We start from the raw sequence: 60,948 nt of genomic DNA on the forward strand, positions 1-60,948 counted from the left end.
CTTTTATTAAATCATAAACCTTTCCTCCTATTCCACTCTGAATCAGTTTTAGGAATAGCCCAAACTGAATTAAATCCCTTTTTAAAATCAATGAAACAACCAAATATCTTCCCCTACTTTGTTTGGTGGACACGTTTGTATACACGTGTGTTCAGTGTGTAGATATGATCAGTTGTTCTCTGTTTTGGCATGAATCCAATTTGACAATTATGTAAAATCTTGTGTTCTTGGCAAGGGTGTAGCAGATGTGGGGGACACGTCCCCCAAACTCTTAAAAAAGGTGATTTTTGTCCCCCGCACTTTTCCAGGCTAAACCCATACTAAGTCCAAATGGTGGATATGTATACAGTATTTTTAGAATTTTGTTACTTTGGGCTGATTGAGCGACCATCCAGTCAATCACAGGTGAGTTTCATGAGCCGAAACAACCCTTACGTAATAGGCCGTCAGTCAGACAGTCTAATCAATGCGGCTCCGTTCATTTCTACAATGTTGCTTTCAACAATGCTCATTAATCCATGTTTTTTATCGGCATTGATGTTGGTCGAAATGAATAATCTAGAGATGGGGAACACACAAATGAGTTATTTATCAGTATATTGTTCTTGGTTGACAGCATTATGTGAGAAAAAAAAAGCAAAGGACAATCCTTCTTTTAAGCACACATTGTAATGTAGAGAAGATCTCCTCATTATAATACGGTGACTCATGTGAGGGGATGTAGATGGCCCACAGGTAAGTATCCTCATTTGTACAAATTAGTTCCTTTTTCATTTTAATCCAAATATGTGTTCTCCCTTTTTTAACAGGCTGAATGTTATGGAAAAGATGTTCTTTAAACCAAACAATAAAGCTTTGGCGATGTCCACTCTCCTGGTGCTGAGGTCATTTGTCCCAGTGTGCAGTATGATGTGTGATCCCAAAACATCCTCTCTCAGCAGCTTTAAAGCAGAGTGAGAGGTGGGACACCAGAGTTTCCTCACAGTTCTCCTGGGGAACAGTCGTCTGTGGTCCAGGTGGTTGCCTGCTTTTGCAGGAGCTAAAGACTCCCCATAAAAAACGTTGTTTTTCTTAATTGGGGCAAATAGATTTGTTATAAAGAATGTTCAAAGTGGGCTTACATTGACTGATTCAATCACAATGGAGATTCATTTGTTTATAGAATACTTCAGATGTTATGAAATGCCAAATGTGATAGAAATGATCAGGAAATGGTTAATCCTTTACAGGAGATTTTGAACAAGCATGATCTTAATTTGTTTCTCAAAAAAGCATGTTGCTGTTTCAAAAGTATTTGCATTAGTTGACAAATTTTGAAGTATAACTATTGCCCCAATATCTACACTATATCACTGTAAACCCACACTTGGGGTAATAGCTCCCCTCGCCACCTTTTAAAAAAATATATAATTTTAATCAAAACAACCTTCTGTTATTATTTATTTTCACACAAATAATGTTGCTCCATCAAAATTCAATAAAAAGAAATGTATTAATTAATTCTTGATACATTTTGTCCCTGAAAAAAAAGCTAATTTTCCTTAAGGTGTGCCTTTGGCCCCGTTGTATCCTACTATGCAAAAAGACTACATAAATGTCATATTAATTCTGTAATATTTGCATGAGGTTTGGGATCTCTTTGGTTAGGCCCTGAATAATTTAAGGTCAATAGGTCTTATATACACAAGGACATGAAGAGAATTGTAGGCATGCTTTGATTTTTTTTGTCTCTAAAAAGGAGAGCAACTTGTCATATTTGATTTATCATTGCAATCCGGTGAGCCTGAAGCCAGACTGAGCTCCTGTAACATTTCTGTCACTTCTCATTTCATATGTGTGCATATCTAAAGGGAACAAAGACCCATGTTCTTGAGTGCTCAAGTCTTTTATACTTATGGATCAACATTTAAACCAAAGGTTAAGCCAAATCTAATTTTTCATAAGCTATGATTTATAGTAACCAATCTCTTATATATAGCCCTTGATTTTATTATTATATATTTAGCTAATAGTGTGTATTATCATTGAAATCCACTAAATAAATGCACAGATAATGCAATTAATGGAAAAAAATTGTTTTCCCTTTGTCAACACGTCCCTGTTTAAATTACAGTGGATTATTCCAAATTCCATGCATTATATATAGAGAGCAAACGATATTCAACAATCATTATGAATAAACATGTACATGTTAGGGTATGAAATCCATCCACCAGAATTTGTTTGGCCCATTCTGAATTTATAAACAATGGAGACTCTGAATCTGGGATGTTGTTCATTGTAACAAAACAATCTAGATAGACGCATTCTACATTCTGACAGTTGTTTATGTGGGAAAGCAGAAACCAGGTTTGTTTAGACTACCAGTATATGAGTCATTTACCAAGTCCGCTGCACTCAGACTTTGTTTTTATAATCATAGTGCTTACAATTAAGGGCAAATTGTGAATCACTACATACGTGAACTTGCATTCTTTGTAGGATGATCAAATGTAAATGATCAAAGCTAAACTGTTATTAAAAAGATCTGGAACTACAGTATATGTATATTAGAGTATACATGTATATTAGCAGCACATTATTAAAACAGTTATTCAGAGCGATGCATTGATGCTGATGATATAATCTAAACATGGAAAGATAATTTTGCCTGTACTAATGTCTTAGCAGCTCTAGTTTTAAGAAAACACATAACCAGCCATATCCCTTCACTGCTTACTAGTCTTAATACAATCTCAGCAACACGTTATTTTTGCTTTTTAAAAGGTGCAGAGCTTTGGCCTCTGAAGACGTTTAAGATTACAAATGTGAAACTGATTCTGTAGCATGGTGGTCACACTATGCATGTCTACATTTAGTCATGCAAATAAGAAACGCTGAATGCATTTTAAACATCTAGAGTATTCATAGCAACATGTACTGTACTGTAACCTGCATTTAGTACAGAATGAACCAATAAAATGAAAAACCGTGTGGTGCTACAGGGGGCTGTGGAGGTAAACATAGCTTGAATACGTAAACGTGCACTCACATGAGAACTTTCGTTGTGTAGTGTTAAAAAACAACGTACGTTTTTGTGTGAAAGTGTGCCACTGTGAAAAGCTTCTCTCATAGTGCTCATGAATGTGCAATGGACATCAAGATTTTCACTGACAAATTACATTTCAGGATATTTTTCATGAACAATGTATTGTATGCCTTCAGAAGATACTTTTGGGTCTTTTTTTAATCAACTGCCATTGTATTGGAAAGATCAATTAATTACAACACAAGACTGATTCTGAGTCTGCAAGATGAAAATTTTCCAGTCTGATAAACAGTTAGCGAGGAACAAACCTAGAAACAGTTGAAAAAAAATATATATAGTTCTAACAGCATGATAGGTAGCAAAAAGAGGAAAAACATACATAAATAGTGTAGCGGGATAAAGAGACCAGACTTACAAGGCATAACAATTTTTATTATACAGATAAATAACTTTTCAAATTACAGAAACACGTGGGGCTATATGGGCTCATAATATCTAATGTAACAGAATGGTTCAAAGAAGAATTCCTGCATCTTGTTGATTCTCAACATTAAAAAATGATGTTGAATCAAATATAGGTTTAATGTCATGTACGATACATGGCTTGAAAGAGTTATACTACTTTTGACAAAATACAGTTGTGCACTTCTATAGAAAAATATCATAGAATTCATTATTGTAATGGCTGTGCTCTGTAAAAATGCTTATAAATAGAATAAACCTTTAATAGTATATAAATCTTTTTTTTTGTTTTGTTTGTGCAACATTTGTTTTTAGAAAAATAATTCCTTACTCTGCCCTGTTATCATAAGAGCTTAAAACTCTCATTTAGAAAATATATAAAAGGGCCCATACACATTGCACTGCAAAATGTTTTGATCAATGCCCAATATTCATAAAATATAGGGAAATGCATTAACAAACCCTTGAATCAGAGTTTTTGAGTCTCTTTCTACGAAAACACAATGCCTGAACAATATGCCTGACGCTGCCAAATGTCCACTGTTGCAAAGAATTTAAATAAAACATTAGTAAGAGTAAGTTTTATGCCCCTGAATATTTTCCCTCAGAACAGTTGTTTTGAATTTAATATTAACAGGCATTAGTGCATTTTAAAGACCCCATGCAACAAAAATTAAAAGTAGTTTTCCAAGCCCCTTTACACTCACCAAACACTATAAACAATATCTATATTTCTATATATAATAAATAAATCTTTAATAAACCTTCTGAAGAGGGAAAATGCACATATGATCAGAATAACAAATAAAGTAAAATGATCAGGATATAACAAAACAAATCAAAACAAAACAAAACACACTTACAATATAGTGGCACATTTAAAGTCAATTCCCAATGATTCCATCAGTCAGAATTTGCATCCTACAGTTTTAAGACAAAGACTTCATCTCTTCATCGTCGTTTTCCTTTTACTTATTTCTTTTGAGGTAAACAGTAGTACTGTTAAAGACTTTTAAAGGCAACATCCTACTTCCTCTAGCACCACCCCAACTGTGGCACTACCTGAATGCCTTCGGACTTTTGATATCCCAAGAATTCAAGGTTACAAACATGCAAGCAAGCTCTCAAATTTTTTGATTAAGTTCCACATCAAAACATCTGCTGTCACATGTCATACCTGACATTTAAAGCACAAGAACTCTTCCACAACATAGCATGCATAATGGCATATGCGTAATTTACATTAACATGACAAACAATTCCCAGAATTCAATAAATAACACACTTTATAAGACTTTTTGATTTTGGTTCTGCCATAATCTGGTTGGGCTTGCTCATTGAAATGTGGGGAATCACATACCCCATACCTGTCAACACCTCTCCCCCTACATTATTCATGTCTGTCTTGCTAAAATGTTTAATTCAATTTCCATTTGAATTCTGCTTATGTTTTTCCTTGTCTTGAATACTGAGAGGTTCAACTGCATTCTTTGGGCAAGTTGTCATATGTAGTGAATATATTGTCATTTTTGCAATTTATTAACACAACTTCTGTTAGAATATTAAATTAAATAATTTTATAAAATAATTAATATTATTCTATTTTTGATAACTATTTATGTTTCAATAATTATTTTTACCTTGAAAATTTGTCTGTTGTGACAACTTACCCCATATAATGTGACAACTGGGGACTGAATATCAGAAAAAATGTGAAAGAACTGCGAAGCTCCTGATTGGTGAAAAATTTTACTCTCTACTCACAAATTGTTTTATCATATTGCACATTATCAATAAATAATATATTTTTTTCATTTTTGAAAACTATACCTTGATAGCAAAACTCACAAAAAAGTGGGACTCGCGACAGGTATATCTAGGTTTAATTCAAACACAATTGTGATTGAGTTTAACAAACATAAATGAAAGAAAGAACAGTACACGAAAAAAACAAAACAAAACAAAAAAACGTGATGAGTACAGTACAGGGAGCATCAACTCAAGAGCTTCTGAGAAGAATGCAGGAGATGCTAGAAGAAACTGTGGTGGGTTAGTACAGGGTGTAAGACGGATTAGTGACACTGGTGGGCGCGTTTGGTTTCCTCTGGCCAAGAGCGCCTGCCCACTGCGACAAAGTCCCATGAACGCATTCCTCTGGCACTGTATGTGCATCTCCCAGTTACACGTCAGATGGTAAATGAGTAAGGCAGCTGTTCTTGCCCATCAAGTAAAACTGCATCATCAAACATTTCCAGTAAAGTCTCTGCCAGAAGCCAGAGGCCTATGGAGTGGCTGCACATATCAGATATTAAGGCTTTCCATTAGCAGATATGAGTGACTTTACAGAGCATTCTCTTCTCCTGTTTTCCATTTTTAACTGTAATTTCCCCCCCAAAATATTTTCCTCTTTTCAACTTTTGCCAGAGCAGAGTGACATTTGACAAAGTCATTTGCAAGGATTACGCTCTGTGTTTCAAACTCACATATGTTGATTCTTTAGCTCCCTCTGCCATGCTGGACACTGCCTGGTGCCGTCTGGGTTTCATAAAGGTCATTGACACATCTGTGTGGGTTGCCAACCAACATCACTAAAGGATGAAATGTAATACAGGGTTACATCTTGAGGTATAGAATACATACATGAAACAAATTTGGACACATTAAGTTCAATTATGAAGATCACCATGCTAAAAAATAGCTTCAACCAGCTTAAGGTGATTTGGTCTAGGTGGTTTATCAGGTCTCTCATACTGACCAAGCTGGTGTTTACATGTTTGGCCAGCTGGTCTCCAAAGCTGATCTCCATTCAAATTTAATTTAATTTCAGGAACTGAACTGGAATTAAAGGAATATTCCAGGTTCAATACAAGTTAAGCTCAATCGACAGCATTTGTGGCATAATTTTGATTACCACAAAAACTAATTTTGACTAACTTTTCTTTAAAAAAAAGCAAAAATCTGTGTTACAGTGAGGCACTTACAGTGGAAGTGAAAGGAGGTCTATTTTTGAAAGTTAAAATACTCACTGTTTCAAAAGTATAGCCACAAGACATAAAGGATATGCATGTAAACATGATTTTAGTGTCATAAAATTGCTTACTAACCTTTTCTGTGTAAAGTTATGGACAATTTTACAACTCCGTTGCCATAACAATGTCATATCAGCAAACCCGAAAACCCGAAAATGACTGTAATAATGACAATTTAAACAACTTTACAGCTCAAATAATACATGAGTTGTAACAGAAGAATTTTTATTCAATTATAAGCTTTACATTTCTGCCTTTAATCCCTCCAAAAACTGGCCACATTCACTTCCATTGTAAGTGCCTCACTATAACCTCGATTTTTACCTTTTTTAAAGAAAAGGAGTGACGAGTCGAAATACATTTTTGTGGTAATCAACATTACGCCACAAATGAGCTAAACTTGTATTGAACCCAGAATATTCCTTTAAGTTTGCATTCCTAATTCAATTCTGAATGGTACACAACCCTGGCCTGATCAGCTGACAAGTGCCCAAACCTCCTCTAAAACCAGCAAAACAGACCATCCAGCTAAACAACATAGGCTGGTCTACACTGTTTATCAACAGGGCAATTCCAGAACACTAACGGGGGAATTCACTAAGAATAAATTGTGCACGGTAAAAGAGCTGGTTATTTGCACGTGCTGTCTGTGGTGGTTTAGCATCCAATTCACTAAAGAAATTCTGCATATTAGGCAAGGGCGCAAACAGCATCACTGACTACTCTTTAAAATGCAGAAAGTGCACGTGACCACACTACGCATCTGGATGCATGCTAAGTTATAATGCTCTTCTCCATCATTTGATCATTATTTGATGAATTACTGCTGATATGATCGATAAAAAATCTATACACTGTCTTTTTTAAATAAAATTAATTTCATCACCTACTTTCATCTGGCTGTAATAGCGCGATGTAAATTGCGCCAAGTCACTTTTTTTTAATGAAGTACAATCTATAATAAGCCTAACTGACATAGAAAGGAGGTATGTTTTTGTGGAAAGGAATGACAATGACTTAATTTAAATCCTCAAGACGCAGCGCAATTTCAGTGTGGATTACGCCTGCTTAAACTACACTGCGGGTGGTTAGTGAATTTTTGCGCTGAAATACCAGACGCAAAAGTGGCTCAAACGTTTAGTGAATTGACCCCTAAGAGATGTTTAGGATAATAAAAAAAAGTCCAAATTGTATTATATTATATTTATAGAGTATGTATTTATATAGTTTTGCTACGTTTATGACTCTCATCCCCCCTAGAACGGCGACTTTCGAAAACGCTCTGTAGAAAACTGACATTGCAAAACTGAAAACTGTATTAGTGTGTTCATGGCCTAAGTTTGTGTGAAGTAATCCCAAACTATCCTTTAACAAAGGACAGAAAGAAAACTTCTCGGTTACTGTCATAACCTCCGTTTCCTGATGGAGGGAACAAGACGTTGTGTTGATGTAGTGACACTAGGGGTCGATCTTGAGAGCCCGAGACACCTTCAGATCTTTGAGAAAAGGCCAATGAGAATTGGCAAGTAGAATTTGCATGCCACTCCCCCCGACACACGGGTATAAAAGGGAGGCTGGAATGCGGATTCATTCAGGTTTTTGCACTGAGGAGCCGAGACAAGGTCCCGGCCATTACAGTGGTGTAGTTCAGCCTGTGGCAAGAGGGACACAACATCTCATTCCCTCCATCAGGGAACGGAGGTTATAACAGTAACCAAGACGTTCCCCTTCTGGGGTCCCTATACGAAATGCCACAATGGCTGAACTGTGTTACGTGAACTGCCGATGCAGGTGTAGGCAAGCTACTGTGAGCGTAGGAACAGATGCACTCGGACTGCACGTAGCCTCCCCAGACTCCCCAAAATGTAATGTAATTCCCAGCAACCCTGAGGGGGGGAAGGAGACGTATCTAGTATGGGAGCAGGCCACGGCAGCCTTTTCTCTCTAAGTTTTTCTCTCCACAGAAAATTAGATTCGGCCGGGGCCTTTAAATGCTTATAAAATGCGCCGGGGAAGGCGTTCTTTTCCGTTCCTATTCTTTCAGGGGGAAAGATCCCGCGGAGGCCACACCCTGCCCTGAAGGGGAGGGTAAAAAAGTGGCGAATACATCGTATGGGCCTAAGGCCGCACATGGAAGAGGTGTGGCGGTTGGTCCTGCCCTTCGTAGGGGAGGAGCTCTACAAATGCAGCAACCGGGGCAGAGAGGGCTCTGCCAAGGGAGACGCGGGTCTACCGAAAAAGGGAGACCGTACCACGGAAGATACATCACAGGAGGTTACCGGGGTAACTGAGACCTGTGGAGCACTTACCCCAGTACAGGGCACGTTAGCACGTGTACTGGGTCCGACTATGAATTCCTCCGCTGAATTCGTAAGCCAGAGTGCTAGGAGGAAGGACATCCAGGTTTCACAGGTCATGAACACGCATGGGAAAGAAGAGCGCACGGCTTCATCTCGTGGAGGGGAAAGGTGCTATACACAAGCGGTACACCCGGCCAGCTGCCCCACGTAACGAAACTTACCTGTTCGTACCTGAAAGAACACGGGACGAAACCGGCTCAACCTGGAGATTGTAAAATCTCGCGAAGGTATTGGGTGTTGCCCAGCCCGCTGCTCTACAGATGTCTGCTAGAGAGGTGCCATTGGCCAGTGCTCACGAGGGTGCCATTGGCTCATGGAGTGTGCTCGAACCCGCAAGGGGGTGGGCACGGACTGGGTCTGGTAGGCCAAAGCGATGGCATCCACGATCCAGTGGGCAAGCCTCTGTTTGGAGACAGTGTTCCCTTTCCGCTGTCCGCCGAAGCAGACAAAGAGCTCCTCAGAGTGTCTAAAGCTCTGCGTGTGATCCAAGTAGATGTGCAAAGCACGCACCGGACACAGCAACGATAAGGCTGGGGGCAGCGCTTGCAGGCTCACCACCTGATCTCTAAAAGGGGTCATGGGAACCTTGGGCACATAGCCCGGTCGGGGTCTCAGGATCACGTGAGAGACTTCCGGACCAAACTCTAGGCACTCATCGCTGAACGCTTGCAGGTCCCCAAAAACTCTTGATGGAAGTGAGCGCGGTCAGGAGGGCGGTCTTCAATGAGACTGCCTTTAACTCGACTGACTTTAGGGGCTCGAACGGGGCTCTCCGTAGGCCTAAAAGGACCACGGAGAGGTCCCATGAGGGAAAGAGGCGCAGCCTAGGAGGGTTCAACCTCCTGGCGCCTCTCAGGAACCTGATGATCAGGTCGTGCTTACCGAGAAACTTACCTTCATCAGCATTGACCTGACTGCGCACCTCTGGGGGTCTTCGCTACGGGAAGAACACCACTTAGCGAAGATACGCCACTTCAGGGAATACAGCTGCATTGTAGAAGGAGCTCTGGCCTGAGTGATCGTGTTAACCACTGCGGGTGGTGGACCAGTTAGGTCTTCCGCGTCCTGTCCGGGGACCAGACATGGAGATTCCAGAGGTCTGGGCATGGGTGCCAGAGGGTTCCCCATCCCTGAGAAAGAAGGTCCTTCCTCAGGGGAATTTGCCAGGGAGGTGCTGTCGCGAGGGGTGTGAGGTCCGAGAACCAGGTCTGGGTGGGCCAATACGGAGCCACGAGAATGACCTGCTCCTCGTCCTCCCTGACCTTGCACAGAACCTGTGCAAGTAGGCTCACTGGGGGGAACGTGTATTTGTGCAGCCCCCGGGGCCAGCTGTGTGCCAGCACGTCTGTACCGAGGGGAGCTCCCGTCATGGCATACCAGAACGGGCAGTGGGAGGATTCCCGGGAGGCGAACAGGTCTACCTGTGCCTTGCTGAATCGACTCCAAATCAGCTGGACCACCTGGGGGTGGAGTCTCCACTCTCCCCTGAGCGTCACATGCCACGACAGAGCATCAGCTGTGGTGTTGAGGTTGCCAGGGATATGAGTGGCCCGCAGCGATCTGAGTCGCCGCTGACTCCAGAGGAGGAGGTGACGGGCGAGTTGCGACATGTGACGAGAGCGTTAATTATATAAGCCACTGTCGTTGTGTTGTCTGTCTGGACCAACACATGCTTGCCCTGGATCAACGGCAATAGCCTCCGCAGGGCGAGCTGTACTGCCAGCAACTCGAGGCAGTTGATGTGCCAACGCAGGCGAGGTCCTGTCCAGGAGCCAGTGGCTGCATGCCCGTTGCACACGGCGCCCTAGTCTGTCTTGGAGGCGTCCGTCGTAACCATGACGCGCCTGGACACCTGCAGGAACGCAAGGTCTGTCCAAGGGCTGAAAAGGTGGCGGCAGGCGGGCGTGAGAGCCACGCGATGTGTGCCGTGGCGCCATGCTTACCTCGGGACTCGGGTCTGGAGCTAGTGCTGTAGTGGTCTCATATGCATCAACCCCGCTGAGGATGCCATATGCCCCAGGAGCCTCTGAAAGTACTTCAGTGGGACCGATATTTCCCACATGGATAAGTTCAGGCAGTTCAGCACCGACTGCGCGTGCTCACATGTGAGGCACGCTATCATTGACAACAAGTCTAACAGAACAGATGCTCTGAACCAGGGAGAGCTTGCTCTTATCCCAGTTGACCCGAAGCCCTAAATGGCTGAGGTGTGTGAGCACCAGGTCCCTGTGTGCACACAGTAACTCTCGAGAGTGTGCTATAATCAGCCAGTCGTCGAGGTAATTGAGTATGTGAACGCCCACTTCCCTTAATGGGGCAAGGGCTGCCTCTGCGACCTTCGTGAAGACGCAAGGGGACAGGGACAAGCCGAAGGGGAGGACCTTGTACTGATATGCCCGACCGTCGAATGCGAACCGTAGGAAGGGTCTGTGTCGAGGTAAAATCGAGACGTGAAAGTACGCGTCCTTCAGGTCTACCGCCGTGAACCAATCTTGATGCCGGATGCACGTCAAAATGTACTTTTGCGTCAGCATCTTGAACGGGAGTCTGTGCAAGGCCCGGTTCAGAACTCGCAGGTCCAAGATTGGCCGCAACCCGCCGCCCTTCTTGGGAACAATGAAGTAAGGGCTGTAAAACCCCTGTCTCACCTCGGCTGGAGGGACAGGCTCTATCGCGCCCTTCTGTAGGAGGACCGCGATCTCCACCCGCAGGACGGTGGTGCTCTCGTCCTTCACTGATGTGAAGAGAACGCCGTGGAACTGGGGCGGGCACCTGGCGAATTGAATCACATAGCCGAGTCGGATGGTTCTGGCCAGCCAGCGCGACAGATTGGAAAGTGATAGCCGGGCAAGGGGCACTAACGGAAGGATCGCATCCGACGTTCCTGGGGGTGGGGCCTCGAGGCGGGGGGGAGCAGGGAGTGCTGAGTCGGGGAGCGGTGCTCTGACCCGAGGCAGCCGCGCTGAGGGAACCCTTGAAGCACTTACCTTGCTCCGCGCGCCCAGCGTAAGGCGGACCGGCGACTGAGGAGGAGGGCCTCTCGGGCCATCCTCGAGATTCGTCACCACCGGCCGGCCGGAGGTGTGGTTTGTGTGATGCAGCAGGGCACGTGAAGGCGGGGGGCCACATTCGTGAGGCCCAGGCTGCAGGCGCTCGGTGTCCAGTAGCCGTGGGTCGGCGACCGTGAGCACTGGCGGTGTGACCCGAGGAGAGAGGAAACTGCTCTTTTTTTGACAATGTGGGCACCGCAGCCCATACGGGGTGCGGCGAACAGAAAAGAAAAAGGGAACAAAAGATTTTCCTCCTGGCTCTCCATCGGGGGATGGAGTGGCCTGGGCGCGTTAAGGATGGGTGCGTTAAGGAACCGCACCTTGTCCGCTTCCCTCATCCCAACCAGATTCAGCCACAGGTGGCGCTCCTGGACCACAAGCGTGGACATTGTCTCCCCGAGTGCGCACGGAGGGCGAGATTGGTTGCCGAGCGCAGCTCTTGTAGCACACCGGGATCAGAACTACCCTCGTGTAGCTCTTTCAAAGCCTTGGCCTGATGGACCTGTAAGAGGGCCATGGCGTGCAGGGCAGAGGCGGCCTGACCGGCAGTGCTGTAGGCTTTAGTCGCCAGAGACAACGTCGTCCTACAGGCTCAGGAAGGGAGTGCCGGTCGATTCCGCCAGATGGTGGCACTCAGCGGGCACAGATGTGCCGCGATCACCTTATCCACCTGGGGTATCGCGGCATAACCCTCGGCCGCCCCACCGTTGAGGGTAGTGAGAGCGGAAGAACTGAAAGACCGGGTTCGGGCAGCGAAAGGTGCCCTCCACGATCGCGTCAGCTCGTCGTGCACTTCTGGGAAGAAGGGGACTGGAGGGGGGCATGGCCGCGAGCGGCGCGCTGAACCCAGAAACCAGTCGTCAAGCTGCGAGTGCTCAGGGGCGGGTGGAGGGTTTCACTCAAGCCCAACACTCGCGGCGGCCTGGGCAAGCATGGCGGTCAGCTCCGCGTTGGCCTCAGACTGGGTGTCCGACATCACCAAGGTGCTCTCTGATGCAGCGATTGACATCTTATTCGGCTCATGATCTCCGAAAGAGACATTAGGCTGGCACTGAAGTGAGCTGCCTGTCTCATCCCAGAACTGGACGGGCACAAACGAGCGTACCGGGGAATGGGCGGTCTGTGGGGGTTTACCCGGCGGAACCGTACCCACTGATGCCCCCGAATCACCTTCAGAGTCAACCAGGGCGGCCTCGTACCCATAGGTAGAAGGACCAGCGGTGGGGACAGCTGAAGTGGCTTTCCCTCGAAAGAAGGAAAGCCGCGACCACAACGTTGCCATGGTCATGTTCTTGCAATGAGAACATGAACCATCCACGAACGCTTCCTTAATGTGATTTTGGCCCAGGCACATGAGGCAGTGATCGTGACTATCAGAGGCGGAGAGGTAACGACCGCATCCAGGAACTGCACAGAGAAGGAAGGGCATCTTTAAAAAGACGCGTCTTTAAAAAGACGTTCAATGTCACTGTGCCTGCTCTAATAGAGGAAATATACTCTTTAGAGGAAATAAACTCTTTTAAAGTGCTGTCGAAGCGCCAAGGGGCGTAATATGCAGTGGAGTGCAGAGTGGAGAGAAAGCCGCTGGAATGCGCTGTATATCCAACAGCGCACGCTTCTGAAGAGGTGAATGGATCAGTAATAGTATTCAGCTCGCTGAAATACAACCGCTCGGCTCTGAAGAAAATATCTGAATGAATCCGCATTCCAGCCTCCCTTTTATACCCGTATGTCGGGGGGAGTGGCACGCAAATTCTACTCGCCAATTCTCATTGGCTTTTTCTCAAAGATCTGAAGGTGTCTCGGGCTCACAAGATCGACCCCTAGTGTCACTACATCGACATAACATCGAGTGAGTGACAGAAGGGGAAATAAACACACACACATACACACACACAGACACACACACAGACACACACACACAAACACACACACACACACACACACAAACCTACCTGAGTTGGTACTCTTTCATGTCAGGAAATGGACAAAAATTATCGCCAATCCAATATTCAAAAGCATCACCATGGCAACCAAAATTGAGTTAGGACACTGATTAAAAAAGACACAAGGTGCAACAATTAAAACAACAATCCATAACACTTTCATCTGTAAAAGTCTGTTTAAAACAAATAATAAAACTTATGCAACCACTTACATTTTCTTCCTCCACTTTTTCAATGGCAATCTCTAAGCTGGCTTTCTTGGTTTCTGCTAAACTCTTTGGTTTAATAGACTCTTGTTTCCTGATCTTGGGCTCTGGTTTGGGAGTGGGTGTCCTGACCATTTTAGGTGGTGGAGGCATTCTAGCCAGGCTAGATTGTGTCATCTCAGGCTCTTCGTCCTCTGGTTCCTCTGGTGGTTGGATCTTTGCCACCGGTTTCACATAATAACTGTGATAAGCAGTATGTAGCTGTCCGTTACCTGTGCTCGCAGGTTTAAGCAGGGGCTCAGGTGCTTTGGGGGGCTTTGGAGGGGGCACTTCCTGCAGTTTAATGGCTGGTACAGGAGGAGAGGTGGTTACTTTGGTGATCTCAGCCACAATTGAAGCTCTCTCTTCTTTGCTTATCTTGCGTGTTACACTAGTACCGTCCTTGTTTATCTTTCGAGCTATACTGCTGTTGTCTTTGCTTATCTTCCGGGTGACACTGGGGTTGGTGGGCTGGCTCTTCTGAGGGGATTGAGGGGGTGATGGGGTTGGGATCTGGTCAGGGGAGTGAGTGGGAGTGGTGCCACGGCGATAAAAAGGACTGCCAGAAGGCTTCTTCTCCTCCTCCTTCGGTGCTTCCTCTTTGATCTCCTCCACCGGCTCACTGAACTTTTGTTTGATATAGTCGAGTCCTGTAAGGAAAGGTATTGGGGAAAGTTAGGGAAAATTTCATCTTGCTGTCAATCAAAAGCACCACTACAAAAACAACATGTCGTTGCTTTATTCTGCACATATTCTAAACCTTGTCCAATTAGAGCTCATTTATATATATATATATATATATATATATATATATATATATATATATATAAATTAACGTCTTTTCAATAAATATGTTCTTAATATTAAATACATCCCCAAAATATTTCAAAAATTTCAAAAATACATCTGGCCATCCAAAATCAAATAACAGCCTAAATTTCTCTCTCTCCTGCATGCACACACACACTCCATGGGCACGTTTGGACTAAACATCACCTTTTGCTGCCCGAATGATTTTTATTTTTTTAACATTGGTTTTTAAACTAGCGCTTTCTTTCAGGATCAAAGCACATGCTTATGTTCTACTAAAAGGAGAGGAGCATAATTTTTTCAGGCAGCAGGAGGTGGTGTAATTGAAAAAAATTTACTATGACAAATCCTTTTGTCTTTAGTTTCATGAAAGAAATTACTGTACAAAATTAACCGATTATTAACCGTTTACCAGTAATAACGTTTTCACTCCGGCACAGTTTCGTTCCTGTTTTCGGTTCCGTTCTGTAAAAATTTTTTTGGGGTTTTCTTTTCGTTTCTTGAACCATTTTTAGTCCTTGCTTTGCATTATACTGTAAACCTTATTCACAGTAGCACCATGTTTGATTTTTGATGGGAATGAAAATGAGGTTGTGATGGATGGACTTACAGTCTCTTCAGTGACATGCACTGCTGTTGTAAGCTCCTAGATCACATCTCATTTTCCACAAATTATGTTTTCCTGAGTTGTTTTGTCTAATCAAATTTCTTGGAAAGATGTTTTTTTTCAATGTTTTGTCAGCGGAATGATCCAAAACACTTTTAACAACAGTACAACCCGTTGAAGAGACTGTATGTCTATCCCTCACAGCCTCACAGTCATTCCCATCAAAAATTAAAGATGGCGCTGCTGTGAATAAGGTCCTTCCTAGAAATCAAACGGCTACAACTAGCTTAAGCCCAAACTATTTAACTGCAGTATGGAATTCTTAATTCACATGACATCTGTGGCATTCATGATGGCCAGCTTCAAAGAGCAAGAGGGCATTCTTAATGTTTAAAGGGCTTAAAGTACAGTATCTTCAGAACATAATTTATCACAATAACTTGAAAAGAGAACACGCTTCATACAGGGATCCATTCTTTTTCATTCTGTCTCCTGTCGCAATTATTATTTGATCATCTGTTTATCAGCATACCAACATGAGGAAATCTATGTGTAATCATATGATGTCTCATGTTACAAGTCTTTGTGTATAGTGTGTTTTCTCTAACCATTGGCAATAACTGTTAATCTTCTAGGTGCGGAGCAACTTAAAATGAATTTAATGATATTCTAAGATTGCTTTTATGTCTTTTTAATCCTCAAGCAAGACTCTGAAAGTGGAAGACAGCTACCCTAGTGAGGGATGCCACCATACTGAAACATTAGGGTAAACATAATAATAAATAACATGCAAATAAACTAAATTTTCCACTGCTGTTAAACAACAAAATCTTCTTCCTATTAAATCATGCATTCCAATTAAATCAATAACACTGCAAAGAAATATTTTTCTTAGTCATTATTTTTATCTTGCTTTCCAGTAAACACATCCATACAGCCCAAAAACAAGATAAATTTATATGAGAAAAATTGTGTAAGATAATAAAACGTGTTTGTTCAAGAATATATCTTAAATCACTGCAAGCATGTAATGTATCTCAAGCACTGGCTTTTCTTTAAAAAAGCAAAATTCTGGGTTACAGTGAGGCACTTATTATGGAAGTGAATGGGGCCAAACTGTAAATGTTAAAATACTAATTGTTCCACAAATATAGCCACAAGACGTAAACAATATGCATTTTAACATTATTTTAGTTAAAATAAAATCGCTTACCTTTTCTGTGTAAAGTTGTCCAATTTTACAACTACATTGCCTTGACTACATAATTTGTACAACCTAAAACCCTATTATTTAGATAATTCAAATAAAACCCTAAAATGACCGTAAAAACAAAGATTTAGACAACTCAAATAATACATGAGTTTTAACAGAAGAATTAATGTAATTAATGTGTGTTTTTTTATTTTTATTTTTTATAAAAGTATAAGTCTCATTTTTCTGCCTTTAAACCCTCCAAAAAATTGGTCCCACTCACTTCCATTGTGCCTCACTGTAACCTTGTAACCTTTTTGCTTTTTTTAAAGAAAAGGAGGGATGAGTCAAAATAATTTTGTTGTGGTAATCAACACAAATATTGCTTTAAGGGTTCGATATACTGTAATCATGAACCCCTGCCCTTCCCTTCAATGTTTTTTTTTAAGAATAATATGTTTCATTGTTTTGGGGGTTTCTTGATAATCCTGGGCATATTCTGGCACCATAAGGCATATAAAGGCAGATGGGGGGCATGGCAGACTGTCTGTTCAAATCCTTTGGAGCATTACACCCTCATAACCTTCAATATTAAATGGAGTTTTATAAACTAGGTTTGGGAGGAGCAAGGTCATTTAATCCGACCAATCACATCACCAGAGTAAGCTTATATAAACAGCTGCTTACCTCTACATGGCGTCAAGTCTTCCGGCATTCGGCCCCGCCCATTGCCCACGAACAGACCCATGCAAGCAACTTGGACCATCGGATGCAACTTCGCTGTAAAGCATTCACCTTCAGCAAAAAAGCTCTTCCATTCACACAATCTCATCATTCAACAGAAGCTACCACAGCAGCTCATTTGTTTTAGCAGTACTGACTGCCACCAAGGTAAGTGTTACATTTTTGCTCTTTCTTTCTATGCTCCATTCACCAAAGCAGTTTATAGTGTGAAGTTGCTTCTGCAAACTGGCTGCTTCGGCACCGTATACATGTGAAACAGCCCAGCACTCACTCTGACCATCACACAGCACACCGCAGTTTTACACAGACTCTGTCAGAGCAGACATGAGCCAATTCGGCTCCGCAAGAGACGGATCACGGGCCGCGTCCCAACCCATTCATAATCATTCCACAAACTCGCCTCCTCTCCGCATTCGAGCTCGCTTCGCCGTGCAGCCTCGACAACACGAATCAAGCGCTGCTACAAACCTCCACTCAGCTCTACACTATAACATGTTTTTCCCTCCTCCCGTCAGGACAAACGCTTCATGCAGGTAAATCAATCTATCACTTTATTTTACAGACAGTCTTCTCTACATTTGCCCGAATCTTTGGATCACAAATTTATTTACAAGCTTGACCATACAACTTAATTGCTGCATGATTTTAAAAGCGTGCCACATCTGCCATAATTTTACGCTCCACCCAAGCTTAAAGTAACAGGTTTTAATCAATGCCTAATGACTCTGCTTGGCCCCTTGCTTTATACTCCAATTTTTCAGTATCTGTAGAATTATTACAAGTCATCAATATAAACAAGTTGTTTTATTCACCACACTATGCAAACAGTGCTCTTATAGTATTTATTAAATCCAACTCTCAGGCACAAACTCCCACGATTTCATACATCCTTGTCAAATGAGACGAGTCACCCCATGTCATTTATACAGAGTCATGAAATGACTCGCATTACATTGGGAAACAAATCTACAAAGCTCCAAACTATACGCTTAAGTTAATAAACATCAGACCATGCTATTCATCTGGACACTCCAGATCCAGGTGCCTTCTAATTTCATGACAAACCAACTTTAAATGATGTCGTTCATATGCTCATGCAAACATGTTTCCTGACATCGTTTTTCATGTTCCTGACATTTAATCTTGCAAACAATTAGGTTCAGGCATCCGCAGATGCTATGTTTTCCACATTACCATGTTTTCTATTAGCTCAACATAGCCCTAAGCAGCACAAATGTGCTGCCCAGGTGCCGCAACTGTGGCATCTTTCGGGCCGTACAACTAAACCTCCCACTACACCGTGAACAGTGCAACCCGCTGTCCAAGCGCCACAACTGTAGCGTCTTTCCGGCCATGCAACAAACCCCAACTACACTGCAAACAGCGCACGTGCTTTCCAAGTACCGCAACTGGTCATGTGCCACAACCGCAGCACGTCTTTTAGACCATGTGTCTCAGCCTCCATTGCTCTGTAACCCATATTATGCCACTCATACCAATCACCCACCTAGCAACTGACAACAATCTGGCTGTTGCAGGTCTTACCTAAACAGCTCACCATAAGCCTGCATCTTTGCACCAATCAATTTAATTCGAACATAGCCTAACATATGCCCTCACGTTGAGTGAATTTTTTGCTTATTTGCAGTGTAAACATATAACACGAAAGCAAGGGCTCTTCCTGTTAAACACTGTGCTCGAGGATTCATCCCATTCATCCTACCATCGTATGCCATGCAGGTCACGCTTGCGGATCCAACCGCTCGTAGCTTCAATTGAGCTCAGTAAATTCAGTATAAACATTCTCACACAAATCATATGTTCTCCCATTGAACGCCATGTGATCCCGCACCTGAGGACTCAGCCTGTTCATATCACAAATGCCATTTCCTGACATACGTTCCAGATGCCTTAGTTTTTCCACGCAACCTATTCTCTCTGCTAACATCCATCCCTCTACCCCTTCCTATCCATGGGCCACTACAGTGGATTCCCACGTGAGGTTGCCTCTGCTGGTGAACCCCACTCCAGTCCCATTTCCCTCTTCACTTTATCCCCCTCCCTTCTACCATTTTAATCTCTCCTACTTCGTCCCAAATCCCTCCTCAGCTAACCATAATTAAAGCAGAAAACATTCCAGGCTCAAAAATCCAAATTGCTGACTCTTTCTCGTTTTCCTCCAGAGATCCAGAGTCTTGGCCCTAAAAGAAAACCTGACACCAACCCCAGTTCCTCCCCGTCCAGAACTGAAATTCCTAGAAATCACCATCCCAGACTCCTCCACGCCCCCCAGGACTCCATTCTTCAAGCCATTTCCCCCCGAACCCTACAAACATATCGGACAGCTTGGAAATGCTTCAAAGATTTCCACCTAAAGTACAGCCTGCCATTTCTGGATTTTTCTCTCCTCTCTGTATCCTCCTTTACCTCACAACTCAACAAAACCAAAAACCTTCACCCCGGTACTATTAAAGAGTACCTAAGCATCCATTTCTTCCACAAATTAATTTTTGGAAAAAATAAGCCATCCCCAGATCTCACTCCTTGTCAAGGGCATTCACAGTCCCAAACCACCGGAACTGATACTAGGCTACTCATCATCGACCTGCTCATCTAATGTCCAAATACCCTCCACCAAGGCTACATATCTCCAAACACCTCAAAAACACTAGACGCAATGTCCATCCCTGCCTTCTTCGGCTTCCTTCGATGTTCAGAATGCACTACCATGGAAAAATTTGACCCAAGAATCCATCCCACCATTTCGGACCACCACATCATAGACCATGAGACAATCAGATACCTTATCAAACAGAGTAAAACAGATCAGACCAAAAGAAGGCATCAAGTTTTCATTTTCAACCTGCCCACTCCCATCCAGCCCTTTCAATTACTAGCACTTTACCTCCACTACAGAGGTTCACAATCCAAAAACCCTCTTTACGCACTCTTTGTAGACAACAAAAACCAAGCAGTTTCCCGATTCTCAATCCAAAAACATCTAAAATCTGTTCTGTTTAAATCCGGCATCTCATAAAAACGATATTCAAGCCATTCCTTCCCCATCAGTGCCACAACCACTGCAGCCCAAAAAGGCCTGCCCGAGCATCAAATTTTGTTTACTAGGCCGTTGGTCATCCGACGCTTACCTTAGCTACATTCGTACCAACCATCTTCACAACAAAAACGCTCAACAAGCCCTCATTAGCTAACCACAATTTATTCACGATCATGGGGTTCACCCGTTTGAATATGTGCAAGCTAACTCATGCTAATTTGTATCATGGGCTCCCCCTTCGAAGCACAGCGAGGACTCCCTAATTTCGGATGCAGTGAGGGCACCCACATTGCGTCTGGAGGGGTGCAAGTCGCCTCTTTTCAGGATCCTGCCAGACCGTGGGTGTGACCCCCATGGTAGGGCGTTGCAGACACCTCCAAAACAATCATGCCAAGAGCTCTCCCCGTTCGATCTGCTGTAAGTGATTCCCTGTCCGAACGCAGCGTGAGCCATTCTCATGCATTTGTATCATGGGCTCCCTCGTTCGTGGCTTGGGATGACACCCCCCCCCCCCCCATCGAGGGCCTTTCCCATTCTGCCAAGTCAAAGCAGAATGGGAAGTCTTCTTTGGCACATCTGCCCACCTCACACAAGATAAGCAAGCGACCCCCCCCCCCCCCCCCCCCGCAACTAATTTTTATATTCTTTTGGGGGGCACCAGAGACTTCTCAATATATTTCATCTCATCTCAAACACAAGGATCCGTAGACAACAGCTTGCTGTCTCATGGTATTCGAGCTCAGGTCAAGCCTCGAGCATCGAGCCCTTCGCCCAGGACAGCAAGCGACACATGTTTATACTATCATCTAAACAGGATTACATTAACTTGCGAACTACTTAAATGGAGTTTTATAAACTAGGTTCGGGAGGAGCAAAGTCATTTAATCCGACCAATCACATCACCAGAGTAAGCGTATATAAACAGTTGCTTAAATCTACATGGCATCCCTCCATCTCCCCTTTCTCCTCCTATCTATACTAATAACTAATCTAAATCTGGGGGGGGGGGTATTCATGCTCAGGTCAAGCCTCGAGCCATGAGCAGTTTGCCCAGGACAGCAAGCCACACACGTTTAAACTATCCTCTAAGCAGGATTACATTAACTTGCGAACTACTGAAGAGGTATTTATTTGATTGTCAAGAGGATGGAAAAACCTCATCTTCTGAAGTTGTGACAGAGTTATGTAATTATATCCGGTCCTCTTGTGGATTAGATTATGGAACCTGTGCAATGCATTTATGAAAAAAACATACTGGGCCCTACTTGTTACCTTAAAAGAAGACTTTATAACAACATGATGAGGCATCAAAATGTATAATAAGAACTGTCATGTTGTCATGTGAAATTCAACTCCAAAAAAAAGTGTCGCAATAGAATCACATGGGTTCAAAATCGGCACAAGCCATTTAAACAAGATCTAGAGGCCTCTCTTATGACATGAGAAGGATTATGAAATCTTTTCATCCGCATTTAAGAGACACAACTCAATTACTCCTGACATGAGGGTGGCTGACACTAAAGCTCTACCATTGTTTGTACATGTAACAGATTGCATTCAGATAAACTACGGTTATTAATGTAATACTTTATTCATTAAAACCACACAATGAGGACTTTAAGACAAAACAGCATAATTTTTGTTTATGCATAATTTTCTGTAAAGCTGCTTTAAAACCATGTGTGTCATAGGGCTGGGACGATTCATCGACGTAATCGACGTAATCGATTACAGAAATACGTCGATTTGCATAACATGCGTCGGCGCGTCGCAATGGAGTAATTAAAATGGTAGCGCCCGGTTTAAGCATGGATTCCCCCAAAGAACAAGCTGCAGCTAAAAAAAACTCACCCACAGTCATCTAAAGCTTGGGATTATTTTAGCCAGAGACCCAACAATGTTATGCTGTGTAAGCTATGCAAATTGGAAATGGCTTATCACAGCAGTACAACCGCCATGAACGAACACTTGAAGCAAAAGCATCCCAGAGCACTTTGTCAAGACGGCAGCAAGGCAGCACCGTAAGTCCTGTTTACTTTTTGTCCCCACCCAAGCATGACATATTAGTATTACAACATGTGTTTCTGTTAGTAGTAGTCACTTAAAATGGATTTTCTAAATGTTTCCTCATCGCCCCCATGTTAAAAGTAATTTCTGCACTGCTGCTAACGTTGGGTGACCATACGTCCTCTTTTTCCCGGACATGTCCTCTTTTTCGGACCTTAAAAAAGCATCCGGCCGGGATTTCTAAATTTGCGAAAATGTCAGGGATTTGGCTTTAGTTGCATTATGATGTGCATCTGGTCTAATGCTTCATTGTGTGTGCATGCATATTTGCATTGCTTTAACCCGTCTTTGTAAGTCTCGCCTTCACGCACACCAACTGGTCAATTATAAGAGGCTTGCAGCAACTATTGGCCAAATTCTCCACGAACGTGCGAAGCGCTGTTGTGTTCGGCATCAAACAGTTGCTTGACAGTAGCAGCAAATGCCAGCTGAGTGGAAACAATGCCCTAACGAAAGTGCAAATTTACAAAAGATTTGCGCAAAATTCCCATGCTTTCGTCCAGGTCGAGATCCGTGGGAAGCAGAATGTATGACATGTAAAGCTGGCACTTATGTGTCAGTTGCTAATAAAGGTGCAAGTGATTTAGAAGCACACATTAGCTCTGCGAAGCATAAAGGGTCAGCAAAAGGTGAAAGTTCATCAGGTAAATTAACGGACTACTTTTTGCGACCAGGTAAAATTGTTATCACATTGCTTCATTTTCCATGGCCATTCAAAATAATACTAATAGTTAATGAAGGTACACTTATGACATTAAATATTTTATTTTAGTACATGAACATTCAAAAGAATGTTGGAAATGTTTATTTATTTATATATATTTATGTGTCTTTTTCACTGTATTAAAGTTTGCATTCATAGTAACACTGTTTTGAACCCTGTTCGTCGGACGTACCGGCAGGTGGGGCCTTGCGGCGGGGCGGAGCTCGAGGTGCCACACCATGTTGTGGCCGTGCTGAGTCTAGGGACATCGAAGCACTTACCTGGCTCCTTGTGACCACCCCCGGAACAGCCTGGGACGGGGAAGGAAGAGGCCTGTCCTCGTAACCCGTGGAGACTGCCACATCGGGGGCGGCTGTGTGCCACAGCTGGGAGCTCAGGGGCGGAAAGGCCACCACTGGAGCGCTGATCCTGCAAGAAAAAACACGTGGACGGTAGTCGTGGTGACGACCGTACACACCGGGTATGTGACCCAGGCAGGAAAGAAGCCGCTCTTTTGCTGAACTGTTGGGTACCACAACCACTTGGGCATGCGGCGAAATCAAACAAAAAGGTAACAAAAGATTTTCATCCGGCCCTCCACCGGGGGATGGAGTGGTCTTTTTACCAGCTCCAAGTGAGTGGGTTCTCTCGTCCCTGGGTTGCCCGTCTCAGGGCGCTTTGAGGACCTCCGTGGGTTCTTAGGCGCCGGCTGTGAGACGGGTGGCGTCTGCTTCCTGCGGTGGGCTCCACGCCGGGGCCGGGCCGAAGGGGCGGGCTGCGGTGGAGCCGGTGCAGTCACCGCAGTGGGACGCCCTTGGTGACGAGCAGATGGGGTGCGGGATCTTGAGCCGCGCCGGGGCAGGATGTGCTGGATTGCCACCGTCTGCTGCTTCACCGCCGAGAAATGCTGGGCAAAGTCCTCGACGGTGTCGCCGAATAGGCCAGCCTGGGAAATGGGGGCAGCAAGGAACCGTATCTTGTCGGCCTCGCCCATCTCGACCAGGTTGAGCCAAAGATGGCGCTCCTGGACCACTAGTGTGGCCATCGTCCGCCGGAGAGACCGCGCCGTGACCTCTGTCGCTCAGAGAGCGAGGTTGGTCGCCGATCGCAGTTCCTGCATCAAATCTGGGGCAGAACTACCCTTGTGCAGTTCTTTCAATGCCTTGGCTTGGTGGGCCTGCAGGAGAGCCATGGCGTGCAGGGCAGAGGTGGCTTGTCAAGCAGTGCTGTAGGCTTTAGCCGTCAGGGACGACGTGAGCCTACAGGGCTTGGACGGGAGCTTAGGGCGTCTGCGCCAGGTGGCGGCGCTCTGCGGGCATAGGTGCACCGTGAGCGCCTTATCCACCGGGGGAATCGCCGTATAGCCCCTGGCCGCCCCGCCATCGAGGATAGTGAGAGCGGAGGAACTGCGGAATAAGGGCCGGGCAGTAAAAGGTGCCTCCCACATTTCGTCAGCTCCTCGTGCACTTCCGGGAAGAATGGCACTGGAGCGGGGCGTGGCTGCTTTGAGCGGCGCTGCGAGCCCAGGAACCAATCATCAAGCCGCAAGGGTTCAGGGGAGAGCGGAGGGTTCCACTCTAACCCGACAATCGCGGCCGCCCGGGAAAGCATGTCCGTCATCTCGGCATCGGCCTGTGACTGGGCAAGCTGCTGAGGCTTCTGCGTCCAACTGGACAAGCCCGCTCTCCAATGCTGCGCTCGAGAGCACATCATTTTCACGGGCTCCGAACAAGAAGCCAGACTCACCGTGAGACGAGCCGGCGGACTCATCCGGAAGCCCGATTGGGGCAGACGAGCGTGCTGGGGAATGGGAGGTCCGCGGGGGGATACCTGGTGGAGACGATCCCATTGGAGTCCCCAAATCGCCCCCAGTGCTGGCCGCGCTGGCCTCATACCCGTAGGTAGAAGGACCGAGGCGGGGAGCCGCTGGGGTGGCTTGCTTTTGTGACCGCAATGTTGCCATGGTCATGTTCTCGCAATGAGAACATGAACCATCCACAAACGCTGCCTCCATGTGGGTCGTGCCCAGACACGAAAGACAGCGATCATGACCATCCGAAGTTGAGAGATAATGACCGCAACCAGGAATAACACACAATCTGAAAGGCATCTTTAAAAAGACGCATCTTTAAAAAGACGTTCCGTGTGTGCCGCTCTTTTAGAGAAATATATAATCTTTTAGAGGAGAAAAAAGCTCTTTCAGAAAATATACTCTCTTGTTTTCTGCCAAAGCGCCCAGGGGCGTTCTCTACAGTGCACCAGTGCAGAGGAGGGAGAAGCCGCTGAAATGTGCCGTCAGATCCAGCAGAGATGAATGAACAGTAGAATTCAGCTCGATGAGCATGACCGTTCGGCTCCAAAGAGAAAATCTGAATGAGTGGTTGCACACCAGCTCCTTTTATACCTGTATGTCCGGGGGAGTGGCATGCAAATACCACTCGCCAATTTTCATTGGCCTTTTATCAAAGACCAGAGGTGTCTCGGGCTCCCAAGAGTGACCCCTAGTGTCACTACATCGACACAACGTCGAGTGAGTGACAGATAGGGAACTAAGACTTCTATTAAGTATGAATAAAAACTTTAGTACATGCTTTTTTTTTTTTTTTTAATGTATTTATTTTTTCAATTTTCGTAGCCCCAATGCATTTCCAAAGCATACATACTTATTCAAGCACAAAGGCTTATGGGAATTTTACCATCATAACCTACAATGCAGTGCTATACTGTTATTTTACTGTGTACAGGATTTTATTTTATTTTTTTCATAAAAAATATACTGTTCAATCCTGGCAACATTTTACATTTAATATGTACATTGCAGGTGTACACATACAGGTTGATTTATACTTTTTTAATTTGACTTCTCATTAGACAGACAAGTGAAGGCTGATGTGAGATGATAAAGAACAGAGTAGTTGGTCAGAAACATCATAAACTGGATGCTGCACACTGGTTGTGGTTGAGGAGAGTCCCATGTTCACTGTGTAAAGCACTTTGAGTGTAGTGTCAGAAAAGCGCTATATAAATGTAACGTCCATTCATTCATTCATACCCTGTAATGGCTAGTAGGCATTGTACATGTGTGCTACTGTATGTCTTATTGTATAAGGCTTCCAAAGCATCAGCTTCTAACGCAGCTTCGAAGTTACCTTCTTGAAAAGGAAGGTCTCGGTTACTTGTAACCTTGGTTCCCTGAAAGGAGAGAACGAGACACTGTGTAGGGGCAAGTTGTCACATGTGTTTTAAATGTTATAAACTTCTATAATTTATTAATTACAATATTTTCTATCCAAAACAATAATTTTATATTTCTGTACTTTACCTTTTAATTATTATTATTATTATTATTATTATTATTATTACTATTTGCTGTTTTGTGTTTTAGAATTTTTTTACTCTTGTTTTACTCACCCATATAGTGTGATGGGGCATGCTGTTACAAGATGTGAACTTGTGTTCAATAAAGAGTATATATTTTTTTTGTGGGCAATGATTTTGAATGTTCAAAAGCTTTTTGGTGATGAAGACTTTAAGGTACATGGCTATATAGAAACTGACTTTCAATAATAAACCTATCCTGAGAAACATTCACTGGAGTAAAAAGTGTGACGACTAGTCCCATTCTCCCCTATAAGAGAGGCAGAGAGAGATTGTTGGGGGGATGGGGGTCATGGGGTCAGGGTAGGACCTGATCTCTGTGCACCTTGCATTGAGGAGATGAGCAGTGACAGAGTGATTTAAAGGGAGGTGGGCAGAGGAGGTGCAGTCAAGGGTTCAAAAGTCTGACTGAAGGAATGGACAGCTGCGGTGAGAGCCCTGTCATTCCAGCTCCTGACCATTTCAACTATCCCTATGTTAGCTCCCAGTAAAGGACACACTCGCTCCAAATATAGCGCAATTAATGTCACTCTTTAAACCTTGTTGCGTGGGTGATTTCAGATGGGGCCTTATGCCATTGACAGTGCAGCATTCTTTCATGATGTGTTACAAAGGCATACTGTACTTTACCTCTGCTCTAATCTGCCATAAGCCAGAAATGTCAATTACGAGTGTGAGTGTTTACTATACTATGCTAATGAGAGAACAAGGCAAAGCTAGGGATAAGGCAGATAAGGCCAGATCATATCAGAAAGCCACTTTGTTTTCATATTAAATTTGAGTTCTAATGAGTCGAGTTCCAAGCCGTCCAGCTGTTATAGGGTACACACACCTGTGAACGCACATCAATTTAGTTCTATATCAAAGGGATAGTTCACCCAAAAATGAAAATTCTCTCATCATTTACTCACCCTCATGCCATCGCAGATGTGTATGACTTTGGGGTTTCTGAAGGTTGAAGCATCCAGGATACACACACCAAACTACCATTTTGAACAATACACTTATACAAATACAAATTTAAAGCAAAGACAATTAAACTTTTGTACAGCGCTCCTCCTGTAAACAATGACGCGCTTCCTGCCTCCTCCTCCACGCGTGACCTTACCAACGAGCTTACTTCATCCCTCTCATGAGCACACATCACAGAGATGTATGGAAGCAAACATTTGTAGTTAAAAAGTATATAAGTATTGTTTTGTTTCTAAAAATAATCAATCGTTTGGGTTCAGAAGAACTTTATCTGTCAACTGGAGTTGTGTGGATTATTTTGATGCATCCTAAATATGCATTTTGGACCGTCAAATGGAGTATATTCACTTGCATTGTTTAGAGGAGGAGGCCTGAAATGAAATCCTAAAAGTCATAAATTCTGTTTTGATGAAGAAAGAAACTAAGATACATCTTGGATGGCCTGAGGGTGAGTAAATTAACAGCAAATTTTCATTTTTGGGTCAACTATTCCTTTAAATATTGATCTGTTTCTCACCTACACCGATCAGATCACTTCAGAAGACGTGGATTTAACCAATGGACTCTTATGGATTACTTCAATGTTGCCTTTATGTGCTTTTTGGACCTTCTGAGTTCTGGCCACCAATCCCTTGCATTGTGAGGACCAACAGAGCTGAGATATTCTTCTAAAAATCTTCATTTGTGTTTTGAAGAAGAAAGAAAGTCATACACATCTGGGATGGCATGAAGGTGAGTAAATGATGACAGAATTTTCACTTTTGGGTGAACTATCCCTAGCATGTTTCATCGCTGCTTAGCAACTGTAAACAGCCTACTGTTTGGCTAATGAACAATATTTATTTGGCAAAATAACTGTTTATTCTGATTATTAATCTGATCAATAAATCCTATTTATTGTATTTTTACACTTACACATTGCTGTTGCCATAGTTTTATCAAAGCAATACACCACTCAAGGCTGTGTGTTACAGTAATTTTACCACGGTTAAAGGGTTTTTTCATGTTGCTCATCCTTATAAATACCCCTTATCCATTGTAAAATCACTGCAATGCACAGCATTTTCAACATGATCACACTGGAAATCAGCATGCTGCTTCCAAGTGTTCAAGTACCCTGAAAGTGACCCCATTTTTGCATCAGTTCAATCTTGTTCATGTTTCTCTGTGGCGCTACTGATTATGTGTTGTGCAAACAATCTCTGAGGCATGGGTTCTGGTCCTTTGGAAACCAGGAAACAATCATGTTCACTCTGAGACACAAATCTACAGTATATGACATCACAGCACTATTTGACCTCATCCAGAGCATTTGTTAAAGGTAAAATCCATCACGATTAGAACAAGTGCAAGTGCCACTCCAGAAACGATCTCTGATGTTAAAAAATGTTAAAAAGTTTATTGTTCCAGTTATAGATCTGCAGAAGGCTATGCACCAGGCCCCTTGTGAGTTTGACCTTTCTCCCTTGACCTCCCTCTGTTCACAAGCTGAAATTTAAGGGAGTGCCTCTTTTGACAGTGTTTGATGTTGCACTAAAATTTTTCTTTAACTGGTTGCAGTGTTGGTTCAAGATACTGTATATAGTAGGCTTTGTGTGAGTGTCTATTTGGAAAGATTAAGAAAATGGGCTAAATGATAAAGGGGTTATTGTTTACATTAAACAACGTTTGTCAAATATAAAAGCTACAAATTAGCATGGCTATACATATCACTAAGGAAATATGGTACAGTTTCAAATATTTTCAAATGACTCATCAAAATCTATCACCAAATGATCAATCCGTTAAAAATGACGAGACATTTTTCATCAATGTCAAAACTTAAGGAAACATACTGCATATTACAGTTGTAAAAGGAACCTAGCCTATAAATCAACACATTTACACAGGAATGCCAACAGACTTTGTAGATATGTGAGTGTCTGGCTAGTTTGCATTTGTAGTAGGTGGGGCATTTATTGGAATCATCTTAAATAACCACATGGTTCTGACCTCAACAAGTGTGTTAGTCATTAAATACAGTGGCAACTATTATAGGTTCATTAACAAATTACAGTATATTCTTGGATTAATCTTAACCTGGATAAAATTTTAAGATGTGCTACTATCAAACTAAAAAGGCAAATTAACCTGTCTATTTAAATTAATCTAGTTTGATACATCATGTCATGGGTATCTGCAGTTCAGTGAATCAACAAAAAATGGTTCCTTGCCATTTACATATTAATGTGTTTTTTTATTCTACACAGGATACTCGATAGATTTTAGTGCTCCTGTTGCACTTACAGAGTGCTTTCTATGGGCTATACAATAAGAATGGTATTCAATAGATGCAATCTTACATTACAAATTCTTACAAAACCAGTTTTACTTCTGAACAGGCCGGAATACGGCAGTGTGTTTAAACAGTCGGGCATTCGATTTCACAAACAATGGATTATAGTTTATTATAATCATAGAGGGGGTAGATTAAGTCACTAAGACAGCAAAAATAGCAAAAAATAGAGTAAGCCTTAGCTCTGTGATATCTCCCTAATGGTGCTTGAATAGCTCTCACAGGTAACTATATTAAAGTCACATGGGGGATCACCGAATACCCCCTGGCCGCTCCACCATCAAGGGTAGTGAGAGTGGGGGAGCTGAAAGACTGGGACCAGGCAGTAAAAGGTGCCTCCCACGATCTTGTCAGCTCCTCATGCACTTCCGCAAAGAAAGGAACTGGGGCCCAGGAGCCCAGGAACCAATTGTCGAGCCGCGAGGGTTCAGGGGAGAGTGGAGGGTTCCACTCTAGCCCGACGCTCGTGGCTGCCCGGGAAAGTATGTCCATCATTTCCGCGTCGGCCTGGGACTGGGCGACCATTCCCGAAGGAGGAAGCCCATTCGAAGCCTCTAGAATGAAAATATACTCTTTTTTTAGAATATACTCTCTTGTTGTTCTGCCGAAGCACCCAGGGGCGTTCTCTGCACTCCACAGGTGCAGAGGGTGCAGAAGCCGCTGAAATGCGCCGTAAATTCCAGCAGATGAGGTGAATGAACTCGCTGATGAATTCAGCTTCAATGAATAGAACCACTTGGTTCTGTAGAGAAAATCTGAGTGAGTGGTTGCATACCAGCTCCTTTTATACCCGTATGTCCAGGGGAGTGGCATGCAAATTCCACTCGCCAATTCCCATTGGCCTTTTTTCAAAAAAGAAGAGGTGTTTGGGGTTCCCAAGAGTGACCCCTAGTGTCACAACATCAACACAACGTCGAGTGAGTGACAGATAGGGAACATGCGTTTGATACTTCGTTCAACTCTACGCAAGGTTGTGGTATTTAAGTCCTGCATAAGTCACCAGAGAGAAAGAAGTCTGTCATTTCACTGGAAGATCGAGTTATTATATTTTGATTAAAGATTACAATGTAAAAATAAATATAAAGCATATGCATGGATGAATCATTCACAATAAGATTAATAACATGCATTTAGAAAATGAATTTTCATTTCATGCTGACTTTAATTTGCACAGTCACATCCAGTCCAACATAAGCCTCTCTCTTCTCTAGAAGGTGATTTCCAGTTATAGATCTGCAGAAGGCTATGTACTAGGCCCCTTGTGAGTTTGACCTTTCTTCCATGACCTCCCTCTGTTCACTTGGCAGAAGTTTGTTGGTGGTTTGGGTGGAGCTTGATTCTGAAAACTGAGAGGTGTTTCTGGGACCCTTTCCATAAGAGGTGAGATGCACAATAGAGCTGTAACTTCAAATGCCCACTTCTTATCTGAATCCACTTACTGATTACAATGTGCTGTACGCACGCCACACTTCACAAGTCTTACATTCTTTATCCAGAGAACATTCTCTGTTTGATACGGACACCAGCACTTGAACATTCCTTGGCTGCTGTCTGAATTATTCCCAAAGGAGACTGTAGTAGTCTCTCAGGAGTTGTTAATGAGTATGCGGCTGTGAAAGGCTACAGTTGCTATCAATAAGGGATTAGAAGATACAAAAAATTCTGGCCTATACTGTTAATCCGATTATAATTTTTATGGCAAATAACCAAAAATCTACAGTATTTTGTATAAAATACAAAATAAACCACGATAAAATGTGAAATTAAAATGAAATCAAAATAAATTAAAAAAATTAAACAAACATTTTAATGTACATTATGAAATATGAATAGCTTAATTTAGAGAATAAAAGTCCTTATTATGATAAAGGTCATTTGGTGCACCAGCATAGCCATGCTGTTCAGTGCATTTTGCTTTTGAATGCTGGTCCCCAGCATGGGATGGAGGTGTACTGGTGTCTCACGCAGGCCTCTTAACTACCTTAACCAGCAACTCATCATTGGTCAGCTGAGTTTTGCTGGTGACCAGCCTTGCTGCTAGTTTCAGCAGGAAAATCTTAGTTTGAGTGAGTGTGTTTTTGCTTTTCAGAAATTATCTTTGTTGATTTATGTAACTGTACCTGGTTGATGGAAGCTGGGAGATAATTCACGGGCCACAGCTCTGGCAATGTCCGATTCCTGACAGGCTGCAAGTGCGGCCTGGTCTGCAGCTTCACTCTTAGTTCTAGCATGGGCTGTCCTGCACACACATACAATTACAAGTAATAACATGAGTCACCGTTTTCTCAGTATTCAACCGTAGCATCCAATTACACAAATCACATAAACAGGAAGTGGTTTGTAAAAGTCAAGTGTAATTCTTAAAAAAATGAAGTAAATAAAGTAATAAAATACAGTAATTGTGTAATGCAGCATATAAGCCTATATTTTTCAAGTAAATACACACTAGGGGCAGAAATTTACCAAAGTTCACAGCAAAAATTCTACCAAAATTAAAAAATGTGGGGGCCAAAATAAAGCATATGTCAAATGTTTTTTTTCAGAGATGATAAAAATGAAAAATAATAAATAAAAAATTAGTCTAAAACACACGAGTCAAGTTCCTTTGGTTTACTTTATTTTTTTAAACATAAAAAATGTCAAGAGTCAAAGTTATTAAAATTCTTTGCAGCTTAAATACACATGAGTGTACTTAATCACTTATTAAAAAAAAAAAAGTTTTCAACTTTAAACTTCAACCATTTTAACCGATTAATCTGAACTGAAAGAAATGTTTGTATTTTACATACATTTAAAAAAATAATAATTATATGGTTTGAAAAAAGCCCTCATTAGAAGCTCTTTTCGTTTTCTTGCATGTATACACTACCGTTCAAAAGTTTAGGGTCACTTAATCGTTCTTTCTTTATTTAAATTTTCTTCACATTTTAGAATAATAGTAAAGTCATCACAACTATGGAATAATAGAAATGGAAATATGGGAATTATGTTGCGACTAAAAAAATCCAAAATAAATCAAAACTGTGTTATATTTTAGCAATGGCGGACTGGCCCTTGGGAGAACCGGGACTTTTCCCGGTGGGCCGGCCGCGAAATGGGGCCGCCGCATTATGCAGAGCGTGCCACAAAACGGCTGGTCAACAACTTCTGGGCCAGTTTCTATAAAATCCCGGGCCGAATTTTCTTCCCAGTCCACCCCTGTATTTTAGCATCTTCAAAGTGGCCACAATTTGCCTAGATTTTGCAGAAATGTACTCTTGGCATTTTCTCAACCAACTTCTTGAGGTATCACCCTGGGATGCTTTTTAAACAGTATTGAAGGAGTTCCCATCTATGTTGGGCACTTAGTGGCTGCTTTTCTTAATTATTCGGTCCAAGTCATCCATTTCAAAAACTTCTTTTTTTTTAAATAAAAAGTTAGTTTTGTAATTAAATAAATTAATATGTTGGTACAATTATATTTTTGTCTACAAAACTAATTTCAAACTTTTAAGCATACGCCTTCAGATCAAAAGGTTTTTAAGATCATGAGAAACATTTCAGGCAAGTGACCCCAAACTTTTGAACGGTAGTGTATGTGTATATTTGAGTTGTTTGCCAAATGCTCGTATTTGTGATTTGGTCACTGAAACGAGGATGCATAAACTCTTGTATTGATGTGGTCTGCCTTAAGCTGTGTACAGGGAGGGAGACAGACGGGGACAGTATGTATGTGCACATGTGTGCGTGTGTGCCTCTGCATGTGTGTTTGTGTGTGCATGGTGGAGGATTCCTTTGCCTGTAAAGCGCTATAGGGGTGTGCTGACCCCCCCCCCCCATGTTTGTCAAATCCAAATCCTGCTTTTACAAATGGATGGGAACAAAGCGTTTAATCCTGTCAGAGGGTACAGACCACAGCAACACTCGCCTCTCAGTGTACAGACGACAAGCATGGGGAAAAAAATACTGCTGAGTAGGGCTGGGTGATAGGAAGATGTAATTGGATATTGACAATGTCTTACAAAGATTCCGATGCCGATTGCGAACAGACATGATCGACAATATTGGGAAATGGCAAAACCATGAATCTGGGAAGTCTCCAAATATACTAAACAGTGGCCCGGGTGTGAAACTAGCCACCCGCAAAACGCGACCAGTCATCTCACCCCGGTTACTTGTGGAGACCACCTCTCACCGTCTCAACTCACAGATGTTGCCAAGTTGCAGAAAGAGTTTGCTGATGTGTTCTCACCTCTACCTGGTCGTACAAACCTCATACAGCACCATATCAAGACTACACCTGGGGTAGTGGTATGTACTCATCCCTACCGACTTCCCAACCACAAGAAAAAAGTGGTACGGGAAGAGGTGGATGCAATGCTTGAAATGGGAGTAATAGAAGATTCCAACAGTGACTGGTCCAGCACGGTAGTGCTGGTTCCTAAGAGTGACGGGTCGGTCCAGTTCTGCATGGATTATCGAATGGAAGACACGGTGTCTAAATTTTATGCACACCCAATGCCTTGTATTCATGAACTGCTCGATCGATTAGGCATAGCTTGTTTTTATTTGACACTGGATTTGACAAAGGGCTATTGGCAAATCCCCTTAACCCCAATATCCTGTGAGAAAACGGCCTTCTCCACATGCTTCCATTTGGTTTGTTTGGGGGCCCCGGCTATGTTCCAGCAGCTCATGGACCGAATCTTCAGACCGCACAGTGCTTATGCCACTGCCAATCTAGACAATATAATTATTTACAGTAATGATTGGCAGCGGCACCTGCAACATCTGCGGGCTGTCCTGAGATCGTTGAGGCGAATGGGGCTCACGGCAAACCCTAAGAGATGCACAATTGGGCGGGTGGAGGTACGGTATCTAGGCTTCAACTTGGGTCACGGGCAGGTGTGGCCCGAAATTGATAAAACCGCAGCGACTGCAGCCTCCCTGAGACCTAAGACCAAAAAGGAGGTAAGACAGTTCCTGAGGCTGGCTATTATCGTAGGTTTGTACCTAACTAGGTAACTGTTCCTAATAGTGGACGGAACAGTGTCAAAAGGCGTTTCAAATCAAATCAAAACAAATCAAATCATTTTTATTGTCACACAACCATATACACAAGTGCAATAGTGTGTGAAATTCGTGGGTGCAGTTCCGAGCAACATAGCAGTCGTGACAGTGATAAGACATATACCAATTTACAATAAACATCAGATTAACACAACACAATTAAAGTCTAAAATACACATAATTACACACAACACAATATACAAATAATAACATACACTGTACAGTATACAATACACACAATATAGAATACACATTATACAATAAAAAAGTATATATAGTATATATAGAATGTACAGTAGGTTGTATTGTACTGTATTGACATTCAGGCTGTCGGCTGATAGTAAGTTGTTAAGAGAGAATCTAATATAATAATAATATAATTTATGACAGTCCGGTGTGAGATATAAGAGTAAGAGTAATAAAGTGCAGTGCTGATGTATTTTGATCGTGGGAGATCAAGAGTTCAAAAGTCTGATTGCTTGGGGGAAGAAGCTATCATGAAGTCGGCTGGTGCGGGTCCTGATGGTAGCAGTGAGAACAGCCCATGACTCGGGTGGCTGGAGTCTCTGATGATCCTCTGAGCTTTTTTCATACACCGCCTGGTATATATGTCCTGGAGTGAGGGAAGCTCACCTCCGATGATGTGTCTGGTAGTTCGCACCACCCTTTGCAGGGCTTTGCGGTTGTGGGCGGTGCTATTGCCGTACCAGGCGGAGATGCAGCCAGTCAGGATGCTCTCTACAGTGCAGGTGTAGAACCGTGTGAGGATGTGGCAGTTCATTCCAAACTTCCTCAGCTGTCTCAGGAAGAAGAGGTGCTGATGAGCCTTCTTCACAATGGCCTCAGTGTGGACAGACCATGTGAGTTCCTCAGTGATGTGGACACCCAGGAACTTGAAGCTGCTGACTCTCTCCACTAGTGCTCCATTGATGGTGATGGGGCTGTGTTCCCTGCCTTTTCTTCTGAAGTCCACCACAAGTTCCTTTGTCTTACTGAGGTTGAGGGAGAAGTTGTGCTCCTGACACCAGTGTGTCAGAGTGTGCACCTCCTCTCTGTAGGCTGTTTCATCATTGTCAGTGATCAGACCTACCACCATCGTATCGTCAGCAAACTTAATGATGGCATTGGAGCTGTGTGTTGCCACACAGTCATGTGTGTACAGGGAATACAGGAGTGGGCTGAGAACACAGCCCTGCGGGGCTCCAGTGTTGAGGGTCAGTGATGAGGAGATGTTGCTGCCTATTCTAACCACCTGGTGTCTGCTTGACAGGAAGTCCAGGATCCAGCTGCACAGTGAGCTGTTTAAGCCCAGAGCCCGGAGTTTCTCATCAAGCTTGGAGGGCACTATGGTGTTGAATGCTGAGCTGTAGTCTACAAACAGCATTCTCACATAAGTCTTCTTTTTTTCCAGGTGGGAGAGAGCAGTGTGTATTGTAGATGCAATGGCATCATCAGTGGAGTGGTTGTTGCGGTAAGCAAACTGCAATGGGTCCAGTGAGAGAGGCAGCACAGAGCAGATGTAATCTCTGTTTAGTCTCTCAAAGCATTTGCTGATGATGGGGGTCAGAGCAACAGGACGCCAGTCATTTAAGCAAGTGATTTTGGATTGCTTTGGTACAGGCACAATGGTGGATGTTTTAAAGCATGTGGGGACTACACACAAGGAGAGGGAAAGGTTGAAAATGTCCGTAAAAACACCAGCCAGTTGGTGCGCATGCTCTGATGACACGGCCCGGAATGCCGTCTGGACCCGCGGCTTTGCGGATATTCACCCGTCGGAAGGATCGGGTTATATCCGCTACAGAGACGGAAAGTGAACTAACCTCTGTAGCTTCGGCCACGAGAGCGCTCTCCACGAGGGCGGTGTTATTTCCCTCAAAACGAGCATAAAAAGAATTTAGCTCATCTGGGAGAGAAGCAGCGGTGTTCACTGCAGAGTTTTTATTCCCTTTAAAGTCCGTGATGATATTAATTCCCTGCCACATGCTTCTAGAGTTGGTGGTGTTAAACTGTCCTTCAGTCTTGTTCCTGTACTGGCGTTTGGCTGCTCTGATAGTTTTGCGGAGTGCATAACTGGCTTGTTTATGCTCCTCTGCATTCCCGGAATTAAAAGCGGAGGTCCGCACATTAAGTGCCGCGCGATCGCTATTAATCCATGAATTCTGGTTTAGATAGATCCGTATTGTTTTGGTCGGAACGACGTCCTCTACGCACTTTCTGATGAAACACGTTACGCTATCAGCGTAAAGCTCGATGTTGTCATCAGAGGCGGACCGGAACATCTCCCAGTCCGCGTGATCAAAACAGTCTTGTAGTGTAGAGTCTGATTGGTCTGACCAGCACTGGATCGTTCTGAGGGTGGGTGCTTCCTGTTTCTGCCTGTAAGTGGGCAGAAGCAGAATGGAAGAGTGGTCCGATTTGCCAAATGGTGGGCAGGGGAGGGATTTGTAGCCATCCCGGAAGGCAGAGTAGCAATGGTCCAAAACCCGGTCCCCTCGTGTGTTGAAACTGATGTGTTGGTGGTATTTTGGTGCAACTGATTTGAAGTCCCCGGTCACAATGAACGCGGCCTCAGGATGCGCGGTTTTCTGTTTGCTTATAATCCCGTACAGTTCCTTGAGTGCCCGGTTTGTGGCGGGATGTACACAGCAGTGATAATGACTATTGTGAATTCCCTCGGTAGCCAGAATGGTCGACACAGAAGCATGAGAAATTCCAGATCAGGAGAGCAGAAAGACTTGATAGAATGTACGTTCCTCTGATCACACCAGGATTTGTTGATCATAAAACATACACCACCATCTCTGCTTTTACCTGAGAGGTCTTTCGCTCTATCCGCTTGGTGCACAGAGAACCCCGCGGGTTCAATGGCTGAGTCTGGAATCTCCGCAGACATCCAAGTTTCTGTAAGGCAGATAATGCAGCAGTCCCTCATCTCTCGTTGGAAAGAAATCCGCGTTTTCAGCTCGCAGAGCTGGTTATCCAGAGACTGAACATTTGCCAGTAGAATACATTGAGGGTCAGCATTGAGGAATTTGAAGTCCGGTTTACGGTGTGTAATTGCTGAACCAATGTCCAAAAGTGTTTGTCTGTCATAGACAATAAGGCAGATGACATCCAAGACAAAAAACATAAGAATTGTAAACAAAACAAACAAAACACTACCATGTTGTGTCGGAGCTCGCAACGCAGCAGCCATACTTGGCGCCATCTTGAGTTTACATGATGAGTTTATGCAGGTGAAAGCTGTAATTAGTCAGAAGCTCTCTTTGAGAGAGACTAAGTACAGCACTGTTGAGAAGGAATGTTTGGCCATTAAGTGGGCAGTCCTCACTCTCCGATACTACCTGCTTGGCGGGCCTTCACCCTCCAGTGCTTCTCGCTCCAGTGGCTCCACCGCATGAAGGATACCAACGCACGGATCACCCATTGGTATCTGGTGTTACAGCCTTTTAAGTCCCGGGGCACAGATGGCTGTTGCAGATTTCCTCTCTAGAAGGGGGGGGGGCGTGCGAGGGCGTGGTTGAGCATCCAGGGAGAGGGGAAGTGGTAAGGATTCATCCCTGGGTGATAATTAAGTCTAACAGCTGTTTCTTGTTGCAGTAATTCGGGACGAGCCCACGCCAGAGCTCCTGGAGAGGGAGAGATACAATGCAAACCCCGAGACTGTGCTGTTTATGTTGGACATTGAGAGTGCACTGAAAAGCAAGTTTGAGTTTACAAAAATAAATTACCTGTTGAAATTGGAATATTGCCTGTCTCCCGCTTCCTCATTTGGGGGTGAACAAGAGCCTTGTCACACACACATTTGGCAGCATTATTTAGGCTTATTTATTTTGATTATTATTGTCTTTACATTTATAATTGTCTTTAGTTCTTAATTTGTAGGCTATTAGTAATTTTCCATCTGTGTTGACGGATGATTGCGTGATGGCAAATGGGGCCTTGGAGACGGTAAATGTTTGGATTTGAAGAGGTGGTTAAATAAGATATTTTTTTGCTTAAAGTACAATTTGAATTGATTGTTTATGTTTTTCGTGTTTCAATAAATGAATACAATTTTTAAAGCAAAAAACAGTAAAACAAATTCACCGACCCTCGGCAGGGGGGTTGATGATGTAATCGGATATCGCGATATTTTTTAAGGCAATTGTCGCAAAAATATTTTTTACATATTGCCCAGCCCTACTGCTGAGATCTGCTAAGACAACACTATCTATTTCTTGAAAATAAATCCTTTCCATTACTAGATAAGGATACCACTGCTGTAATGATACATTCAAAGATATCCAGAGAAAAGATGTATTGCTCAAAGGGGCATTTAGGGGCAGTGGTGGCTCAGCGGTTAAGGCTTTGGGTTACTGATCAGAAGGTTGGGGGTCCAAGATGCCACTGTTGGGCCCTTGAGCAAGGCCCTTGACCCTATCTGCTCCAGGGGTGCCATATCATGGCTGACCCTGCACTCTGACCCCAGCTTAACTGGGATATGTGAAAAAAAGAATTTCACTGTATATGTGCAAATGTGTGATAATAAAATGTTAATTATAATTAATTACAAAGGATGCTCATTCACACACCGTAAAATGTCACTGTACTGTAAGGAGCTATTTCTACCTGACCCAACCCCTTAAATGTATTTTGTTGGTGTTATGTATTCAGGTTGATATAGTGATATTAAATATGTTTTAATATATTTAACATTAATTTGAAGTAAACCAGGTAGTTTAGACGTTACCACATGAAGCACATTTTTAGGTTAATATTTTTTTAGACTGTGAAAAAAAACAAACAAAAACAAAATCAGGTAAAAATGTGCATTGCTTCAAGCGGTAATTAAAGTCAAAACAAATTATTTAATTAGGTTACACCCAAAAAAATGTTATAGGTTAGATGACGTAGAAATAGATCCTTTAGGTAACAATTGCAGGTTACCACTTTTTTTTTTTTTTTTTTTTTTTTTTTGTGTAGCAGAGGAAATTTATTGTGCTCAGTAATGCTTCATTTAAATATCTTTGTCTCAGCTGTTTTTCCTAAAATTAGGAGAAATAAAAATAGACGCAAATGAGGCAATTATTGAAATTATGTGTTTAGAGTACAATGAAATGCACAACTCATAAATTTGTCTGGAAATGTATAAAGACTGAAAGCTCTGACTTTTGATTGCAGTCTTTGATATCTTGGCAAATCAGAGCACAGTTTGAAATGTTTTTGAAATCTTGTGAGATTACTGGTATATTTTTGTCAGGAAAATCAGATTTTTTAAAATAAAAATTAGAGAAGGAAGAGACTCAAGTAAAAGTCTCTATATGCTCTCCCTTTAATCTATTTTAGATTAGATCTAATTTGTATCTTTATTTAATCTAAATGAATCATTGCTATGTGGGAAGAACAATTAAGAAATTAAGATCACATTTATGATTTTATTCTCCTATGTGTACATTTTAACCAAGTTCTTACTGAACACAATTATCACCAGAAACCATCATGAAGTTATCTTAACACCACATCACAAAAAAAAATCAACAGTCTGTGGTGTTTTGGGATCATGACGGGCTTTGTCTCTGGGTGGCTTTAATGAAGTACGCATCGTGCTGAGACACAAGCTTATGGATGGAAATCAAGAGGTGACCTGCTTCTCAAATCCCTTCAAAACCCCCAACATGCTGCAAAACACACACTGTTTTCATCTTCTCACAGAACTGCCAGATTGTGTCTGTGCAGTGTAAGCATTAGGCATCGGCTGGGGATTTTTACTGTTGTTCCAGGGCTATTACGATAACTATTACGCAATCCGGCATCAAAATCACAAAAATAAATGCTCTAAAATGCCGGGGATTATTTTAATTCAGTGCTTCTGGTAGAAACTGCCTCCAAATATGAGAAAAGTCCAAAGAGGTGCAAAGCAGAATAGGGTCTAATAGGACTCTTCCAGCTTGCATAGCACTTTCCATAGAAACACGACTTTAGTGCCTTAAATAGTACCAATCAGCTCTATCCAGTGATCAAGATGGATTGAGATGTTTATGACTTCTTTAGACCCTTCTTGGACAAAGTGGAGGTCTGTTTTAATTATTAACCATGATCTCAATATATTTAAAATGCAAGAGGCCAGATGTTTTGGGATAGTCTGGCTGCCTGGTCAAAAAATAGCATATCATGGGGACAAAGAGGTGCATTCTGCCGATCCTCATATTCTGACACACATGCATCTCTATTACTGATGGTTACATAATAACGATCATTGTGGTGTACTCATGTAGACAGTGTGAAGGAAGTGATGAAGTGTGAGGAGGTTGCAAATAGCTCTATCTGGGGGTTATGAAAGCTGTGGGGTTATGGAGGCAAATCAACAGGATGTTTAATCATATGGCCTTCATTTTAAAACTCAATAAGCAAACCCACACTGACCCTCCAACACTGATAAAGTGTGATGATGTTCTTGAACAGTGATTCCCAACTGGGCATATCCTCACCCCAGGGGATGCGTAAGCAGGTTGCAGGGTGTGACGAGGAGGTGGGCATGGCGGGCTGTGAGGCTGCAAGGCCGGCGCTGAATCAGCTGATCAGCGGGAGAGTGAGATAAAGAGAAGCCAGAGAAGCCAGTTCGGGAGAGAGAGAGATGCAAGCGGCTATGTTGTGTGTGTGTCCTTATGTTTTATGTAGGTTTAAGTTTATGTTTACCATTAAAATGTATGTTGACATCCTTATACAGTTACATTATAAGGATGGGCAAGGAGGCGGCGGGAACCGGCTGAAGAGTCAACATAAAGTTTATGTTGGCACTGATCAGCTAATTCAGCGCCGGCCATGCAGCCTCACAGCCCAGCCACGCCCTCCTCCTTGTCACACAGAGGTTACGTGCAAAGAATTGGATTTTGCTTTGTTGAACCTTTAAAACAAAATGTATAGCTTAAAATAAAATTAATAGGGATGACAGATGGGTAAAAATATAGATTTTCTGATTAATCGCGATCTTCATTTGAACGATCCCGATATAGATTCTTAAAATCCCAAGATCGATCTTTTACTCTATGCAAAGTTCAGTGCAGAGATCCTTTCACTGTGTGCTGAGAGTAAAGGTTAGGTTTGACTCGTTCAGAGTAATGTGCGTCCAAAGATGAGATCCACACAATCCATTTGTCATTGAATAATATCCCTTTCTGTTCTTTAGAGTCGGTTGATCAAAAACAACAACAAAAAAAGAAACATTTAATTCTAATCACACATAGCACAGATGCAGTAAAGTAATGTGACTCCACTCTCGTAATGTGTGCTCAACCAGAACATTTTCTGTGAGATGCTTGCTGAACTGCCACCATTCTTAAAGAGACTTTTTAGCACTTGTTCTACATATTAATGTAAATACTTGAAAATAGTACAAATCATGCATGTAAATGATAAACATGTAACAAAATATATACAGTATATGTAATAGAAGTAGACCAATACATCGATTATACTGATTAATCAATGCTGATAGTTGCTTTTTGGAACTATCGTTGTCGACAAAAATCTATGGCGATTGTTGCCGATAGTTTTTTTTCATCATTTTGCCATTTCAGAATAAGAGTCCCCGGTGTGTTTCAGGCTTTTATATACTTAAAAGTTCAACGTTATGCACCAAAAAAAAAAATAAAAAATGGGGGGATTTTGGTTAAACAATAAACTACATCTGGGATTTTATTCATTTAGGACTCTTTGTCTGTGCCGTCATAGCGAGGAAAATGTAAGATTGTTTTTACATTCTATAAATCAGTTTTAAAAACTATCGGCTGATTAATCATTATCGACCTTTCCCATCACCTTAGTTATCGGTATAATCAAAATACACTATCAGTCGACCTTTAATATGTAATATATGCAATTTCAAGACATATTTATTGACGGAATACCTGGAATTTGTACAATTTTAAATAACAACAATGTGACCAAAATTATGAAAATCTAATGATAAAATAACATTTGAGAAATATGAATAACAACTGCAATAAATAAAATGTGGGTAGACAAATATATACTTTGAACAATCAAATATACACTCTCTCTCTTCAAAATGCATCAGTATCTGTGTGTACCTACTGCAAGACCCCTGGGTATTTAAAACCATGGTATGCATCTCTACACCCCTCTAATTTTACGGTGCACTTGAATTTCACCCCCTGCATGCGACCTGCTTTCAGGACATGGGACAAACAAGCTTCTACCCGCCCCAGGGATTGGCTGGTCCTCCTCAGGCCACTGGCCCATTTTGAGAAAAGCTGAGTGTGAGGAGGAGGAGGGTGTGGCCGGGCCGTGAGGCTGCACGGCCGGCGCAGAATCATCTGATCAGCTGGAGAGCAAGATAAAAGGGAGCCAGAGACGCCAGTTCGAGAGAGAGAGAGAGAGAGAGAGAGAGAGAGAGATGCATGTGGCCGCGTTGTGTGTCCTTATGTTTTATGTTGGTTTAAGTTTATGTTTACCCTGGCGGACGGAACCGCTCCTCCCCTTCTTCGGTGGACAGCAGCAGTTCCTCCGGCTCTCAGCGGCCAGCAGTGACCCCTCCGTCCCCAGGCAGTCGGCAGCGGTGAGGACTCCACAAAAGCGCATCCCTCCTCCCTCCCGGGTTTCAGCACCACTGTAACAGTATAAGGATGGGCAAGGAGGAGGCGGGAACCGGCTGAACAGTCAACATAAAGTTTAATGGTAAACATAAACCAACATAAAACATAAGGACACACAATGCGGCCGTGTGCGTCTCTCTCTCTCTTGAACTGGCGTCTCCGGCTCCCATTTATCTCGCTCTCCCGCTGATCAGCTGATTCAGTGTTGACCGTGCAGCTTCACGGCCCAGCCACACCCTCCTCCTCGTCACACTGACATATATTACTGACCTGAGACCAGTTTTGTGATTTTGCATATAATGGTTATGATGGGGATATTGGTACCAAAGACTGCCTCCAGATCACTGCAAAAGGTCCACTTTCACCCGGAGCTATTTGCGGAATCTCTGCTACATTTGCTGACACCGTTTTGCTGTGAGCTGATGTTGGCAATTGGAATGTGGCCACCTCTCTCTCTTTCTTTCTATGCAAACCTCTCCTTCCTACATTTTATTAGAGATATTTGCATTTGATTCACTGAGCAAAAAACTGCCCCCCAAAGATGCTATAACAGAAAACTAGGTCCTGTAACTGCTAACCATCACATTTTTGCCATCATTAGTTTATGTTAAATAGTTCATAAAACATCATAAAGGCTGCATGCATAATACTTATAAAAGTATATTTAACAATATGAAATACTAAATAGGAAAAAGCTGTTTAAGAGAGTTTTAGATGGAGTATAGCATGCAGAACATTTCAACTAACCGCATGCATTATGTATTAACCATATACTGCAGACCACTTAGTAAAATACACTTCAAATAAGCTGTCAGATGGTTAAATATAGTGTTAGCATACCTAAAATTGCATACAATTAGCACAGTGTTTCATTTACATACAGTACTGTGCAAAAGGCTTAGGTACATAAGATGTTTCACAAAAAGATTTGTCTTAAGATGGTTATTTATATCTTCAGCTTTAATGTGTCAATAGGAAATATAAATGCTAGACTCCCAAATATTCCTTTTGCAAATATAATAGAATAGAAGAACAGGGAGCTCTGCAACAGATGGCATGGCTCCCACAAAGCCCCCCACTGAACATTGAGTCAGTCTGGGATTACATGAAGAGACAGAAGCAGTTGAGACAGCCTAAATAGACAGAAGGACTGAGGTGAATTCTCCAAGAAGCTTGGAACATCCCAACAGCCAAGAAAAACTGTGTACCTAGGAGAATTGGTGCTGTTTTGAAGGCAAAGGTGGTCACACTAAATATTGATTTAGCTTTAATTTATGTTTACTGGACTTTGTATGACATTAATTGATCAATGAAAACTATTTATGGCATTATTTCTGAAGAAATCATCACTATGCAACATTTTTTCACAAGTGCCTAAAACTTTTGCACAGTACTGTATATGCATCAGATATTGCATATATGTAAATGTGGCCTTGTGCTACTTGCATACATTGTGCTGGGTACCCAACAGAATGTGGAATTACATGGACATAATTAATGGCTTGCTAAAATAAAACAACAAAACATTAATTTATCCCAGTTTTGTTGATTTGTAAATAAGTTGAAAGTATAAGGGACACAATAATCTACATAAACATGGTGACAGGAATTCAGTCGGCCATTGTAAATATGAACGTGTTGATATAGTGGCATTTTGTTTACATATTCGACTGCATTGCTCAAAGGAGACCGATGGCACTAAATCGGCCTTACTGTTTAGGACTCTAGGTCAGCCAGCAAAATGTCAGTATATTAAATCTGGAAAAAGAGCTTCAGCACCACAAAACATGCTTTTTCTTGTTTAAAACGAGAACAGCGCTCCTGAATGAATCTGTGCTTTGAACATGAACAAAGCAAATGTGCAGAGAAAAGAAACATAGAAAAACCTTACAACACAAGAAGACACGCTCTGACACAACATCACTTCATGGATTCACTCCAAAATGACATAGAGCAACTGAATGCTATTTTGCAATGAAATATGGATTCAGTAGATGGATGGATGGATGGATGGATGGAAAACAAAGATAGGTGCTAAGTAGAGTGAACTGTCGAAATCAATTTTTATTAAATGGAATATACCATGGACATTCGGCCTGGATTAGCTCTGAAATCTCTTTTTGACACTTTAAGTGGAAGTCATTGCTGATTTCAAGCACTCTTGATATCACCTGCCCACAGTCCTCCTAGATAACTTGAGTGTATGCAAGCATGAATGTATGCTTGTGACTTTGCTGTGGTTTTATTTATAGCAAACCTTGACTGGAATTCCATACTATTCTTATTATTCTAGCGGTATATAGAATAAAATCCATATGACCTTCTTTCTTCCAAGGAACACAAAAGGAGATGTTAGGCAGAATGTTAGTTTATTTTCATTGCATCTTTTTGCCATGCAATAAAAGTGAATTTAGTGTTATTTTGTGTTCCACAGAAGACAGTCAGTCATATGGGTTTAGAACAACATGAAGGTGAGTAAAGGATGATAGAATTTTGATTTTTGGGTGAACTACACCTTTAAGACTAAGAATTTAGCATTGATCATTAAATAAACACCTGTTTATTTTAATGTTCACCAATTATCTTTTCATGTTTACCTTATCATGTTTTCAAATGCTTTGTTTTAGCAAAGGTGTGCATCCTTTGGACCCTTTCAATGAAATCTGCATCCTTTCATGGTTATCTTGTGATCAGCGTGGAGTAATCACATTGCTCTTGCTATCTCATTTTCACTCTTTATTAAATAAAATATTTAAATGAACAGGAAGTAGGAGCGAACCATCTGCCAGGGCGAGCAGTACACTTCTATTGCGGAAAAGCAGTGCATGCTGGCATGATGACTGGATGTGGTTGCCATGCCAACGCTACAGCACTCTGGTAGGTGCTTCTACACATCATCTGGCCCTGTGTTAACAAATAGCATTTACAAATCAAGCGGAATAAAGACAGCTATAGCAAACATGATCACATATACTCATTTAACACGTACCCACACACACACACACACACAAACGCAAATACACATCTTCCAGAAGAGTAGGATACTGCGTGTTGTACGTTCAAGTGAAAGCTTTGTAAGCCTAAACATACGCTCACATCGGTTGAGGAACTTGAAGTCTCTTGCACAACATTCACAGAAACCTGTTAGAAGACAGGTCACATCGCCTGGCAACAGAATACATCAAGCTCCAGCTGCAATTTTAATTAGGGCAGAACCGTTTCCTGCCCCTCGAAACCCTGCTTTCTTTCCTTCCATTCAGAAGCATGCAGTTGATACAGACAGGTGAAGTGGGCCCGTTTTCCAGCCACTGACTTAATTCATGAGCAAACAAATCCATATGGCCCAAACACACAATTCGTACTCTAGCATACATCTTATATTACAATCTAGGTTAAAAGGAATCATTAAAAAGTTCACTTGTTAATCTAATTATGTTGCTGTTCACTTGTGCAATATCAAAGCAAGGTTTTCGTATTCCATATGGCACTGTACTGATTCATATATTCATATTGGGTCATATAGGGCTATACAAGCTTTAAGCTCTCAGATAAGCACATAGGATTTTAACCCTACTGAATGATCTAATGTTCTTAGAATAAAGGTGATGGCATTAAACAAAGGCCAGAGATATTCGTAAAGCACTAGGAAGTGAATACAGATCATTGGGATTAGTTTTAGCACATTTTAGGACTAGTTTACACAAAAATGAAACTTTTGTCAACATTTACTCTTCCTCATGTCTTTGGAGATCTTTCCTTTTCAGGAGGAACAAAAAAGAGCAATGTTGAAGAATGTACTCTCTTTTCCTTATATTGAATGTGAATGGGGACTTTAGCTGTCAAGCTCCAAAATGATAAAAAAGCACCATTAAAATAGCATAAAAGTAGTCCAAATGACTTATGCAATATATTTCAAGTCTTCTGAAGATATACGACAGTTTTGTATTAGAAACAGACCGAAATTTAGAACATCTTCCTTTCAGCTGTAGCTCTCAAATCAAACCTGAATTTCAGTCTGTTGTTCACACAATGCTACTGTATGGCATGTGAAGATTTAGAATAAAGTGCAAAAGTTGCATTAAACTGTTTTATGATCTGTTATGGTACACACACACACATACAAAAAAATCTGTGATTCGAAAATACAAAATTATCAGACTAATTTAAATGTTTTTCAAGTGTGTAGCAGATATAAAAAATTGGATGGCATTTAATTTTAAGTTAAATGCTGATAATAATGTTGTTAGAATTGGTTATGATAGCACTTAGTTAGGTTATCCCAAATATTCAGCAGGTAGTGAAAAATTTGGGCGTCTATTTTGATACAAATTAAAATTTTAAAATCAAGTCAGTTAAGGAACATTTACAAGGTTAGGCATGTCTTGAGTTTTTGGTATACAGTGAAGCTTATACATGCTTTTAATGTGTCTCGCCTTGATTACTGTAATGCCTCATTTTCAACTTTAAATCAACACACTTTAGCACGGCTACAATCAGTGTAAAATGCTGCAGCTAGACTTTTGACACTAATTAGGTATTCAAATCATATTACTCTAGTTTTAGCTAGTGGTCGACCGATATATCGCCAAGGCTGATAAACTGGCCAATATTCGGAATTGTTTAATTATCGGCATCAGCTGATAAATTTTCCCATTTGGCCGATTTGTTTCTTGAGGGCACTGAGAATCGCCTGTTGCATGTGAAGCGACTGAGACATGTAAACGACCAGTCACGGCTCGTTTTGTTGTTACGTGTCATCGTGTTACTACAATAATAGACTAGTGTGCAACACAGTCTCATTTAAATGACCCACATATCAGAGCCACAGCAGATGTGTTTGAGCTCATAATGTTAAAGTGCCCGCCCGTTTCATTCTACCTCTCTCTCCTCAACAGTTCCCTGTAACTTTTAACTGTCTTGTCTAATGATAAAAAGGCAAATATCAAAAAAATAATATCATATACCATCAGCAAATATATGCATATCTTGTTTAAACAGATGTAATAAACCAACCTCACACAACCTCAGCAGATCCAGCATCCTGTGGAGCGCTCATAAATCTTCCTCTGAAGCACATATTCTAACAGACTCTCCTCAACAGTTCCCTGTAACTTTTCTAATGATAAAAGGCAAATATCAATACAAATTCTATTATATACCGTCTGCAATTATGCAGATATCTCGTTTAAACAGATGTCATTCATGAACCTCACAAAAATCCAGCGTTTTCTTCCCGTCGAGCGCTCATCTAATATCTTCCTCTGAAGCGCATATTCCATCTGCAAGAATCAAAAACTTCAAGCTCAGAATCAAAAGTTCCTCTGATTCATGATGGTCAGTCTGTGGCAATCCAAGCAGGAGATCTAGGCCGTTTAAACTGTCAGAAGATTGCAGCTCGTGTTGGATACACATGAGCGCGTGACTCAAAGTAAAAGTGCTTCACATGTGCTATGAGTCAATGTCTTATTCACTATGCACTGTATGGCAATTGGTTTGATTCGGTATTTTTTGAGAAAATATGATTGCTAACGTGGACATGCCACCATGGTTGCTGGACTATTGTGTGTACTGTTATTTCCTTCTTCCTAATATATTAACAACTTCTTCATGTGCAAATAAATTACAAAAATTTGATGAATAAACAGAAATCAGAAGAACCTACCATTTAAAATAAAAAAAATTTTTAGATTCTTTTTTACAAAGTTAAAGTTTATTGAGAAATTGAGTAAATATAGTGCTAAATAAGAGTTTATTCCTTTTTTTTTTTTTTTTTAGCAATTTTATGTTCAATTGTATGATATATCAGCATTGTTTCGGCCTATTGGCCACCCTGCTCGATATCGGCATCGGCCATTAAAAAACCCATATCGGTCGATCACTAGTTTTAGCTACTTTGCATTGGTTACCAATACATTTTAGGGTTGATTTTAAGATTTTATTGATTGCATATAAGGCATTACCTGGTCTGGCACAAGAATATTTAGCAGAACATTTAAGACCTAACGAAACATCTTAGATCTTCTTGTCGTGAACTGTTGGCTGTTCCAAGATCCAGATACAAAACTAAAGGTGATAGAGCCTTTATAGTGAAGGCCCACGATTATGGAACAGCCTGCCCAGGGATATTAGATTTGCTGAATCTGTGTCTGTATTTAAGTCTCGTTTAAAAACTCATTTGTATAGACTTGCTTTTATTACTATATGAATGTGTTGTGTTTTACAAAGTGTGTCTTGATTTTATGTTTTGTGAAGCACTGTCACGTTTATGTGTTTTGGTTCATGTTTTTCATGTCTTTTATTTTCAAGTTTATTTTCCTGTTCATGTCATGTGATTTCCTGTTCCCTCATGTGATCTTGTCATGTGTTTCCCCTGTTCATTTGTCTTGTTTTCATTGGTTCTTTGTTTGATTACTTTGTTATTAGTCTTGTCTTTTCATTGGTTTAAGTTCATTTAGTCTTGTTATCTTGTTTATTAATTTAGTCTTGTGATTGATTGTCTAGTTTACTTGTAACCCATGTCCTTGTATTTAAGCCCTCATGTTTGCCATTGTCTGGTATGAGGTATTGTGAATGTAAATTTGTTGTTTTGGCCAAGCCAAGCCAAGCCAAGCCAGGCCAGGCCAGGGTGTAGGTTAGGGTTAGGGTTAGGGGGTTAGGGTTAGGGTTAGGATGGGGTTAGGGTGTAGGGTTAAGGTTAGGGTTAGTTAGGGTTAGGGTTAGGGTTAGGTTAGGGTTAAGCCAAGCCAAGCCAAGCCAAGCCAAGCCAGGCCAAGCCAAGCCAAGCCAAGCCAAGCCAAGCCAGGCCAGGCCAAGCCAAGCCAAGCCAAGCCAGGCCAAGCCAGGTCTAGTTTCATGTCAATTAGTTTATGTTCACGTTTATAGTTAGGGTTTTTTTGGGATTCCACATTTGTAAATAAAACTGCACTTGGGTTCATCACGTCATCGTCTCTTCGTCTGCCTGTTGACAACATTGTTACAAGCACTTTGTGCTTAATTGATAATAGGTGCTATAAAAAAATGTCAGAAAGGTTTGTAATGACAGACATGTGCTGTTCCTGATTTTTACTCTTCACTGAGATCTATCTGTTATTAATGTCATGTTGTTTCAAAAGGGAGGGTGAGGTTGGGGAGGTCGCATGTCAAAGCTGGCAGATGCCAAACTAATCTTTGCTTTAAACGCGATTGATATTATGCAAATTGCAATAATTTGTCTTATTTAAAACAGAGCTGACATTCTAATCACCCAGCAATGGACCCTACTAACTAATTACAGCTGTGGCAACATTAAGAGTGAAACTAAAATGTTATCGTGCGTGCTTTCCGTTTTCACCACAGTTTTAATTTACATGTCCTAATTCCAGGAGGCATTAATTAAAAATATGAATGCTGCGTCTATCAGTCTTTTTATGTGATGCTCATATTAAGCTCTGGTCAGGGGACTGTCGGAGAGTTCGGCATCAGCATGTTTAATTTTAGTGGTCGGGCTGTGCTGGAGGGTACAGTGGCTCTCACATGGGCCTGCGTTGAGCTGGATGTGGACAGGCTCCTCACTCATAACCTGTCAACATTAAGTAAACAGATGAGCAGGATTGGGCAACTCAGGTGACAAACGGTTTGTCGAAACAATCATTTTGTTCTTTCCTGCAGGTAGAAATCGCCAAGAGATTTTACACACACACTGTAAAAAACTGTGTAGCAGAGCAATCTTGATTCTGAGCCTTCTCTGAAACCACAGCCTAAATTTCATGGTCTAATATTTTAGAACAACATGTCTGATTAGATATTTAAAAATTAATCTCCAAAAGTTATTTTACCTTTCCTGGCCAATTGACTCATTGTGTGTGTGTGTGTGTGTGTGTGTGTGTGTGTGTGTGTGTTTATCTGTGAGCTTGTATGCGAGTATAGAACAAAGGCAGATGAGGTCATTGTTGCAATTGACGATAAACATATGTGAACTCTATTGGCACGAAAGACAGATGACAGCCAGGCAGTGATGGGCTACTGTATCAACTGCTGCTGGCTTATGTATTTCTGTCCAGAGCTGATAAGTTGACTCCATCCTTGCCTTATTTAGTCAGTTGGAGTTCTGTGCTGCTGACACACCAGTGCATAAGAGAGAGAGAGACAGAGAGAGGGGGAGAGAGACAGTGCACAGGTCTGTATGTTGATTGAGCATTTAAACACTACTCTACTGCCACCTGTTTTTGGTGACTGACTAATATCAAGGGGAGCTGAGTGTGATGGGAGAAGAGGGTGTGAGAAAGGTGGGCAGAAGAAGTGAAGGGCTCTTCTACCTCTCTCAGTCTATCATTCATAATCACTAGCATAGCCAGGGGAGCAGCAGGCATCTTCTGAAAGCATACAATCGGTTTTGGTGAGAAACTACCCGACGTTCTCCATGCGAGAACTTGCATGGTTAAACGCTAAAAACAACTCATGAATGTGCAACGGACGTCAAGAATTTCACTGATATATGACTTAAATTTCAGGTTTAAATCCAACCTATAGTCTCATAGAATGAACTTTACTATAACTACATTTTTGCAAACTGACTTTTACGTGCCGAATTCTACATTTCGTCGCAGTTTCCTGGTGAAATTAACACATTGTTGAGGCACTACAACAATTAACTGTCATACAAAGCATGACTAAAACGGCTGATAATGACTTTATAAACACTTATTTCTTTGCACTATTACTCACACACAGCTATGTTATGATAAAAACACTTTTACTGTAGAGCATCATCTGAAAAACTATACATTTTAACGCTTGTATTACAGACTCATCAACATTTACACACTTATTCCAGTGTGATTAGCTTCCATGGTAGCTCACCTGATAGACTGGAATTTGGACTCTGAAGTACATGGTTTGAGACCAGTCAAACACACAATCTGACACGTGAGACGAGATTGTCATAGAAGCGACACGAAATGATGTGGTTGCTTCAGAAAATGTGCTTTTCATTTCTCATTTTGTTTTTGGTCACTATCGGTTAGGTTTAGACATGAGTAAGGATGTCTGTTTTGTGTTTCTTCACATTTGATTTTAGATCACTATTGGTTAGGTTTAGGTTAAAGTATGTTTTACTCAATAAAACCTAATATTGGCCTTATGACACCATTTCACTTACTTTTGGCGCCCCCTGCTGGGAATTTTACTTGGAAACTGCAGCCAGATGTGTAATAAGGCACGGAATTTCGTTTTGCAAAAATGTAGCCTCAGTCACGTAATGTTCATGAGACCAGGTTGTTTAAATCATGTCATCATTATGATAAACCTATTTATGATACTTTGGGAACCTTTTTTAAGCTTTAAAATGAGGCACTATACACTGCCATTGTATTGCGATATTAATTAAAACATACTGTATCCTTATGTGTTGTGTAAAACATTTAGGCCTAGGTAAACTATCCCTTTAAAGCTTCTCCCGATATTGTGTACAACCAGTCAAAATGTAAACACCGTTTTCTTTTCTAAAATACTGTCTTACCCTGATGTGAACCTGTAATATTATGTAATTGCCCTGACACAAAATTTATCATGTTTCCTTTCACAGTTAACCCAAGCACACAGCTTAACCTTTCACACTAACCCCTTGAAAAGCAGAATCTGTTGACCACAGCAAGGGCAGTGTCCCTGAAGGGGAAGGGGGGTCCACAGGGATTATATTTACGAGCCTTTGAGGGGGACATGGTCCAGGCAGGAGTAAGGGATAGTGTGGACTTTATACTCATAAGTGTATTACTGTATCAATTTACTAAAGCCATGCTACCCAGCCAAGAGTGTAGCCTGCAAACAAGCTCTTGCTCAGCTGTAATGCAAGTAATACATAGTAAAATGGCTTTACTTTAATTTCATAGCACTGGTAATGACCCTGTAGCATGAGTCCTGTAACCCTGACCCACTGCTCAGTGAGTGAGAGGTGTAACCACAGAAGACAGGCCACTCCTGAGGGACAAATGCCAGATACTCAGTTCAGGGCACCATGCACACAAACATGCTATGCTATGTTCTGAGTGCATGTTGCATTCCTTTATGTATAATAACTTACACCGTTTTTAAATACACAGCTACACTAAATAGAGTGAAACTGGAAACAGCCTGCAAGTGCCACTTAAATCAACAAGCCTCAGTTAGCCTACAGTGTATGACCCCTTTGAACATATTGCATCATGTTATGCATTTATTGACTGATTGATCACTAGCATGTGGCCAGGACATCAAGGTCATGATACAATGGTACAACACAAATATATACATGCACGCACAGATATACAGAAAACACAAACATACATTCCCTTTTCTGTGGCCTTCAAATCAATTACTCAGGGCTGAAAGTACACATTTCCACTGCTTTTAATCAATGTTCATTACACTCATCTAAACTGCTACTCTTACAGTAGAACTAGTTTAGTGGAGTAGGGTTAAAGCTTGGCATAGCTGACAGTCTTACACAAAGGTTACAGGTGCAGTCCCAAGTAGGGGTGACCCAGAAAAAGAGGATATATGTGATTATATTCCTGCTCTATTCACTGGGGAACTCGCCTTGTAATTACTCACGTAAACCACTTTGGATTAAAAGTAAACGCTTAATAACGATCATCTAATTTATGTGTTGGCTTTGGACCAATAGTAGAAGGTAAAACCAGCAACACTTGTGTATTAAGTATTTGAAATATTTTTAAACCAACAAAGTTACAATATTAAAATATTATATTAGGAATCTTACAGGTAGGTTCAAATACAAGTTAAGCTCAATCGACAGCATTTGTGGCATAATACTGACTACCACAAAAATTAAATTCAACCTGTCCCTCCTTTTCTTTGAAAAAGCTAAATTCTGGCTTATAGTGAGGCACTTACAATGGAAGTGAATGGGGGCAATCTGAAAACATTAAAATACTCACTGTTTCAAAGGTATGGCCACAAGACGCAAACAATATGCATGTTAATATAATTTTAGTGTGATAAAATCACTTACTAACCTTTTCTAAGTAATATCCAATTTTACAACTTTGTGGCCATGACGACATAAAGCTGTAAACCCTTAAACCTCAAATGTAATGCAAAAACGATGATTTAAACAACTTAACAGCTGAAATAATACACAAGTTTTAACAGAAGAATTAATGTAAGTGCTTTTATAAAATTATAAGCTTCACATTTCTGCCTTTAAACCCTCCAAATATTAGCCCCATTTACTGCCATTGTAAATGTATATTAATTTTTTCAAAAAGTGGGGAAAATAATATATATATATATTTTTTTTGTGGTATGCCACAAATGCTGTTGATTGAGCTTAACTCGTATTTAACCCTGAATTTTTTTCTTTAAAATACTATAAACGTGTGTGTACGTTTGTGTGTCAAAATTCCAGACTTGGATAATCCCTTGACTCACTAATGGAATATGGCTGCATGTAACCTCTAATGCATGCTGGTTACATGTATGTATAGTACCTAGCTAGCCTATATGTACAGTATGTGTGCATGTGAATGTGAGCATACAAATTTTATTTCTTTGCATGCTTGTTCCATTTAACTTTTGTAATAGTTAAAATGTTTTACCAACCTGAGCTTGAAGTCTATAAGGTCTATTGAAGACTGAAGAAGATTTAGGAAGTTTGACAAAGTTTTTGTATGTTATTAAAAAATGGCACATAAAGTTGTGCATAAAGTTGTCGGTCAAAGGAAAATGGGCACGTGTGTCCCAAAGACTTGTTTAGAATGCTATGCATTTGTGAACCTTGAATAAATGGTTTACCCAGCCAGTCTGTCCAGTGCAGTTCTTGGCAAGAGAACAAACATCATAATAGTGTACTTGAGATGCATGACCCCATGACTGCTCCTTGTGCATCTGAGCTATGGACAAATAATAGACACCAATCCTTTAAAAGGTTGCTTGCACAACTTGAAAACTCAACAACAGGCTTCCTGACAAACCATTTGATAAGACGAATCAAAGAATAGCTGTTAAATACACTGATATGTGAACATTGTTGGTGTCTGAAGCTAAGTCTAAAAATAGTAATATGACATATGGTTAATGAATGATATGTAAATAGTTTCCCCAATGCAGCCATACGTCTGAACCATGCAGACATCCCAGCTTAACAGTACATGCAGTAACAATCTTGTGAATGTTACAGAAGCCTTGATCACTGAAGCATGAAAGCCATCATGATTGCAAATGATATTTTACTAATTCCTGATAGCTCTACAGTTGTGTTGTTCATGCATTTCTGTTACAATGTTCAGCCAAAACCTAAAGTAAAGGGTTAGTTCACTCAAAAATTAAAATTCTGTCATCATTCACTCACCCTAATGTTGTTTCAAACCCATATGATTTTCTTTCTTCTGTGGAACTCAAAAGGAGAAGTTTAGCAGACTGTCCAAGCTGCTCTCTTCCATACAATGAAAGTGAATGGGGACCATGTGCTGCCAGGCTCCAAAATGTACTATTAAGCACCATAAAAGTAGTGCATACAACTCGTATGCTATATTTCAATATATTTCTTCTGAAGTCATTTGATAGCTTTGTGTGAGGAACAGACAGACATTTAAGTCGTTATTTAATAAAAATCTTGCTTGACAGCCATGGTAATTCTCTTTTCGTGTGTAAAAGAGCAGCTTGGACATTCTGCTATAAATTTCTCTTTTTGTGTTCCACATAAGGAGAGTCATATGGGTTTGGAATGACATGAGGGTGAGTAAATCACAGAATTTTAATTTTTGGGTGAACAATTCCTTTAATAGACACCAAACACTGTCCTACTAGGACTTTTAACCATTGAATTTTGCAGCAAAGGAGGTGCCCTACCTTGAAACTGCTATTTCCACTTTAGTTCTGGCGACAGCTGCTGCCCTTCGAGCCCCCTCCACAGCCCTGTCCACCTTCTCTTTAGTTTTGTGGTTTTTAAGTGGAATAAGCTGCTTCCTTATCCCACGCACCAATACGTTATTCTTATACTTTCCCTCCTCTTTGGTTCCATCTGGAAATATTGTGCATCCGTATCCATGCCTCTTGTTATTCATCCATTCACCTTCATACTTCAACCCGTTGGATCGCTCACTGACCCCAAACCCATTGCGTTTGTCATTCTTCCACTCGCCCATGTAGGACTCAGTGGTGGTGGCGTCCACATGGTCCTCCATAAGTATGCATTCATCAGGCGCCTCTCCATCTCCATAGCTGATTGTGGAGTTGGCATCGCTGGAGCTGATGCGGCTCATGGTGGCGTCGCTTCGCGCCGAACTCCGCTTGCTTGAGATTGATGTTTTGGAGTCTGATTTACGTAGCTGTCGGAGGCTGCCAAAAATTGACCCGCGGCGGAACAGGCCCTTTTTCTTGCCGGTGACGACTTCGGTGTCACTCTGAAAATTCAAGACAAAGCCACCACGGCTACCAACTGGTGTGTCCGGTACGGCATCCTGCAGTATGGTGCCATTGCTCTGCACACTTCTTAGGGAGGTCAGGGAGGTGCGGAGCGGAGATCGAATAATTGTGGCTATTCCATAAGGCACACTCTGGCGCACACCATAGCCGTGTCTCATGCCCCCCATCCACTGGCCTTGATAAGTGCCTTATGAAGCAGAAAAGAAAATATTAAACTCATGTGCTATGTCACTATACATTAGGCTAAGTTAAAGAACAGCACACAGTGAAGGTGTTTCATACTCTGAAGTTGGCCTAAAAGAAATAATTCATCCAAATATTTAAATTTTGCCACCATTTACTTATATTGTTCCAAACCTGGATGACATTCGTTCTCACCAAAGTAGATGTTAGGTAGAATATTATGGACACATCCAGACTTATCTATTTTCATTTGAAAATGTATGTATTTTGCACACACTGGAATGCCGTTTTCCTCCACCGAAAACAGACACTTTTGAAAATGTTCCCCATAATTGCATACTTTGGAAAAATTATGGCATTAGTGCAACTTAAAATGATTAGTGTGGATGTCCCCTCAGTCACCATTCACTTTAATTGAATGAAAAACTAAGCAGTGTCAACATTCTTTAAAATTTCTCCTGCTTTATTCCATGGAAAGTAAGGGTCTGTTCCAAAACCTAGTGAGCATCCTCCGGAGACAGCATTTTAAAGCATCATAGGCGTGCTCCCAACAAGAAGGCTGTTCCAAAAGGTACTGTAGGTATCTTAATTATGCTGCCTCTTAAGATATCTTGTTTTGGCCAGATTCTAAGGCAGCATCAGACGTATCCTTCCCCAGGTAGGCGATCCCAGAATGCACCATGATGAGCTCGCCGGAAAAATAAATCCAAGATGGCGGACGAAGCGAGATAAATTTTTATTATAAATATACTTATAATCCTTTCACTACAGAAAAGTATCAATAAACAACAGTTTAATATGACACAAAACCGACTATTTTCCCCAAAATGTGTGTGTGCTGTGCGTATTTATGCTCATTTATGCTCATAGGCTGCCGCCTATGCATTTCCAAATCACTCTCTTATGAGGCATCATTTCAGTAAGGATGCTACCATAGAAGATAGCTGCCTATGTAGGCAGGAGACAGCGAGGTAGCTCATTAAGTTTTGGAACAGACCCAATGTCTTATGGATTTGGAACAATATGAAGGTGAGTAAATGATGACAGTATTTTCATTTTTGGGTGAACTTTGCCTTTAATAATAATCTTGCATTAATATAATGAATAATAAAACAGGATTTGTCAATTCATAATTAATTACTGAATAATTATAACACCATAGGTATGGAGCTATAATTAATTGCAATGATAAATTACACAATATTGTCCAATGCCAGTGCAAATATGTAAATAGTTCCTTCAGATGACCACTTAGTCATGGCTAACTCTGGTTTTGAAGTGTGTAAGGTTGATATCAGTTTTCGTCCACCTAATCATCTCTAATGGGTGTCAGATTCTTTAGGCAGATGCTAACATCTTCAATCACAAGAAGTCTTGAGAGTCAGACTGCAATTGATTGTAAATTTGGACTGTATTTGAGATGCAAATGTTATTGCAGGGTAAAAAAAAAGGTTTTGTCAGCTAACCTTAAAATGTACTTCATGTGGTAACATCTAACTGAACTAGTTTTATTCAAATCAAAGAAATGTATGAATAAGCTATTACTGAATAAGCATGAATATCTGTTCATGTTTTCGTTTATGCCATTAGTAGTACTACTTGTATACCCCACAAAAAAGGTTAAAAAAAATACATATTTAACTGGTTGGAACAGCATACATTATGAAAATTGTATTTCAATTGTCAAAAGTTGGAACTTGTTTATGCCAAATACTATGCATAAAGACTACGTCAAACATCGTAAAGACATTTCCACTACACACTTGATCAGTGATGCGTGGCAAATCTGTCTAAAGATTACAGAGCTCATCAGTTTCACCCTAATCTGAGCTCAATCTCCAACCAGCCTCAGAGACAACCAACGCACATCTCTCAATCAGCGAGGACCTTTAGGAAACTAATGTGGCTCCATGTCATTATACAATATTTTAAGTAAATGTTGGCTGTCACTTTGCAATAGAATGCCATGCACAAATTATATTGTAGTTCAAGTTAATTAGACAATCTTGCTTCCATTAAAACAATAGTTCACCCAAAAATTCACCCTCATGCCATCACAGATGTGTATGACTCTCTTTCTTCCACAGAACATAAATAATTTTTTTTTAAGGAATATCTCAGCTCTGTAGGTCCTCACAATGCATGTGAATGGTGACCAAAATTTTGAAGCTCCAAGAAGCACATAACGGCAGTATAAAAGTAATCCATACCACTCCAGTGGTTTAATCCATGTCTTGAGAAGCGATTTAAGTGGTTTGGGGTGAGAAACAGACCAAAATATAACTCCTTTTTCACTACAAACCTTGACATCAGGAGTCTCCTTGGTGATCATGATTTGAAGCTTGATTAAAATCAAGTGTAGTCAAGCTTAAAAAATGATCATGCCTAGAGACTGCAATGGCAAAATGTACAGTGAAAAAGGAGTTAAATTTTGGTCTGTTCTTACTTAAAATCGATTGGATTGCTTCAGAAGACATGGATTAAACCACTGGAGTCATATGGATTACTTTTATGCTGCCTTTATGTGCTTTTGGAGCTTCAAAGTTTTGGTCACCATTCACCTGCATTGTATGGACCTACAGAGCTGAAATATTCTTCTAAAAATCTTCATTTCTGTTCAGCAGAAGAAAGAAAGTCACACATCTGGGATGGTATGAGGGAGAGTAAATGATGAGAGGATTTTCATTTTTGGGTGAACTATTCCTTTAAATGGCATGTGCAACCTGATATATGATGTGCATTTATGGCAAAAAACAAACATTTATTTTACACTATTCACAGTTTCTATTTACACACACCGGCAATTGCCTGTGACCTGACAGGTGGTCTCGAAAATAAACACACCAATATTTGCACTTACCACCATCCCCATAGGTCTCGACCCCGTACCCATCCTGTAGTCCATTACTCCACGTCCCATCGTATCTTGCAGGTGTATTGATGCTCTGCCGAACTCCATAGCGACCCTTGAACCCGTGACTCCACTCCCCACGATAGAGCCATTTCCCCTTGGTCTCAACACCCAGCCCGTGTCGTTTACCCTGCGACCAGTAGCCATGGTACGTGTTCCCACTGGGCCAGGTGTAAACCCCAACTATCTCAAAGCCGTGGGACCAGGAGCCGGCGTACTCGCCTTGACCCTTGGGTCCCGTGCAGATGCCTTGTCCGTGGGCTTTCCCGTCCTCCCATCCGCCACAGTAAGTGCCTCCATCGTCGAAGTCGAACCGTCCGCCCGTCATTCAGAATGCGATGCGAATAAAAACAGCCGTAACGTTGCCGCTCGCTTCTTCTTCTTCTTTTCTTTCTCTTTCATTAAATCTTCTTTTTCCAACAATGAAAATAGGACGACTGTGGGAGAATGAATCACAATGGAGATGTTTTGAGAGTATGAATGAGGAGGCAGGCTCAGCTCAGTGCATCATTACCGCCGCTGCGCTTCACCGACTCCCTCCGCTCGCAGGCGCTGCGCAGAGCAGACACAACGAGTCAGCAGCGACAGCGATGACAGACACTGCCAATCCTCACGCGTCATTACCGCGGCCCCGCCCACTTCACCCTTCTGAGCTAATTGAGAAGAAGCAGGTTGCTCGTGAGCCTTTTGAAATATCTACTGCTGGTAGAAATATGGCAAAGTTCAAATGGCAGCGCAATCTGATTCAGAAAGCGCCTCCTGTGTCACGGACAGGTGAATTTCTCTGGCAGGCTGTCGAAAAGGCTGCATTATCTTTG

At 41.7% G+C, this 60,948-nt stretch overlaps 1 protein-coding gene across 1 annotated transcript; it reads right to left on the reverse strand.

Annotated features, from left to right (window-relative positions):
• Positions 1-3,420: 3,420 nt before the first annotated feature.
• Positions 3,421-60,688, reverse strand: jph1a (junctophilin 1a). The gene is made up of 6 exons (XM_051686939.1): positions 60,080-60,688; positions 56,461-57,223; positions 32,107-32,225; positions 14,088-14,770; positions 13,885-13,981; positions 3,421-6,078 (listed from the first exon to the last, which is right to left on the reverse strand). Exons 1-5 carry the CDS (start codon positions 60,456-60,458, stop codon positions 13,901-13,903), a joined length of 2,025 nt encoding a protein of 674 aa, XP_051542899.1. The 5' UTR covers positions 60,459-60,688; the 3' UTR covers positions 3,421-6,078; positions 13,885-13,900.
• Between the last annotated feature and the right edge of the window lie 260 nt (positions 60,689-60,948).

The sequence above is a fragment of the Myxocyprinus asiaticus genome, chromosome 44 (assembly GCF_019703515.2).
Source record: "Myxocyprinus asiaticus isolate MX2 ecotype Aquarium Trade chromosome 44, UBuf_Myxa_2, whole genome shotgun sequence".
In the NCBI taxonomy this organism is placed as follows: domain Eukaryota; kingdom Metazoa; phylum Chordata; class Actinopteri; order Cypriniformes; family Catostomidae; genus Myxocyprinus; species Myxocyprinus asiaticus.

What these genes read in the sequence shown, in the direction of transcription:
- jph1a (XM_051686939.1), bottom strand. Translation starts at nt 60,458, where the DNA reads ATGACGGGCGGACGGTTCGACTTCGACGATGGAGGCACTTACTGTGGC. An exon ending in TCCCAGCTTCCATCAACCAG is followed by an intron (nt 14,771 to 32,106) that starts GTACAGTTACAT and finishes CTTTCCTTACAG; the next exon opens with GACTCGACTATATCAAACAA. An exon ending in AAAAAGTGGAGGAAGAAAAT is followed by an intron (nt 13,982 to 14,087) that starts GTAAGTGGTTGC and finishes TTTTTTAATCAG; the next exon opens with TGTCCTAACTCAATTTTGGT.